The sequence below is a fragment of the Drosophila grimshawi genome, unplaced genomic scaffold, assembly GCF_018153295.1.
Source record: "Drosophila grimshawi isolate 15287-2541.00 unplaced genomic scaffold, ASM1815329v1 contig_311, whole genome shotgun sequence".
Lineage (NCBI taxonomy): Eukaryota > Metazoa > Arthropoda > Insecta > Diptera > Drosophilidae > Drosophila > Drosophila grimshawi.
This window is the reverse complement of record NW_025063098.1, coordinates 24,869,498-24,939,090: the sequence shown is the minus strand read 5'-3', so window position 1 is coordinate 24,939,090 and position 69,593 is coordinate 24,869,498. Positions and strand designations below refer to the sequence as shown.

The 69,593-nt window shown below is 39.8% G+C and overlaps 9 protein-coding genes, 1 long non-coding RNA gene and 2 other non-coding genes across 13 annotated transcripts; 5 read left to right on the top strand and 7 right to left on the bottom strand.

Annotated features, from left to right (window-relative positions):
- Positions 1-10,804: 10,804 nt before the first annotated feature.
- Trnat-ugu lies at positions 10,805-10,876 on the top strand. The gene has a single exon. It is a non-coding gene; the product is annotated as a tRNA-Thr (tRNA).
- Positions 10,877-14,324: 3,448 nt separating this feature from the next.
- Positions 14,325-16,283, bottom strand: LOC6568607 (eukaryotic translation initiation factor 3 subunit D-2). The gene is made up of 2 exons (XM_001994525.3): positions 14,832-16,283; positions 14,325-14,753 (listed from the first exon to the last, which is right to left on the bottom strand). Exons 1-2 carry the CDS (start codon positions 16,216-16,218, stop codon positions 14,467-14,469), a joined length of 1,674 nt encoding a protein of 557 aa, XP_001994561.1. The 5' UTR covers positions 16,219-16,283; the 3' UTR covers positions 14,325-14,466.
- Positions 16,284-16,737: 454 nt separating this feature from the next.
- Positions 16,738-17,125, top strand: LOC116805861. Its single transcript, XR_004365434.1, has 2 exons — positions 16,738-16,888; positions 16,948-17,125. It is a non-coding gene; the product is annotated as an uncharacterized LOC116805861 (long non-coding RNA).
- Positions 17,126-20,003: 2,878 nt separating this feature from the next.
- On the bottom strand, positions 20,004-21,340 carry LOC6568608 (adenosine kinase). Its single transcript, XM_001994526.2, has one exon. It carries the CDS (start codon positions 21,124-21,126, stop codon positions 20,083-20,085), a length of 1,044 nt encoding a protein of 347 aa, XP_001994562.1. The 5' UTR covers positions 21,127-21,340; the 3' UTR covers positions 20,004-20,082.
- An 8,520-nt stretch (positions 21,341-29,860) lies between these two features.
- Trnat-ugu lies at positions 29,861-29,932 on the top strand. The gene has a single exon. It is a non-coding gene; the product is annotated as a tRNA-Thr (tRNA).
- Positions 29,933-36,190: 6,258 nt separating this feature from the next.
- Positions 36,191-40,881, bottom strand: LOC6568611 (conserved oligomeric Golgi complex subunit 1). Of its 2 annotated transcripts, XM_032740403.2 has the most exons (6): positions 40,634-40,881; positions 39,856-40,556; positions 38,721-39,778; positions 37,978-38,655; positions 37,684-37,740; positions 36,643-36,694 (listed from the first exon to the last, which is right to left on the bottom strand). In XM_032740403.2, exons 1-5 carry the CDS (start codon positions 40,765-40,767, stop codon positions 37,723-37,725), a joined length of 2,589 nt encoding a protein of 862 aa, XP_032596294.1. In that variant the 5' UTR covers positions 40,768-40,881; the 3' UTR covers positions 36,643-36,694; positions 37,684-37,722. The 2 variants fall into 2 exon arrangements, with proteins under 2 accessions (XP_001994564.1, XP_032596294.1); XM_001994528.3 differs by lacking the exon at positions 37,684-37,740 and having other exon boundaries at positions 36,191-36,694.
- Positions 40,882-40,935: 54 nt separating this feature from the next.
- On the bottom strand, positions 40,936-42,416 carry LOC6568364 (short-chain specific acyl-CoA dehydrogenase, mitochondrial). Its single transcript, XM_001994529.3, has 3 exons — positions 42,321-42,416; positions 42,034-42,261; positions 40,936-41,972 (listed from the first exon to the last, which is right to left on the bottom strand). The coding sequence occupies exons 1-3, from the start codon at positions 42,352-42,354 to the stop codon at positions 40,999-41,001; spliced, it is 1,236 nt and encodes a 411-aa protein (XP_001994565.2). The 5' UTR covers positions 42,355-42,416; the 3' UTR covers positions 40,936-40,998.
- An 845-nt stretch (positions 42,417-43,261) lies between these two features.
- LOC6568365 (tropomyosin-1, isoforms 33/34) lies at positions 43,262-45,820 on the top strand. Its single transcript, XM_001994530.3, has 5 exons — positions 43,262-43,524; positions 43,640-44,118; positions 44,595-44,675; positions 44,735-44,752; positions 44,818-45,820. The coding sequence occupies exons 1-5, from the start codon at positions 43,341-43,343 to the stop codon at positions 45,262-45,264; spliced, it is 1,209 nt and encodes a 402-aa protein (XP_001994566.1). The 5' UTR covers positions 43,262-43,340; the 3' UTR covers positions 45,265-45,820.
- On the bottom strand, positions 45,703-46,863 carry LOC6568366 (chymotrypsin-1). Its single transcript, XM_001994531.3, has 3 exons — positions 46,782-46,863; positions 46,117-46,712; positions 45,703-46,056 (listed from the first exon to the last, which is right to left on the bottom strand). Exons 1-3 carry the CDS (start codon positions 46,846-46,848, stop codon positions 45,892-45,894), a joined length of 828 nt encoding a protein of 275 aa, XP_001994567.1. The 5' UTR covers positions 46,849-46,863; the 3' UTR covers positions 45,703-45,891.
- Positions 46,864-48,015: 1,152 nt separating this feature from the next.
- LOC6568367 (chymotrypsin-1) lies at positions 48,016-49,176 on the bottom strand. Its single transcript, XM_001994532.2, has 3 exons — positions 48,941-49,176; positions 48,285-48,886; positions 48,016-48,221 (listed from the first exon to the last, which is right to left on the bottom strand). The coding sequence occupies exons 1-3, from the start codon at positions 49,020-49,022 to the stop codon at positions 48,066-48,068; spliced, it is 840 nt and encodes a 279-aa protein (XP_001994568.1). The 5' UTR covers positions 49,023-49,176; the 3' UTR covers positions 48,016-48,065.
- Positions 49,177-53,676: 4,500 nt separating this feature from the next.
- Positions 53,677-54,609, top strand: LOC6568368 (chymotrypsin-2). Its single transcript, XM_001994533.1, has 2 exons — positions 53,677-54,363; positions 54,430-54,609. Exons 1-2 carry the CDS (start codon positions 53,677-53,679, stop codon positions 54,607-54,609), a joined length of 867 nt encoding a protein of 288 aa, XP_001994569.1.
- Positions 54,610-56,953: 2,344 nt separating this feature from the next.
- LOC6568369 (phosphoglycerate mutase 2) lies at positions 56,954-57,955 on the bottom strand. Its single transcript, XM_001994534.2, has one exon. It carries the CDS (start codon positions 57,938-57,940, stop codon positions 57,041-57,043), a length of 900 nt encoding a protein of 299 aa, XP_001994570.2. The 5' UTR covers positions 57,941-57,955; the 3' UTR covers positions 56,954-57,040.
- Positions 57,956-69,593: the final 11,638 nt, after the last annotated feature.

Sequence of the window (69,593 nt, the reverse complement as noted above, 5' to 3'; positions counted from 1 at the left end):
TATATATCTAGGCGATGACTGCACGAACAATGTTATACCTTTAGGAAGGTAGTTTTCAGGACTGTAATTGTTTGTTTTATTATTTATTTTAATTGTTTATTTATTATTTTAAGGATAAAACTAACGGAAATATTTACATTTTTGTAATTATTAATGTATTATTTGTTTGTAGTCAAAGTAATTTGGTTTTATGTTAGTTTCATTTTTTCTCGCCCTCTCTCTCTCTCTTTTTTTTGGTTAATAATGGTTTTCAGCAATCATTTTATCCTATAAGCGACCACATGACACCACATTACACGCTGCATTGAGGAAAAGCTAAATGACCACAAGAAACACACCTACCAAAGCCACAAAACAGTTTCCCAATAACCCACTTATATAATGCTCCCCCAGCACCAGCACCCGCATCCCCACCCCTTCACAGCCACTGTGACATGCATGCCAGGCAACTCTGGCGTACTTTCGCATGATGGCAGCAGAGTAAAGTTTACATTTGCTTTAAGTAGTCAGTCATCAGGCGGGTTGGCGGGTGTTCGTTACGGGCGTGGCATGTCAGCAGCAGCAGCTGCATGCTATGGCATCCTCAACAAAGGCACACACACACACACATAAATACATATATGTATAGTTGTACTTGTGTAGGCATGCAAGTGCAAGTGCACACACCCCTCACCACACATCTGACGGAAATAGCTTTCTCGGCACTCGAACTGTTTGCATTATGATGCAATGCCTGCTGCTGCTCGGTTGTGTGTGTGTGTTCTTTGGTGAAACATCTACAGCAAGTAGTAGCTCGATCAGCAGCTGGACATTGGTAAATACCAGCTCCTGCTACCCAATCCCCCCCATTTACCTCCCGCTGCGAATAGCCGTACCTGCACCGCAACTGTCAATAGTTCCAATGAGCCAAATGGAATTTGTCTTGCCTGGTAGTGACGACATCGAGTGACATGCAGCAATTTGTTGTACACAGCCTCAGCTCAGAGCGACCACCCCCGGTCTTTGCTGTCTTAACCCGCAGTCCTCAGCCCTTTGATCGGTAATTGCTTCAAATGACTTTTGGATAGCTGCTGCGGCGACGCCCACTTAAAGTTGCCTTTGCCCTTCAACTTACATTGCTGCAACTCTTTCTGTCGGGCTTTTACTTTGATCCCCTTTTTTTCATGGTTTTTTGTGGCTGTGAAAAGCTGCTTCTACTTTTAAGCTGTAATTACTTTGCATAATGATTGTTTAATTTTATAGTTGGCTTTCTACTTAGCACACACTTGTGGCTAACATTTTTATGGCATATTTGTGGTTAGCTTTTTTGTTATTAAATTAGACAAACTTTTGAAAAACAATATGCAAATTAATCTAGTGTGTGTGTGTGTGTGACTTTAACCTGAATTTTGTTAATTAAGTTAATAAACTTTTATGGTATGTCATTTTATTTAATATTTAGTGGAACATAATCGAAATTAAATTCTCCCTTAAATTTGTTACTTAATGAAACCCTTTGCTTTTCAGCATAAATTCAAGTTGAACTTCAAAACAACTACAGCTCTGATGTGAATATATCTATACCTGTCCCATAAATAGCAGATTAGAAATACAAGTAAAACTCAAGCTACAGTTTCATGACACAGTGACACAATTGGAAACTAATCCGCAATCGCCAAATTGTGCCCCAAAATGGACAACGTCTACCTGAGGCGCATAACGAACTGTGGCAGAGGCGGAGGCAACACCAAATCGCTTGACTGAGATTATATATCGTGACTTGCACTGTTCGCTTAACATTTGACCGTGCTATGCTAACCATTCATTTGGTTTTGTTTATAGCTTCCTAAAAATGAGACAAGTGCGCGCTAACAAGAGAAATCACACGCCCCGTGTGGCATTCCCATTGTCATTGGCTTATGCTTAACTGTGTGTGTCGCCTGTAACACAGTCGCTACCTCTTCCTCTCTCTCTCTCTCTCTCTTTTCTTTTCCTTTCTCTTTCTGTCGTTTTTACGTTAGAAATTTGCCTTTGGTATTGTTTGTCTGGCAAAAAGTTTTGTATTGCAAAACACAATCAGACGCAGATGCACTTTGGGGGCAGGCCGACACAAACAGAGCACAAAGTTTGAGACTCTTTGTGTCACTTTGCCAGCCAGTGCGGCAAAAATAATAAAACCTACAAAAACAACAATAAAATGAAACACAAATAAATATAAGCCAAGTAAACATGCTATCAACAACAAGGACTACAAGATACTCCATAGATTATTTCTGTAGGCCACAAAGGTAATGCGCACAAACATATTTTTGTAGTTTTTAAATGAATTTCATAATTTCTGCTCAGCGAATTTTCCATTGAGTGAGAGCTGGGCTTAGAATAAGTTGTTTTCTTTTTTTTTAAATAAGCTTACCTTAAAAAATGAAAAAAAAAAAACAGCACTTAAGATATAAATTGGACAACATTTGAAAAAAGTGAAAAAATAAGATTATATAAATCCGACAAGTTTTAAAAATTAATTTAAAAAGAATATTATTGTTGAATTGCCTAAATAACTTTAAATTATTCACATATGTGCAACAAAACAATATTTCCACTCAAATGTGAAAGTGATGTTCAAATTAAGAGTTTTTAGTAGTATTTTATAGTATTTTTGGCTTGATTCTATTCAGGAATTATTGCAATTTTATAAGCAGCTTATTATATGCATATAAATAAATAATTTCTCTAATAATTAATAACACATGGAGTATTTATAATAGAACACCTGTAAGCTGCTAAAATTTTAAATGAAAAGCCACATTCAATATGTGATTAAGATTTGAGTACATTTTTAAAATGTGTTTGGTAAAGTGCATTTGTCAATTACATATTTTAAATAGGTATTCATTACGCAGTTGATTATATTATTATTTTTGACATTTAAATGGCCATTAAAATTAATTGTACACAACATTAAAACACATTTTAAAACTTAATTCGATTAACTAAAGTGTTAAACCGAATGTAAAGCTGTAGAGTATTAAAGGCGCCGGCAGCAAGTGTTTGCAATACAAGCAAGTTGGCAACCTACCCTTTTGTGGTAGGGACAGGGTAGTGGGAGTGGGTGGCCGGAAATGCATACAGCGGCCGTGGGGCGAAAGTCGCCGTTGCAGCATTATAATGTCAGACAGGCGACGTCTTTTTCAAGCAGTAAATTGCAAAAATGCAGCCAGAGGCACAAACTCATACAACACACACCCAAACATGCACGCATAAGAACATGTACACATGTGCTGGTTTTTTTGCACGATTCAAGACCAAACGGATGCGAGCGCAGTAGTGACAAGCGGCATGCCACACACACAACACTAATACACACTCATAGCGAGTGGGGTGGCAAATACAAAAACATGCTTGAAAAAGCAAAGTTTATGTACATTTAATGCGCGGCAGCAGCTACAAGGAAACAACACAATAAATTTAGGATACATTAAATAACACACAGGCACACACACACACACACAGACACACAGAGACAGACACACAGAGACAAGCATACACACTTATTCAGTGGGAAAAATGGAGGCGGCAAGCGGTCAACTTCCCTTTTCGTGTCTATGCGCTTGTTTTGTCCGCGCCAACTTTTTTTTCCGTTGCCCGCCTGAGTGTTGGCTTTTCTGTATGTTATGAAAGTTGGTCAACACATCTGTGTATGTATGTGCAGCATTTCCTGTCTCCATTTGTGTGTGTGGGTGTGTGTATGTTTGCGGCAGCGGAAGTTCAACATGGCGCTGCTGGTGTTTGTGGCACATCAACGTCGCTCTGCATGTGCTCACAATAATTTCTTATTTAGTGAGCAGCCAGAGAGAAACCAGCTGAAGCAACACATATACACAAGCACACAAACACACACATACACACATACACACATATACACACACACACACACACACACACACACACACTCAAATAACTAGTTTTCGCTGTGCGTCCAACATGTTTTTCGCGTTATTTTTGCTTGATTTTCCATGCCACATTTGTTTTTTTTTACCTGCACAAACTTCTCTTGGCAGTACATTCGTCTCCCTTCTTGCCGCATCCGCGCCCTTCACTATTTGTCTCATTTTCGTGTGTCAGATTTATCTACTTTGTGCTCTTGTTGTTTTTTTTTATTTTTCTTTTCTTTTGTCGCTGGCATTCCTGTTGTGTGCGAGCAGGTATTTAAATTCAAATTAAGCAAATGTCATGTTAAATTCAGTTGACAGGCGTCACCACCGACACCGCGGCGACTCCGCCAGTCTCCTCCACCTGTTTAACGGAGAACGGGCGTGTTGTGGGTGCAAGTGTAGATGTGATTTGTGCTGATTAGCGTAAATTATTTAATTCGCTTCCGTTTTCACAAATGCGGCCGCACAATGAGTATGAATATTAAATTAAAGCTTCTTTCAAAAAATGTATTAAAAAAAGTCTCTAAGAAATTGTAAAAAATCTTTGTTGTGTGGCAAATTACACACAGGCGTATAAAGATTAACTGTTTATCGCTGATTGAGTAGCATTATTTGTAGAATACTATAAAATTAAAAGTTATCCGTCAATCATCATCATCATTTTCTTTATAGTTGTTTCATAAAACTTGAGCCGAAAATGTTAATTTAATATATCTTGTTAAAGAATAAATTCGCTACATATTTTTTAATATTATTATATATTAATTTAACTTTCGTAGATAAAAAAAAATTGAATTTCATTTCTTTATTTGATGTATTTTAACTTCTATCTTATTGAAAAAGATTGCTCGGTGTTACTCATGTCTACGAACTGACATTAAATTTTAGAAACTGCATATGTACTTTGCTGAGGAACTTATTTAAAACATGGGAACCCGTAAAACTAATCCCACACATTCACATATATACTTCTGGTATGTATGTCACCTACATGCATACATGTGTGTGAGTAGTATGTGTGTCTGGTACTCAGCACGCATTTGGCCCTTAATGCGATTGTGCACATAAAATTTAATTCAAATCAGCTCATTAAACGCCCGACACTTGACACACTCATTCATGCGTCGACAGAGACATAAATGAGCGCCAACGGGGTGGATGTGGGGGAGCGTTGGGGCAGGGGGAGAGGGAGAGGGATAAGGGGAAACTTAAGCAGTCGAATAGAGGGAGAATCGGGGCAGCATTTTGTTTTGGCAAGGACCGTAAAGCAGAGTTTATGGTGGACATTAAAGTGCGGAAGTAAGTGGCGCAAAAATAACGAAGCAGCGCGCAAAAAAATAAACTAAACCAAAAATACAGGGGAACAATTTCAAGAAGAAGAATACGTTTAAGTAGAAGAAGTAGAACAGCAACAAGAAGCAGAGTTTCAGACACATTAAATATGATATATTTTGTGAGACGACAGTCACGACACAAGATAAGTTTTATGGTTGGGGTGGCCAAAAAAAATATATATGGGAACACACACATAGGTTCATAGGTTGGCGGTTTTTGTGTTGTTCACGTTATTCATGCAATATGCTCAGCATAACAATTTAAATTTACTGTGCTACCTTGTTTAATTAAAAAGTTGACCAAATAACAATTGCCGTCAACATCCAGAAGTACATCACGATTTTAAAAATATCCGAATCATTTACGTTCTAATTTATGTCTGTAATATTTGAGATTTATCTTCATTAGACATAGTTTAGATTAACCTATAGCCCAAAATAAATCACGTACAATCTACGAAAACAACATTGCAATATTTTATGAAAGACAAATGTTTGACAAATAGAAATGTTGCTTATCTACCAACAATGACATTTAAATTGCACATATATTATACGGAAATGTGTAGTAGTATAAAATAATCGTATTCAATACATTTAGTTGTTGGATTAAGTTAAATTAAATTTGTATTTTTTTAAATTAATATAATATAGAATCAGAAATGCAAACAGCAAATTTGATTGTTCTCAGACTTAAGTTGACTTTTGGACCAGTACGGCAAAGCTGACTGCAAATATAGGAAAGCAAATATTTAAAATGCTTTATAATATATTTTTTTGTGTGGCTGACTGCAAAATTTGTAAAATACCAATTCAAACACCTACAGAAACCTTTTTTCCAAGTGCTGTAAGTATAATGGAAAAAGCGAGAACGAATGTTTGAAAATGAAGGGATGTGGACTGGAAATCTGTGCAGCTGCCAAGAGCTGTTCACATCGTTCGCGTAACTTTATCAAAATCAACTTGAGATACATTTTTGTGACGCCAACAAGTGTTGCACTTGATCTTTTTCTTGATACTGCCACACTGGCTGGCCAACGACAATGAGATTGAGTGTGTACATACACACACACACACACACACACACAATGATGTAGGAGAAACCATACACTTGCCAGCAACTATTTCACCCCTCCCTTGGGTCATTTTGCAATAATGGAAATTTTGCCAGCCAAGAGACTTGCAAGTGCTGCAGATTGCAGTGAGGTAAAGATTGCAGATTGAAGATTGGGTCGAATGGAATTTAATTTTGTGCGAAACTTTGTGCAAATACAACGCAAAGCACACAAGCAATATATGTATCTATATGTTGTGTTGTGTTAACATTGTGACCGATACGACGACTTGCCCAAGAACAGCCAACCAATTCGGTCCGGACTTTGTCATTGCATCAGCTGCTAGCCAAGACTGAGGGATGGCTATTTTGCCAGCAGGCAAAAGGGAGCTAGGCCGCACTCCTCAGTCCAAGGACTTAGATGGATAAAACCTAATTTGCTGCAAATAAAATAAAAAGCAAGGAAGAGAAACTATTCCTTATTATCCTTTGGAGTCCAAAGAAATACCCTAACAGGCTTTTAACTCAAATATTGATGATATGTGTTAGGTGGTCACCTCAAAACAATTTATTCAGCATATAAATCCACTTTGATACAATTTTGATTGAGATGTGCTTGATTAAATTAAAAATGATACTGCTAATTGTTAAATGAATAATTTCGCAATCGAGATCTTAATGTAGTAACAATGGCAGCTTACACATAAATAATACTTGGCATTACCATTTCTGTTATGATATCAACAGTATTTTGTATGTTAGTTACAAAAATGACGATCATTTTAAAATACCTTTTTACACTCTGCTTGAGTATAATGGGACCAGAAGTCGAGGGGGTTGTTGGCAAGACAAAGCCAACCGATGGCAACCAATTGAACACAATCATTGGAAATTGTGTAGCATGCTCTAAATAGTTTTTCAGGCAGTTGCACTTCGAGCCGAAATCAAAATCAACGAGTTGCATTTGATGGATTGTTCTCTGGCCATTATTTATTGCATTTGCACCGTATCTGGTAACGAATCTGGCAGTCAAATTGGCTACAAATACGAAATTAAAAGAAATCAAATGGCATTTAAGATGCCCTCATTCCCATTTGCATACGATACAGAGACACTTAGGCCAGATGCGGGTGAGTAAAATTGCTATATTCGCATATTTGTAATTTGAATGTTGTTTTGTTCAAATGTATTCACATATTCGCTTATGCAAAGTCTTCTTTCTTACTGGAAAAACAATCAACTTTCTGCCCCCCAATAAGCCAAAACATTTGATGCGCTTCGGTAAGGTTGCGCATCGCCACAAATACGCAAACACATACACACTCACACACACCAACACACCTACACACCTACACTCAAGCATACACTCACACAAGCAGCCACACACACTTAAGAATATACATGGGTATTTTCCATTTCGCACAGGTAATCGATTTTCATGCTTTTGGCAAAATGCACAAAAGAACCGAAAGCAAAAAAAAAGAAGTAAACCAAATTTGTTGTTCGTCGGTTTTCTTTTTACTTTTGTTGAATTTGGTTTTGCTTCTTTTCTTTTCCATATTCTCATACTTTGTGCATTTTGTTTTATTTGTACTGGTGTATGTTTGTGTGTGTGTGTGTTTCGCTTGCGTATACTTAATATTTATGTTGAAAACTTTAAGCAGTTAAGAGCTCGTCGAGCTTAAAATATTCAGTCGGTGTGCGTTGAAGTTGAGCAACTTGTTGATTTGCTTTTACCTTACTTTGTGCACACGCACTACATCTCACCTGCCCACCTCACCACGTTTGCAGCCAGCACCCAAAGAATATAAAATCTGCTTGGCATAATCACCATATCAGATCACGTGGAATGGAAGCACTGTGTTTGATCTCTCTAAGGTACAAAAACAAAGAAAAATAAAAACTGTGCATCCCAATTCGATTTTCCCGGAAATTACTTGAGACAAAGTTATCTTAGATGCGCATATATAAAGTAAATTCAATATGTCTACATACATATATATGTAAATATATATAAAAATAAATGGCGTATCAAAACTGCATAAAAAGCTATCTGCACTATTGAATTGCCCATTTGAGCATTTGAAATACAACTGAAACTTTTCCATTAAATGGGAGTTCAATTACGCGTTTTACATAAATTACAAATTATAAACAAATTTTCATTTACTAAGATGACAATCTTATTCATTCTTTGGTGTGTGGGTCACTTCAAGTGAAATACTTGAAATTTAAGGATGGAAATTACTGGTTGGTTAGACAGAAGTAGTTAGTCTAACGGGAGATGAGAAGGTATAAGATAAATAAATACTTTTTAAAAGGAAAGTGGCAGTCTACGTGTTCTGAAAAGAGCTTGGAAGTTAAATCGCACTGTTGAGTTTGTAAAAATATAAGTATATATTAATATTAATATGAAAAATATATGTACACACTTTTTTTTATTTATTATATATTATTTATTTATTTATTCTATAAATATGCAATATTTATTTGTTCGAAATACCTTTTAGACTTACTGAGATTTTAACTAATTTTTTGCTTACTAGATACATTTTACAAAGTTGCCTGCTTCGCACAATTTTATTGTATCAGTGAGAAATAACTCAAATATACAAAGCCCATCAAAATATCAAAAATTTTCACGACTTTAATAGCTTTATCCACATGAGAGTTTATCTTTTACAAAACGAATTCGTCAAACGTAACACATTTGTCGCAGCTAAGCTCAATTTCAGCTGAATTGCAATATTGCCACTTGATGACTTAACGGATTTCCAAACGGATAACAATCGAAAGAATGAATCCACTGCAGCACCTAGAGCCGCCTGCCAGGGAGAGAGGCACATACAAAAATATCTCGAAAATTGCGTGTAAAATTATTCAAAAGCGCAAAGTGCACATGTGGCACGAACAAAAATTCAATTACGACCAACGAACGACCTGCGAATTGAATATTTTGACAAGTATTCAATGAATTTAATTTGAGATTTGCCAACATTCAGCGCAGCTGGCTAACACACTCTGACCCCCGTCCTAGTCCCAGTTCCAGCAACCCAGCAACCCAATTCATCCCTCCCAAAACGGAAACCAGCACGAACCCAACCATGACTGGACTCCACAGCGCATCGAGCAGCGCCCAGATCAGTGCCAGTCAATGTGCCGATGCAGACGGAGGCAGCCCCGCATGAATGCCAATGGTACTGGCATCGACAACCTGCCAAATGCGCCGGCTGCACTCGGCCAGAATGGGGGAAACGAATTAGAAATGTGTTGAGCAGAAGTTACTCAATTGCCAGTTGGAGGTCCCATTCGCACCAGTAGACCCAGCAACGGCAGCTATGAAAAATGTTTTGTGGCTGTAAGAAGCTGCGAACTGTGAGCTACCAGCTGTTATACTGAGAAAAACACAACGCGTAAAAATACGTATCGAAAGCATTTTGGCAGCTAAGCAGTTTTATTTTGTTAGAGTCAATTTTTTAATTTACTTTTCATTTACATTCGAAATGTGATAGGCTCAGAAATGTAGGTAATGATTGATATTTTATTACCCAGTGCGACACAGTTTGATTAAGTTCAAATCTTCTTCTCTCTTGTTCTTAATGTTGTTACTTTCTTTTTTACAAAACTACGCTTAACAACTTTTGGTCTGATTAAAGTTTAGTTTAATTTAAAATTGTATAACACTCAAAAGATTTTAGATTAAATGCTCGCATTATTTTCTTAGTGTAGCTAGATGTAAAAATCTGTGCGAGACGCAGCCGGAAAGCAGGAATGATTTCCGGCCTGGCTGACGATAATTCTTAGGCCATCATGCAATGGGCGGGTGGGACAGAAAACTTTTTGCAGCCATTGTGCAGAGTGTCAGCGCAATGATTTCGTACACCCAACTCGAGCCGCAAGCCATGCAAATGTTGGGTGTGGCTGAATATGAATGATTTAAACATCTGAGCTAACGTCACACCTTCCCTGCCATCCCGTTTATCGAGTCTGGTGCTTGCATTATATTCACATTTTTTATAATAATTTTTCAACATTTTTGAAACTTTACGCTGCGCGTGGAACTTCAGATTTGAATACACCAAAAACTTTGTAAAAATGTTTGCAAACTTTTTATTTTATCATTTTAGTTCTGTGCAGCGGTTAAGAAATATTATCACTATTGTTATTGATTTCTAAATTGACAGTAACAATATGACTGTCACTTCTCGTATCGAGACGGCATCTAACGACTAATTCATATTATATTCCGTAGCGAAATCTGAATACAAGTTAAATTTTTGATTAATGACTTGCAACACTTTTTTAAATATTTAAAAACAATCAATTTTAATTTGTAAGATTTTCTTAATTGCCATCTTGTCAAAACTGTACAAGCAAACGATACAGCAAATGTCTTAGAAGCTGTTATCATTGTTATTTTTAACTGTTATCTTAATGGAACGATCGATAACTTCAGAGCTACAGATGTTAGCATATGTCTTGGGTAACTTGGCAGTCAGCCACAAGAAGCCTCTTTAGCTCAGTGGCAGAGCACTGGTCTTGTAAACCAGGGGTCGTGAGTTCAATTCTCACAGGAGGCATAGCCATCATCTATTTTGATTTAACACATGAATACATACAGATATTCATATTATATAAAAGAGCATAATTATATTATGCTGTGAGTAATTGACTAGTTAAGGTTGCGCTATGAATTATTCGAAATAAATCAAATACTAAAATTCACTTTATTAAACCCCTACCGAAAGGAAATCTAGTATCTTTTCTTACTTTAAAAAATAATTTCATTAAATAATATTTAGTATCTTATTCCATGAATAACCCTTAGTTCTTTGTCTAAACACAAATAAAATAAATAACAGCTAAGCATTTGTTAAGCTAATCAAAACCACTTCAGTTTTCAGGTTTCCCTCGACAATTTTCTGTGGATTACTGTAACTCAACTCGAAGCAGCTCTTAACATACTTTGGCTGCTGGCTTGTTAGCAAAAAAAAAAAGTTTCATGTGACAAATGATATTTAAATGAGTTGCGTTTGAAAAGTTGCAAGCGCCACGGCAAAAAGTCAAACAAATTGACATGGCCAATGTCTTAGTCCCATCCAAGCAAAAAAAAAAAAGAAAAAGAACCTGAAAACTGACAGGAGTCGCCAAATTAAATATGCCAAAAGGCAAAGTAAATGCGAGAGATTCAAAAAGTTTGCATCCACCCAATTCTAAACTCTTTTTTAAAATTTCGTCGCAGCAACCGCTCGCCCGCCAAAGGGGCTTTTTGTGCAGTGGGCCGGGGTAGGGTATTTGATTTGTTGCTTAAACGGTTAAATGGCCAGCGGGCTGCGCAACGCTTAAATTTCTTAGGCACAGCGATCTGTTTTGGGGTTTGGGATTATTTTCTGAATTTAAATTAAATTCAATTCACAGTTGTGAACAAAAGTTGTTGTGCGTACGCGTGTGTGTGTGTGTGTGTGTGTGTCTAGTATTTTTATTTAAAACTAGTTTCATGTGTGTAAAATGCAAAAGAGTTTAATTTGCAATTTGTCGCCCTCATTCAACGCTTAACTTTTCATTTCTCTCTCGGGCGCCGCCTGCGGTTCCCATATGCAAATGCCTTCGGTTGAGTGCCGGCTGCACCATCCGCATGCCACCACTATCCTCTTGGCCAGCATATGCATTAAAATGCACACAAAGTTTTGCATTGAAGCGCCACTTGTGCCTGGTACGGAGTTGATGCCGCTTCCCGCAGGGCCAAGTGCGCAGTTTGTTAAACGCCTTTCAACGGCGTGGTTAGCCAAGCGCAGACCTTGAAATGCAACATCCAAAGCACCCACGTAGACCAATCCAAAACTCCAAGCCATGGCCAGAAGTAAAAACTAGCAGCCATAAGCTGAATGGCAACCACTTATGCAGCTAACCAAGTGAGCAACTTTACTGTGGTGCAACCATCAACAAAAGTCATTTTGTAGTTACCCCGGACATGTTTATTTAGCAAACAAAATGTTTTAATTGAACAACATTTTAGAATTGCATTTCTTTTTAAAATACATTACTATACCTATTCATACGACAACAGAGCGAATACGCAATATGTACATATGTAATTACTTTATTTGGTCAAACTATACTGTTTGCATGTTTATATTTTGTAGTATAATTTTCAATTCGTTTGTATATTGCAGCATTTAAATGGCTTTAACAAAATATAATAGTAAAAATATATTTTTATTTGTGGAATTATTTTATGAAGTTCGAAATTCACATTCACAATGCGTCAAACGACTTTATATCACAAATAACTGAGCAATTTAACAATTTGAAGTAAGTGATGTAACAGTATGTAAACATAACAAACTGTTTGTGTTTATATATTTATTATTAAAAATAGTTTTGTTAACAAAGTTGCAATTAGTGTAGAAAAGGAATTACATTCGAGTGAATCCCAAAGGATGTTTTCCGGATTACTGTGTACCTCTCGATCAATTATGCTTGTAATTTGATTGCTATTGAAATTTGAAACGAAGTTAAATCGTTTGGCAGCTTCAACAATTTAATTAAAATTTGAACACACAACATATTTTTGCTGGCTGTGTTTAATGAAATTGCCTCGAAATTTGCATTGATTGATGCCATTTTCTGATTTATTGACTAAACAACAGGCGAATGTCCTCGGCTAAATTACATCTCTCTGTATACACACATATATATACACATATATATATACATATATATATATATATATATATGTGACAATGTCAAATGTCATCTAAACACACACTCCAACACAATGACAAAGAACATTTATTTTATTTGGTTTCATTTCGTATTTCTTTGTATGCAGAACCGCAATGATTGATGCGGACATGATATCATCAAATAACTGTGACTCTTGTCAGATCTCGAGGTATGGTCGAGGATGGGAGTGGTGCAGAGGGAACAAGAATTGAATGGGCTACACATGTGCATAAGCTGACATACATTAATGTATCTACGAATATGTTGTGTTGTTTACTTGGTCAAAAACTCAATTTAAATTGTATTTATTTCCATTGTTTTGCGCCAGTCAAGCGCAATTGCCATTTGTGTTTGGAACTTGTCAGGAGCGCATTTATCTGAATTCACAGCTTGAGGCAAACTATTAGTCAAATTATAAGAGCAAAGCATTGAATAACATTTATATATTGTCTCCAAATATTGTCAATATTATTTATATCGATAGATTTTGCTTTATCTATAAATGATTTGTAAGCGTAGTCTGCCAAAATTAAAAAAACATAGCAGTTTTTTTTCATATTAAAAATTAAGCTTTTTCGATTGAAACACACTTCAAATTAAACAGGCAATGATATATTTTGTGGTAATCATATTATTGTTTATGTGTTTCGCACAAGGACATCAAATAACCACTCAACATCGCCGTAAGTAAATCTCATCGGTTGATAATGTATACTAAATTATATAATTTTTTACAGATAAGAACGAAACTAAAATAACCAACAATATATGCCCTGAATGCAGTCAATATCTTGCATTTTGTCGCATTTTGAGGGTTGGCTACGTAGTTCAATTACAGGAGGACTTAAATAAAATTCAAGTGTCCGATTCACAAGAAAATAACAATAATAATTTATTGGCGAAATGTGTACCAAATAATTTTCAAATTAATGGTAATTCATCTTGTTAATTATTTTAATCGTTGTGAAAAGATTTCTATATGCAGATCTTTTGGAGGGTTCCGCCTGTTTCTGGTCGCCAGAATTGGGATGTAATTCACTCATGGGTAGACGCAAGCAGGAAAGTGGCTATACCGACTTGTATTGTCTTGAGTGTTTCTCGCATTGTCCCTGTGCCAAAGCATCGACACCTCATACGAAGGATTTGGGTCTTGCAATTATCTGCTTGGGTTTCATTTTGGTTTCCAGGTTGGTATTGTACGAAGTCAAGGTAAAACATTAAGTTGCTGATATATTATCTTACATAATGGTTTACAATGACATCGTAAAACACCATTTACTTATTAAATAAAATAATTTTGAGTTAACTCTTTATATTTTTTATGTATTTAGTTACTTTAATGTCAAATATTAGTTGCTAAAAAAGTAAATATTTAAATTTGAACAAGAATTTAAGCATCTACTATTTTGTTGGTAGGACAACACTTTTTAAAAGCAAACCGAATTTAAAGTTTATTGTCCTTGGAGTTGAGAAAAGGTCGATCATCGCTGGTCTCCTCGCCATCGTTATTATCAGAGTCGAAGGCATTCTCGGGTATATCATAGAGTCGTATCATCGGCTTGTTGGGATCCTTCATAATCAGATACTTGCCATCGGGCTGCTTTAACATAATATCAACGAGGCAACGCAGAACGCCCCAGGCATTGTCCATATTCAGATTGATTTGTGTGGCAAATTCTTGTGGCTTAAATTGTTGCATGCCGAGAATGACATGGTGCAAATGATCCTTGCCTGTAGAAGGGAATTCGCAACTTAGTTTTGTGCAACAAGCTATAATCAGATAGAAAAAGAAACTAATTTGTTACTTACGATTCAATCGCGAGACATAGCCCAGCTTTAGCTGATCGGAGCCGGCGAGCACCGCCTCGACGGTCCACTTGGCCAGCTTGCAGGCATTGTTGCGCAACTCGGAGGCCAGGACTGCACCACGCTGACTGTCCAGCTTCTGGCGCCACTCGACACTATTGGCGGCCTTCGAGTCCCACTCATTAAGTGCCCTAATCGAAAGAAATTGCAATTCACCGCCGGGAGATCTAAGGACTCCATTGTGCTTGCAACGTGCAACTAAAACCATATCATCGCCCAGTTGCCATTGCTTGTAGCGATAGCCGATGGAGGCAAGCTCCACGCCGGGCTCCTCGAATGGATTCGGTTCGTCAAACTTGTGCTTTGGCTCCAGTTCGCCAATCTTGAGCACTTGTTGGCTAAAGTTGTGATTGATTATGGTGGCCTCGAGCGAGAGGCTCTGCGGCGAATTAATTGATCCTTCCTCCTCCAACGGTGGCTCCAAAGCGGTCTCATTAACCGTCAACATATCAAATTGAGCATTATCGCGCTTATCCAGAAACAGCTTAGTGCCCACCTTGTCAATAACGATGTCCCAGGAGTAATTGGACCGAGTGCAGCACATCAGCGTAGCAATTATATCATCCGTGGCAAAAACATTACCCAAGCTCTTGGACAAACGTCTGATGATGGGATCATCAATAGTGCCCGGCACATTGATTATCCGATCGATCTTCTGCAACGGTCGCTCGTTCTTCACATTGATGCGATCGCATTGTTTGTCGAAGAATTCCAGAGTGCCACAGGTGATCAAATCGGCGCCCTCCTGTATGTTCGGAAGCGTCAGCTTGAGCAGCCTCGGGAAATCAATCTCCTCAATGGACACCCAATCGGAACGAACAACAACCGAGCTCTGGCGTTGGCGCACCGGCGCAGCTCGCATAAAACGTCGTCCAGTTTGACCACGTCGCATATCCCTGCCCTTGCCGTACTTATTGCTGGCCCCAGCACCACCCGCTGCGCCGGCACCTCCATGTCCGGCTCCAATGGCGGCATTGAAGCGACCATTGCGGCCATGCAAGCGCAAGTTGTTACGCTGGGTGGGACGATAGCGATTACGCTGATAGGGTTTGAGAGCGCGCATATTGTTGCCATTGACGAGATGAAAGCTGGCATCGTCGTTCCCATGGAAGTAGGCATATTGGCTGTTACTGCTGCCAAAGGTCGACATATACTTGTTGTTGTTGTACTTCCTCTCCTGCACTGGCGTCGTCCAGTCGCTGATCTTGCCCAATCGATCGCCCTTGCAGAACGGCTGATAGGGCACCTCCAAGTCGGGCAGGTCCGAGGGTCCCCAGCCAAACTCGTTGTATTCGATGTAGGGCTTGACAAAAGGAGCGTACTGTGACATTATGATCACAAAAACTATTTTACAGATAAACAAAAATCGAGTTTAAGATCTGTTCATTTAAAAATACTCGATTTCGAGATAGATTTTTTCTCTACTACTTCTTATGACTTTTCGAGCAGAATACACATATTTAGATATGGTGACGATACAATTGGGAATTTAGATTTGATTTATAAGCAGTGGCAATGTGATACGGAACCGAACACAATTTTGAGTCGTCTTCGAACAGAAACCCGAAATCTCAGCTATTTTCCAAAGTTTTTTTTACATCTTAATTAGTAATTACGCCAATCTGCTTAAGCATAGTATGAAATTAAAATTTCGTATATTTTCTGATTATTTTCAAAAACAAATCAAATAAATTCATAAAGGATAACTATTTTACAAACAGAGTTTCTCGATAATTATTTATGTGGGTATTGTTTTTAGTATTTTGTGATTTTTAGTCGTCTTTACTATATCTCAAAGTAGCATTTTCGATTTAGAAAACTGTCAGACTTAAGGAAATGTCTTGCATCTAGAAATCAATGAAAACTTAACTGACATTGATGGTTGAAGTTTTAACTATCTTTCGTTGGTGCATTAACACAGTTATTTTTGGTTTATCAACTATTTTTGTCGTAATACGCGTTTTATTTTCAACTCTGTGCAATGTCAATGGAAACTTATGGTAAGAGAAATAAAATAAAAATGTCGAATCCATGCTAAATACTCTGTGCTTTCTTCTAGATGACAGTCAGCTGGAAGTGATTGAACTCAAATCCTACAGATCTACCAAATGTAATATACAGATATACAAGGTATAGAACCGCTACACTTTCCATAACTTTTACGTTTACTATTCAACCAACAATCAATATGTGAACCAATTTTAAATTAGCTAAACATAAATATACTAGTTTATAAAGGTGCTTGCAGATTATGTCGAAAACACAAAGGATTAGTCCAATTAGTATATCCTACTGTGCTGTGAGCGGAAAACCCAGTTAAAAATAAACTATGGAAATGTACTAGAAGCCATAGAAAATCAGAACCCTTAACATAATCCCAACGTTGGCCAGAGTCATTGTTCCCCATTTGAGATGAGGAAATGAGCAACTGAAAATGCAACACAATAGGAGAACAACGACTCGTATTCAAGCACATACGAGTATATTCATACGCATGCGAGTACTCAAATGAATGTGTGAGTGAGGGGCGGAGAGGGGAGTGGTGGAAGCATCCTGCATTTTATGCTTGAATGCGGCACGTTTCGGTTTCATAGAATGTTAGCTGCGCTCGTTGTAGGAAAATCTGGCAACAATCTCGTTAAAAGTAAAGGCCAAATTATAGTAAAACTAACAGAAGGTAAAGGTAATCACATAAAAAGCTTGTTACATAACAATCTAAGTGCCAACGAAAACGGAAGCGGAAGCGGATATCAAAAAAGCGTCGAGCGTGTGAATGTCTCTCAAGAGAGAGTGGGCAGGGTCTAGGGACTTATGTGCGAATGGACTTGGGTTTTTTCATCGTGGCTAAAGTGGGGAGAGTGGCTGTGGCTGCCACTCAGCTGGCAGCTAAGCTTTTGTCAGGCCGACAGTGTCATGTTGATGTGTTCATTGTGTGTCAGTAGCAGCTGATGCTTAAAGCAACTCGAACCCTTCCCCCTCCAACAGCCCCGCATGCCTACCTCAGCCCACAGTGAACATACTTAAGCCACATACGCTCGTTTGGATGTGCGTGCAAGTATTTCGGTGGGTGTGTGGTTAAATGATTGAGTGGGTGGCTGGTGGTTGGCTTATCTTGCGCTTCTGTTCGTGTAGATTATAATTGCCATGCGGCTGTCAGTGACTGGCTGCACATCCACTACACCCCCGTTTTCACGCACACAGCAGCGGCTCATGTTGCATATCATTTTTAATGCTAACCACATGCCGCATTATGCAGCTGCATTGCCACTGCGGTCGAGCTGCAGCTACAGATCTTACACAGCCAACGCTAGTAAGCTTTCCCACTTTGCAGAAAAACTGTTGTTGCTTGTCGCTTGTGTTGCTGTTGGCGGTGGTGTTGCTGCTGCTGCTGCTGTTGCTGCTACTGCTGCGGTTTACTAAAAGAATACGACGAAGAATAATGTTCACACATAAGCAAGTACTTATACCGAGCTCAACCATTTAGGAAAAGGTATCATCAACCTTGGACTAACCTGGAATATTCATTCGATATGGTACTTTGAGCAATGGCTTATAAATTATAATTATAAAATCCCAGATTCAAATGTGTGTTCTTTGATTTGGTAAAATTAAAATTCGATTATCGGTTCACAACTATTACGTTCATAATGGTAAGCTGTGATTTACAATTAATAGGAGTCTTTTACAAATATTCCAACTGTTTGAACGATTTCATTAAGTAACCATAATTATTGTATTATATATATTTACATATTTATTTATTTACTTATGGACAAAGAGCAGCTGAAAATGTTTAATATAGTTTTAATAAATAAAAATATACAATTAAATAAGAATTAAAGTTACAAGCTAGATTAATGCCCATGTCTTCTTAAGGAAAATATGAATATGCTTCTTTATGCTGCTTAACTACAGGGTATATGCATAACAGAAGCAGCAGCAGAGTGAAAAAACCGCTTGCATACTTTGCGGCGCTAGCAGGCGATAAGCGACGCTTGTTGCTATTGTTATTTTTGCTGCTGCTTTTGCTGTTGTTGTTGCTGTTGCTCCATTCGGTTGCAGCCGCTGCGGCTGCTTTTGTTGCATACAAATTAATATTTATGCAAGGCAACTTGTGCAAAGCACTGCAAATGCCATTGTTTTCATCCGCTATGCAAATGTATCCCAACTCCTACCACCACTTATCACCCACTGCCTGCTGCATGCTGCCTGCTGCCTGCATACCACTCGTGGCAAGGACGTTCCGGGTGGCCGCAACAACATCCTTAGCTCGTCAAGCGCATCGCAACGCATCGCAGGCTGACAAGACGTACATTTTTATTATGGCACAAAACGTTCAATTCCCTGCCTACCCCTCCACCGCCAAAACTACCACATCGCAGGTGAAAATAAAAGTGCTTATACCACGCCCAACTGGCAATGATTGGGAGACCGCCACTTACCATCCCCGGCCAACTGCAACGTGACTTTTGTAATGGTGCTCAAATTGTACATTATGTATATAAATATGAAAACGCACTACAAGATGCAAATGTAATTAATAGCGTTTTAAATGGACCGACCATTAATATATCATGATTGATATGATTTATGTGGGTAATTAAAACCATAAATGCTTCAACTGCTGGACTAAGTGATGCCCTGTACATAACAAAAAAAATAAATAAGAAGGCTAAAAAAAATTAATATCGAGAATGAATTGAAATCCAATAAATTAAATGAAATAAATAAATTTACAAAGATTTGTCAAAGTATCTAGTAGTAAATTCATATAGATTATATGTAAAATGGATACCTTTAACAAAATACTATCTATCTTGAACATATATACTTATTAATACTAGATATGTATGTGTATATTATATACCGAAGACAGATCTATTTTAGATCACATTCAAAGGTATGTAAAAGTTTTTTATATAAATGTTTTCTCTCTAGTCTTTTGGCAGTATAATTATTGTCATCGAGACTTAATAAATATTATTATTACATTATCATAAATGCATCTACATGTATCCTACTTCGTTGGAAAAGGAAAACTTCATCAATCGGATTTTTGTTCCGGTTTAGGTATTCTTAGACCATTATGAGTACTGATTTAAAAACAAATCAATATACATTTTATACCTCCCATTTATTGATGAAAATATTATTTAAAACATACTTTTAAATTTCGTTAAGGAGCATGTGTCTCTCAAATGCAACTATCGCGAAACTTGGGCAGTTGTTCGACCTGGACGCCAACGACGCGCAGGATCTGCTGCGAGGCGAAGATACCTGTACGGATGCAATAATCTATCGGCATGTGCTGAACAATTTGTGAGAGAAAGCCTCCGACAAAGGCATCGCCACAGCCATTCGTGTCAACAATGTTCTCCTGATCGACTTTGGGCACTGGATACTCGAGTATCTTGTCATTATCCTGGAAGCACAGAACCGGACAGAAGGCATCCGTTATCATTACAATGCGTGGTCGCATATTCGCCTTGGGCAGGCTTTGCAGGCGACGGCCAACTTCAAAGATGTCTGTGGTATTCCAATCGTGAGACTCGGCATAGGCCAACGCCTCCTGCTTATTGCCAATGATCATGTCCGTGTAGGGCAGGATCTCGTCCATATTCTTCTTGTGCGTTTGCAGCACGAAAACGGCACTAAAATTTAGCACAAAAAAGCGATTCGTCTCGCTAGACAGGCGGGCGATGCGCAGAACACTAGCTGAAGAGACGGCCATAAAAAAGCCGGTTGCGTAGAAAAATTTAGCGCGCTCCAAAATGCACGCATTCTCTTCAATGTCCAGCCAGTCCTCAGTGAATAGAGCGGCTGCGCCCAAGTTAGCCACAAGGGAGCGATCCTGTCCCGAAATTATGACCGCACAGGTACCCGTTGGCGCCTCCTCCCTGACCTGGTATTGTGTCTCAACGCCATCGCTGCGTGCACGCTTCCCAATTGTATCCCCAAACTTGTCCCTGCCCACGGCGCCAAAGAAGATAGCCCGAAAGGGTTTGCACAAAATCCATTGATAGATGCGCATAGAGTTTTGGCAGGCACCACCGGCCGAGTACTGCACATTCTCCTGGTTCATTAGCTCGTCGAAGAGCGCCAGGTGCTTATCCTCGGCTATTATTGCTGCATTAGGCTCCAGATCGTATTTCTCCAGCAGCACGGTGTCTTCCACAAAGGTGGTTATGTCCAGTAGCGGATTGCCGAAACCAATCAGTATGCCCTCTGGTACATCCATTCTCTTAGTTCAGATGCTATAACCACGGCAATATAATCGATCAATGAAGTTGACCACTTTCAGAAATGCTGAGGTATGGAATGCGTAATATCTTCTAATGGATATAACGATAAATGTTTTTCACATTTCTTTTATCTTAAGAAAGATAGACTTTTAATTTTTTGGAAACACATGCTCCACACTGTATACAAATGACAAGTAAAGATTTTCAGTAGGGTTCAATTTAAAATAAGAACTTCAAACTTTGCCTAACAAATATGCAAAAGGTATCCATAAAAATAAGTACAAAAATGACTTCATAATTTAAATATAATTTAAAGCTGCAAAATCGTGATGAGCTTAAATTTAAATACACGTAAAAAATAATGAAATATTAAACAACAAATTATTAAATACAATTTGTTTGTGTTCGACTTAACTTTGATTGCGATGCCATTATGCATGTCACATTCAGTCGTTATTAATTGCCGTTGATGATATTAAGCCGACAAATTAAACTCACTCTGCAATTCAACAAATCATTTATAATCACAATAATTATATCGAATTCCAGAAATTTTCGGAAATTACTCTTTTCGCATGCACATATATACATATATATACATTTTTGTGGTTGGACACAAATGAAAACTGAACGCTGATACATGTTGAAGGTGTTTGGGGAAGTGGAGCATGTTTGGTCCACTGAGCCGAGAGAAGCAAACAAAAGTGAAGTAAAAATATGCGTTGCATTCTTTACTCTGCCATGCCACTTGCAACAACCAGCTCCCTTTCCTCTGTTCGCATCGCTGCCTCTCGCGCTTTGTCTTCTCGGTGCTACAGAATCGAAGAGCAGGCTGTTGACTTTGGCCTGCACGTAATATTATGAATCGAAGCTGCAGTTGAAGCTGTGCATCCTGGCCATAAGCACGCGCTTCTTTGCCGTATGTGGGTGGTGGTCAGTGGTTGGGTGGGTGGTTGAGTGTTTTAACTGCTGCCAACTGATTATAACGATGTGTTCAGCGCTTGTGTGACAGCGATTTTTTCTTATTAAATCCTTAAATGTCGCTTCGTTCAACGTACTCTTTGTTTTATTACATTTGCCAGACTGTTTATACATCCTCCACACCAGTAACATACTCTTTGTTTCGCTGCCCCTTGCTTTCCCCACTTTGATTTCGTGCCAGCTCGAGCTCCAGCTATAATTTATGCATTTATCCATTGTGATTTATGTCTGAATGCTGGCTACTCTGCTGTTACCCTGCATCTACAGCGTGGTGTGTGCTCGATGGCTTAGCCATTTCTTGCCGCATAGTTGAGGCATTCTTTGCACTTTGCCCAGCGCACACAATTAGCAGAAATGAGCAGCAACACAATAGAAATGCCACAATCAAACAATTCATCGTCGAGTCACAAGTTCATGTTTTGCTTCATCTCCGTCTCTTTTGCAAATTTGTGCATACTTTTAAGTTATGTTGGACATACACAAGCACACACACACACACACACACACACACACACATACACACGCCTACACAGCTGCAGCTGGCGACTGCAAAAGTTTCTTGTGGCAAACAAATTTAAATAATACTTTAGTTGTAGCAAGTGACTGCAAAACTTTTCAGATTTGTCTTCAAGCTAATATTTCTGTTCAAATCCAACAATTCGCATACGAATTATGTGGACTGAAGATTTGTGAAAGATATATTTTCATTATGGAATACTTTCAAAACTCAAACATATAAAATACTTAAAATTTATGCTTGAAATATTTCTTAAACTCTTACTTTATGTTTTTAAATATAATCCTTACGCTTTGTTTTTAATTCGAGTAATGACCGGACAAAGGATTATGGATTATATTTTTATTATGGATGTTCAATTCCATTCAGTGTACAAATTCCTGGACTGCCTATAGATTCCAATTCTATTGCAAACGATTCTAAATTAGAGCTGGTTGCTTTTTAAATTAAATAATGATCATATTATTAAAATCTTATAGAACTTATTGTATTTAGTCCAAATAAAAATTTTCGCTGAGTTGTTTATAAAATTTCTGAATACATTTTAATAGCATGATGAGCAACTTGTCCTCCGGTAGATCCAAACCAAACTTTTTTCCAGGCCTAATTTCTACCTTTAGGTGGACCTAATTCTATTAAGTACAAAGCAGACATAATATGTAAACACGAAAAGGTGAACAGGCCAAAGGCAGTTCAACCACATAGGCCACAGGCAAATCAACAGAGTCCTTTGACCGTGCGGCCAGTAAAAAAAAGTGCAGAAAAAGCGAGAAAAAAATGGAAAAGAAAATGTGATTGTGGCATCCAAGAACTGGGTTTAAATTGTTAAAAAGTAACCAACACATGGCAAAATATGGGGTAAAAGTAGACATGAAACAAGGCCAACAGACAGACAGCAAAATAGACTTGCAGTTGCACCTGTGCGGTGTCATACAAATTACTCATACGAACTGACGACCAGGCAGCAGCGACTTTGACTTTGACGATGACGATGACGAGGACGGCGACGAGTTTCAAATGATGCTTGTAAGTTTGTTAGAGCAACAGTAACAGCAACAACAACAACAGAAACATAAACCAAATCTGAAGGGGCAATGTTAAAAGTTCTGTGTGTGTTTTTGTAAGAAATGGCAAAAGTTTTCTACTTTGTTAGCAGCGCTGCTGGCTGAGCACCACTCTTACCACACACTGTCCTTTTCGCAAATTGATGTCGCCTGCCATTAACCCAATGCAAGCAGGCAGCTAGTTTCTTATACAGTTGCTCATTCAGTCAATTCCGCAGCAGACCCCGACCAGTTCCCCGCAATGCCGCACACGCTTTTTGTCCTTGGCTTCCGCTTGTTGTTGTTCTTGTTCTTTTTGTTCTTGCTTGTCTGAAGTGCTGATTGTCAGAGACGTTGCCGGGGGCTAGCATTGAATCAGCACTGCCATTTCTGGATTTAGCTCTCGTGTATATATGTGCGTGTGGATTATTTGAAATTATCGAAGATTTCCGGCATAATGGCAAATCGTGTTTCCATTGTTTTTCATTGCTGGAAATTTGTAAGTGACTCGACACTGATGACAGCCACGGATTCCTAATATATATGTATCAGACTTGAATGTCGCGACTTGCGACCCTCAAGCGAATGTGCCACAGGCTGGCTCGTTGACTTGTTGTTGTCACCAACGACACAACAGACGCTATTAAATTGGATCAACTTAATTTGATTGCTATGTTCAAAATGTGATAGACGTACGAGTATATGCTTGAGCACATCATCTTGATTGCTTCAGTTATAACATTGTTTCAATTAGATAACCCATCAAAATCGTATTGCTCTGGTGAAATTAACTTAATTGATTAGTTACTATACAAATAAACACCACTAACTAATTGGTATCTATGTATGAAGATAACATTGATTATTATGTTATAAATGTAAGTGAAATCAGTAAAAAAAAAATACTTAAAGACAATTGAACAATGAATACAAATTTTGAAATAAGAAAGGGATATTTAATTGATTGTCGAAACTCTATTATGGCATATTTATTCTATTGATAACTGAAATATTTACACTTGCAAATTGGATGAAGGCTTTTCTGCGGTTTTTCCTTCAATTAAGAATAATTTACTCAAGAACACTTGCAAGGAGTGTTGGTTTCGTCGCAGGAAAGCAAAAGTTTACCCTAAGCAATGCAGTGAGATATTTTTGCAGCAATATTTTATGTCATGGATATCTTTTTGTCAGTTTCTCATATTCTTTTTCTTGTCTACACCAATAAAAAGCATACAAAACTTGCAGCAATAAAAAAAAAAATAGATGAAAGAAATTCCAACGCTGTGGGGGATTGGGTAAGGGGTTGGTAATTTTTGACAAGTTTTTGCAACTCCATTTTGTTTATATTATGCTGTCAAGGAAGAATGAAAATTCTGTGTCAGCCGATTGACACAAACTACAAAATACAAAATAAAATCATTTTCCTTGAGAATAAATTTATAACGCTTCACTGGCTGCAATAAAAATAAAATAAATTACAAAAAACAAACAAATATAAATGTAAATGTGATAAATATATATAGAGATACGATATTGTCAGATTGTGCTGCAATTGCAAAGAATGGACAGGACTCAAGTGTTACAGATTGCAGATTGCGCATACGCCTCATATTTCACTTTCAAGATTTGCTCCTTTTGGTCGTTTGCTCCTTGCAGCCACTATTGTTGAGCCACTCGACGCTAATGGACTTTAAAGTGTGTTCTCAAGCGTACATTGCCAGTTTTTTTTCATGCAACAGCTCAGCCAGTTGCTAAGTTTAAAGTGCTCAACGCATTGTTGTCGCACATTACGCATACGCCCCACGTTGCAGCAACTGCCAGAAACTCCCCTGACAGTCATAGAAAAACGCAAGCGAATGCAGCTACTAAATAATTTGTGGTGCAAATAATAAACTGCCACAAATTCGAAAAGCAAATACAAACACAAACACTACAACAGTCCTAGTCATCTGGCGCATGTTTTTTTTATTTTTTTTTTCAATTTCCCAAATAGCTTTCATTGCTGCATGCAAGAACCCAAGTGGCCCAATTCTGAGTCTGTGTGTGTAATTAGAAATATCAACAGCACTTAAATTTGATGACGATTAGAAGACCAAAGTTTGTAACTCTGTGGCTTGAGGTCAGCTCACTCGCTTGTTCTCTTCTCTCAGTGCTTTGCTCAATTCTCAAGACAGCCGTTTAGTATTTGTTTTCTGGCTTTTCAGCTTTGGTTTTAGTTACCAACTTGTCTGACCAGTTGCTTAAGTTAAGTGTGCCTTAGCCAGAGCAAACTGTCCCTTCAATAATTGGATGGCTTTCAAGTGAGCAGTGAAATCAAATGTGAGGCTCTTTATTTTCTTTACAGACAAGATTTTAAACACACTTCCATATGCCCTGACAAAGCAAAACATGGGCGTTATAGAATTGTATATTAAATAAGCCAGAACAAAGCTGGCTTAAGCATTTATTAAATGCCAAGAACTTAGTCCTCAGGCAGCAGTTATATGACAGCAATAATTCCTGAACAACCGACAGCCCATTTAAACTCCATCAAGATACAAGTGCCTGTTTCCAGTTTCCCAGCTCGCAGCTCCACAGTCATAAGTATCAAAAACACATTTGCGAGCATTACGTAAATTGTACAAGATGAGAAACTGGAACTGGATGTAATTGGAGAGAAAGAGAGAAGGAAGTGGCATCAAAAGAAATGCGCATTTAGCAGAAATGAGCTGCGTTTTTGGGAAAATTAACTTTCAACAACATGTGTTGAAATGCATTTATCTTCTGGACTCATAACGACTATTATCCCCCCGTTCACCCTTCCCTACACTTACATACACATTCCTTGCGCCAACCGGACACGAAAACTTCTCTTAACAACTGCACAAAAAGGTGGAAATTAATTTTAGCCTGGAGGACAGCGAAGGAAAACGGTTCGTAGGAAAACCTGCCAAATTGTACTAAATGAGCGCCAGCTGAAATTAAAAAATGCGAAATAGACTGAAAAAACAAGGCAGAATACTCCCTGAGTCGAGGGGCAGTTGTGCCAAGAGCCTGGACTAAGTGGCTTCGCATTATGATTGCATCATTTGGGGCTAATTTGCATTTAAATACTTGGCTCTGTTATTGTTCGAGTGCAGCCTGGAAACTTTGCCACCACTTTGTGTGTGTTGCAACTACAGCCGAGACGTCAGCGAGCCTCACCGACAGTTGGTTGGTGATAGGGATGGAGGGAGGCAGGGAGGTGGAGGATTTGGGGAATCGTAGAAGTAATGCCAAGTCAAGGGTATCATAAGATTGTCGGGCACTCGCAATTGTAGTCGCCGGACAATTTCAGCCTTAGTTAATGCGCTTGAATAATGAATGCAGTGCTCGACTAGCGTTTGCTTTTAGACGGCCCGGAGTTCACCTTACATGTAGCGGCACACCACTCCCTCCAAGCCCGTACCTCGCCCTTTGTGCCGAGCAGATAACAATGTACAAACTGGCGCCATCTCGCGTTCATTATTTAGGTGCCGTCCGGAGCAGAACTCGGGACTTGCAAGTGGCGGCCATCTGGCAGCAAAAAGCATTAAGATTTATTGAAACGACGACCCTTTTTTTATAATTTCTTCCTTTAGCCTTTACCCAATTGATGAACATCATATAACGAATGGTAGATACATATTTTGTTGACCAGCCAGAAGAGCCAGTCTTGCTGAAGAGCTGAGGACTGCATTATTAAAATTCGTAATGAAAAAAAAAATGTTTAATCAGATCTCGTTCCGCCAATAAAATTGATACCAAATTTTTAGAGGCTTTGATTTGTGGCACATATTTTAGTACAGTGTGGTAAATTAACTTTATAACAATCGAAGGATTAAAAAAGAACTTAATGTTTTTCTATAGTATGAACTTTATGGAAGATGATGCAGAGCCGCTGGATGATTTTACGGACTAAGGATAAATAAGCAAATACTGACAGGGTACTCCAAAATCTATCACTTTTGATAGCAGCATGTTGCCATTTATATATAAGTTTCTTTATTTTTGGCTCCAACAACTCTTTGGCGTTGAGACTGCCATCGTGAATGTGCTTCGTCGAGCCCCCATCCCCGTTTGGCAGCGAACATTGCACTTTTAATAACTTGCATAAAAGTTTTATGTATTCCCCTTGCATGTTGAGGGGGAAGTTTGCGTGTGTTTGGCACTTGAAAAGTTTGAAGCGAGCCCGCGAGCATTGCGTACCGCTTAGGGTAGGGTATGCAAAACAAAATCACTGGAAAAATAATCGCATCAAGTATTTAAAGTGACATTAAAAATATTGAAAAACTCGATAAATACTTGTTAAGTCTGTCTGCAGGCAATGCTGCTGGCCCCGCTGCTGTTGCTGCTTCACTTTCTGCTGCTGATTATCAAAGAATAGGTGTATGGGGAGGGGCTGTGTGCAATGTGGCGAATAGGTGTCCTTGCAATTTGTTAGCTGGCTTTAAATAGTTGCTCAGGTCCAATAAACTTCCCAACTCATGAACTGGTAAATTATTGAAATAGTTCAATGTATTCCATAGATTCCTATAAATAGGAATAAGATGACTCAATCATTTTCGAGCTATGTGAATAATAATGCATTTTGTCGAAATGCTTAGCTACTTTAGGAAAGTCTTTAAAGAAAAAAAATCTATTTTTTAACAATTATTTCTATGGCATGATAGAGTAAAGAAGTCAGAGCACCTTTCGTTCAAGTAAACAGACAGATCTATGACTCTTACTACATACATAATTCATATCCATAATCAATTCATAATATCCCAAACCAGAGCGTACTCAAGGAACTGTCACAAATTCGGTTGCACCAAAAGTAAACTGCATTTATTTGCTAAATAGTTGAACATGATTTTCTCGTTCACTGCACACAAGTTCTCCAAGTCAAATGCGGCAGTTTTCACTGCCATCGTCTGAAGCACTTCAATGTCTGATGTCAGGTGCTTAGGGGATGCATAGCTATGCATTTTGGGTCGCTGTCAATACAGATGCAGATACTATTTACCGTTGTCGTTCAAATTCAATTCATTAATTGAATTCAGTACCCAATCACTTACGAACGGAGCTCACTAGATGCGAGTAAAAGTCATTTACACATTAATTTGTCAATTTGCACGTACATTTGTATCGTTCCCCCAGCTTACCACACCCGCCACTCACATGCAACAGGCAACATTGATATGCCAAAATGTGGCAATGGTTTGCACGTAAAGGAGACAGCGAAGCCAGAATAGAAGCTGTGAGTTTCTGCGGGAGTTACACAGGTGTATCGATGCCGACATTAGCTAGATACTTGCTTTCCCTGCTGCCAATTGATTTGACAATTTACCAAACAAAACGGAAATACTCACAAACCGATGCGGTTCATTGGCTCGAGCAATTACACATCGATTGAGTTGGACAACACATGAGTACATTTGAAGGTAGTGACGGGACTGATTGAGTCCCGATTAGTTGACAGACAGCATAGCTAATGTAGCGAAGAGTCTAATAACGCAATTGCACAAAATAATAGACAAGCAGAGCATACACTTTAATTAAGAGGAAATGTATTCCTATATGCCAAATTACAGCGAGATAACGACAGATTTCTGTGGCACGATCCAACAGGACATTCGTAAGGCCACGTATCAGGGGCATATGTGGAAGGAGGTACAGGAGCAGTGGCCAGCACATCTCAACATTGCATATTCAAAGTTGTGAGAGAGCTGTAGTAAGAATGTCCTAAATGGCCCTGAAAATTGAATACTCTTCCTTCAGAAATATATTTCTTAATAATAGAATATATGTGTAATAAAAAAAAACATCGTTTCGACAATTCAAAATTCGCTACTCCAGATCTGCACCTGCGTAAGTCCTTTGCGATTTGACAGCTGTAGATTCTGAAGAGTATTCCAAAGCCGCTGATAGTAAATTAAAAGTTGATTGACTATCTTACAAAACTTACTACAAGGTATCTAACAGTCAATCACATACTTAACTACAGCAACAGCTAGCTTCTGTAAACTTTCAACAGATAATATATCTATCTTTAGATAGTTATCGATAAAAGGAAACATTGCGACATTTTTCAACTTATCATTTGCTATCTACGAGCACCTAAGTAATTAATATTTACACAGATGACTGAGAACTATTTAACTAATGATACTTTAATTTTATTCTCGAGTTCTTTGGCCCAAAATGTGCGCCTCTTTAGCTCAGAGGCAGAGCACTGGTCTTGTAAACCAGCGGTCGTGAGTTCAATTCTCACAGGAGGCATATAATTTTTATTTATCATTATAAATAATTTTATATACCTTTGAACCTTACACATTTGGTGAAAAAATTTTATTTTATGGTATTTTTCAAAATATTTGATAGTTTTTAAAATGAAAAAGATAGATGTAATTGGAAGTTAGAGGCAAATGAGTTCAGTCGTCCAGTTTCTTGAAAAAATAGCTGAGAGTTCGCATTGCAAGTGCAACACTTGAAACAGCAACCCAAAAAAGTTCCTATCGACCCAATAAACCATCTAATTTTTGACTTACAGCCAATTTTGAACAGAATAAAAAAATCAGGAAGCGAAGAGAAAAAATGTCTTTGGTAAGACATGACAAGTCAATTGACAGACAGCAACAATTTGATGCTGTTAAGAATGCGCTTAAGGCGATGCAAGTGACTGGGTGCAACAATTTATGATGCCGAATGCCGACGGTGCACCAAGCACCTCCACTCTCAACCACTCTCAACCATTGCACCGCAGCAGCAGATGTAGCGCCCCAAGCAGACAAGCATACAGCATTCTTTGCCACACACACACACACACATACTCACGGGCACAGGGAGACAGCCATAGAACGTCGAGTAAAGGTCCTGCCGTAACGTCCATATTCACAGTTCATAAAATTGGAGCAGTCAATGGGGCGGGGGCGGGGGCGGGGCGCTGCGAGGCGGGGCAGATCGTACATCTCAACAAATCGAAATAAAAATTTATGTGCACATGTTTGAATTTATTGCCCATCTTTGACGCACACACACACACATCGACAAGCAGATACGCATATGTCGAGGCATGCGATAGCTCCTTTCGCACCAGGATTCAGATTCGGGCTACTACACGGCCCTGCTGTGATTGCGTGTGTAAATGTTATTCAATCAAATGTGAATTCATATGAACGATTGCCTTTCACTCATAAACATTTTATTTACCTTTAATTTCGTGCCAAGCGCCTTTTGTGACGCCCCATGATTTAATGTTATTTTTCGCATCTCCTTTGCAAACTCTCCCCTGTCTCGCATAAAATCCTCCCTGCTTAAAATGTGTCTGAATTGTTGGACTGCTGCTCACGCAATTGTTGAATTAAACTCGAACGATTTTTATGACTATATAAAATGTTTTTATGCCGCCACTTTTCCGCCCGTTGTCCCTGGGCCATAGGCCTATATGGGCGGCACTCGAATGATATGTGGGGATCCCTGCGTCGGCTTATTGACGCAAAGCGCCAATTTCTGTTTACCCAGCGACGAATTGTATCTGCACATATGAACTTGAAAGTATTTAGTCATAAATAAACACAATGTGAATTTTCGGGGCTATTTTTATGGAATTTTACATCTTTTTTATTTATATATGGCAAAAAGAATGCGCAACGTTAATCAAATCTGGTGTCACAATTGTTTTTTGGGTGCCGATGCTCATATTAAATAAGATATTTATGCATTTAGAATGGGCAACGGTTTCAGGTCTAGCACATTTTATATTTGATAATAAAAGTAATAAATTTCTTATCTTAAAGTAAGTACATATTAATTGAACTCAGGTCAGTTGTGTAGCTGATACTGTTGACTTAATGGAATGGATAGCCCAGCCAGCTATAGAATTTTGCAACCACAAGTATCTACCCGATTAAATCAAGCATTTGCATGAAGACGTGCTCTTATATACTTAAGTATCGCAGCCATTAAAATCTCTGTGCAGTATTTTTGAACTACACACACACTACAAGAAAAGCCATAGATTTGCCTCGAAATTTCCATTGCAGACAAGTTTTTACTTGGAGTAATCTGGCAATTCAATGATGCAATTGAATAGCTTTGGTTTCGGTTTCCTTTTTGGCTCACATTTTCCATGATTCTACTTTTATGTATTATTTCGTATTTTTCATATTTTTTATATTTATTTTTGTAATATTTTTAGCTAATTTTGGGGCTGACGAAAAAGTGGTTGGAGCGCACCTTTATTTAAATACCACAACTAAAAGTTTTCTCAAGATATTTGCAAACATCTGTTTCCTGGTTGCCTGCACACCTCCCTTGCCACCCCCTTGGCACAACCAGCATTAAAAATCACGAAGCAGTTTGGGGAACGCAAACCAAATGCGGCGCCAGCTGCAACGAAAATCGCTGATGATGAAGTTCCGATGCGGTCTCCAAGAGATTTGTTCAGCGACTATTATTTGAAATTGAGGGTATAAGCTGGAATACGAATATGAGAAGTTTAATGATTCAGAAAGTTATTTATCACAAAGAATTTTGCACTTATGGAGCATTCATTTCTTTTTTATTTATTTGATGTGGACTACGCTTTTTAGAAAAGCTTTAAAAAATACAAAGTAAATATAAACTTTCAAATTACAATTAAGTATTGCCAATATATACTGATTATCTTCTCTAGTTCTAATATTCGATCAGCATTGCTACAAAAAGAAAATTTAGTGTACTTTTAAAGTCGACTAACTTGATATCCATTTTGCTACAATTACCATTTACTTGAAGCATATATATACAATTTTCTATTTAGTTGGCTGCCGAACGCGACTGCTGCTGTTGTTCGTTTGTGCGATTCACGGTTTTTTCTTTAGCCATTTTTCCTGTAATTTTGTCACAGTGTACATTGAGACTGACAGCAGCGAGTCCTTGAGGCTTGCCATGCTTCCTGGCTAACTAGCCGGGCTACTATGTATTTTTGGTCTGCTTAGGTTTGAGCTCAGCTCACTGATTTTCTCTGTTCTGTCTGTCGTTGTATCCGTCCGTCCGTCCGTCCGTCCGTCTGACCGTCTGTCTGTTTGTCTGTCCAAACGCAACTTATTCTTGCATTTTAGTCCGCTGCTGTCCCACCTTTTGCTGCTCGGTGTGTTATTATGCTACTAGTTTTTCCTTTTCCATTTTCTAGTTCTGTGTATTTTCTTCTTTTTTTTTGCAGTAACTTTTTCTGTAGCCTGCACACAAGTTTTTCATTTGTAATTCAAGATGTCAGTCAGTTGGGAGAACCAAAACTTAATTAAAGTTCCGCACTTTTCCTGTGCCCAGGCGAGTGCAGCACTGCAGCTTTTATGTATGTATTTAGCCAGAATTGAAACGCCCACCACACACACACACTATCCAATTTATCCGTCTGTCTGCCTGTCTCTTATATAGCTGCATTTTCTTTTCATTTTTTTCTATTTTAGGGTAGGAGGCGGGCCGGTTTTTTGGGGGGGTTTTATCTTTCAGCTGCACCTGCTGCACACGGTTGAGGGATGCGATTTCCACGGATGGCATTCGCTTTAGCTGGCAGGCACTTCCATCCCGCCTTGGCCAGAGCACTTATTACATACATGTGCTTATTTTATACTTTTCACTTCTAATTTGGTTTTATGTTCATTGCTTATAAGCCACGAACAGATTTCAACTTGTTGAATTAACTGAAAAACACAAAGCGAACAATGCCATCCAGTCGACTTCTCACATCGCGTATGTGTGTTCTCGGAATAAATATGTCGGCCACTAGTTGGCACAGTTTTCTCAGCAAACCTCCATATCAATTTCACTTGGAATCTGACCAGATGAAACATCACATTTAATTAGCCAAAAAAAAAAACAGACACAGAAACAGCTGAGCACTGGACGAGGTCCCAAGGACAACGGCGGCCATCCTTGTTCATTAGTTATGCATTGAGTTTTTGGGCATCCTTATGCAGGAGCTGATGTCAACGCCAGAGCAACTTGATAACTCATATAATTAGCATATGAAGAAAACTGATTCCATCACAGTCCTTGTGCTTTTCAATGGATGTCTGGAGTTCGTTGCCAGGCAGTCATGAGGAAAATTTATTAAATTGGCCAACACCTCTCTCTCTCTCTCTCTCTCTCTATCTATCTATCTATCTCTCTCTCTTTATCCATCTGAGTCTGTTTCTCTCTGTGGCACCTGTTCATGCAAATGCATTTATATTTAATTAAATTGCTCATACGTAGGCGTACCTCCTGTGGCTAGGACTTTTCCTGGCTCAAGTCAAAGAATGCACACAGCATTTATGCAGATGGCTAAGCAAATTACATGCAATGCTACAATTAATTCAATTCAATCAACGAAATTTTTCAGTTTTACAAATTGTTGGCAAGAAATTGTTGTGAAGTAAATAAAACTTGCATTTCGAAAACAAAAAAAAAAAAAGTTAAATTCAAGTCACATGAGTAGAAAGTACAGATTTAAAGTTACTTTTAATATGCATAAGAAAAACTCGTATTTGTTTTAAATATTTTCATTTAAATTAGTCGAAGTATGTTGAAAATTTATTATTTCCCATTTATATTTATTATTCATCATAATAATCATAACAATTGAAATGAATATTGTTTTCATAATAATCATAACAATTGAAATGAATATTGTTTTCATAAGTATCAAGTAAGAAACTAGAAGAAAAACATTTATTTGTTCTTTAAAATATTATTTGGATTATAATGTTCCATATTAATATTGCTTTTACGTATTGCTAACAAGTATCCGCAGCATAAGCCAGAATATTCAACTGTCGCCGTCGATATTTCTGTCCCAGTTGTGTGGGAAACACTCGGTGCATTTCTATTAGACACCCCTTCCCTCCGTCGCACAAGGTGAGTGTAATAGTGGGGAAGCGCCAATGTCAAGGCCATTGTCACCCAAGGTGGTTGAGGGATAAGTGGGGGAAGGTCAGGGGGAAATACCGAAACACAAAATGCCAAATAGAAAGAACTATAAAATAATCCACTCGCTCGCCGAGAGCAAACACTGCCAGCGACATTCCCCCAGGGGCGGTGCTGAGCGAGAATGGAGGACAGACGAGGGGAGGAAGGGGTTCAATTGGTCTGTTGGTGGGTGGCAAGGGGTCGATAACTAAATCAGTTAAGAGAACTGCTGGCCATTGCCATTGTGGCTGCATTGGCGTCCGGCCGAAGTCGAGACGCGTCTGGTCCACACTACCCGCTTTCTCTCGGTCTCCCTCTCTCTCTCTCTCTCTCTTTTACTCTCTTTCTCTCTCTCTATCTCTCTATATGCACATTTCTTGTGTTTTGTTTATTGTGCTTTGCATTTTGTTGTGGTTTGTTGATTCATTTCGTGTTGATCTTGCTTGTGAAATTATATTTATTCATTTTACATTTCGCTTCTGCGTCGGGCGCTTATTAGTTGCAATTTGCTTGCGGGAAAAGTTGCTCGCCAAACAAGTTGAACAAATTTAATACTTAAGCACAAAGGAAGTTGTGAAAATGGGTAAAAATAAAGGCGGTGGTGGTGGTGGTGGTGGCGGAGGTGGTTCTGGTGGCGGCGGCGGCAATGTAAGCAATATTTGTGTTATGCAACTCGCGTTTTAATTGTGAGTGTAAAAATGTGATCAGTTTAGATATAGATACGATCTGATAGATTACTAAACAAAGACATAAAATACATTAGTTATTTATATGCGTATACAGGGAAGGTGAATCATGAATCCTGAAAACTTTCAACCAATTTGAATATATATTTTTGTATCCTTATTGAATCTCTGTATTATTCCGGATCTTAGAGCATTTTTAAAACAATATGCAAACATGTAATTTAGTACAGACATATTCTAAAGCATGTGAGTAATGTGCATCATAAAATTTTCCCTCTGATACGCATTATACAGCCTTGTGTTGCCCTCTGATAGATAAAGAGCACAAAAGAGACGGATCGAGAAATGCGGCAAACAGAAGTAGTCATTCAACAATAATTCTATGCAATTAATTCGACCATTATAGATATATGCATTATTCGGTAGAAAATAGCTCTTAAATACAATTTCACAATTTTATTATACCTTCCATTTATTTATCTCTAGCACAAAGTGTATCTTTAAATAAACTTATTTCTTGACAAACAATAAAGTGAACTTTTCGTATAATATTCCAATAAAACTGCCGGATTTCATAACTGTTGATTAAAACAATAATTATTATAATAATATAATACTAATAGATATGCGCACTTGGAGAGGTTCAGCAAGAAACCATTTACCATTTATAGCACCAGGAAATGCATGCAGAAATGCTGATTGCTCAAATGCTTTCCATAAGTCTTTATAATTATTTGCACTTTTACGTTTTGCGTTTTACGTTTTCCGTTTATGAAATGTAATTCCTTTTACACCTTTTGTCTACAGAAAAAAGGCGGTGCCGGCGGCGCTGGAGGTGGTGGTGGCAGTGGCGGTGGTAAAAATAAACCAGCTGCTGCCGCTGCTGAGAAAGGTGGCGCCAAGAAGGGACAAGACCAAAAGCCAGCCAGCAGCGCCAGCAAGAAAGGAGGCAAAAAATAGCATAGCAATTGCAATGACATCAAACCGCATTAAATTACAATTTTAGCATAAATATGCAACTATATTTTAAGGTTAACAATGAGATATTAAATAACGCGATACTCTCAATGCGAACGTCTTTAGAAGTTCTATATATAGTTGTATTGCGATATTTGGTATGGTTTGCCTTTGAGTCCAGCACTTGGAACAGAGCAGTTAAAACAAACACAGTCGACAGGATTCAGTGGCAATAGATGCAGTGGTTCCATGGCTTCATGCTTGACTGAGCGCGATGATGCGCATTTCATACACTTCTCTGTGGTTCCCCGTCTGCTTTCGGTCATTGCGCATAGTTGTGGCTCTAACGGAACCAATCCTGGGACATGCCAAAGAATGTGGCGGCGCTCGACTTGGATTTGTTGGCATCGGCTTTGCGTGTTTGCGACTTACGCGTTGGCGTCGTCGTCGTCGTCGTCGCTGTTGTGGCCTAATGGGCGAGAGATATGTGTGTTATTAATTAAGTGGTAATTTCAGTGATTAATCTATTAATTTGGGGCGGCGAACAGTGCGAGATTTATGGGCAACAGCAATAAACATGGACATACATAATTAGAGCTCAATTTATTTATTTTGGCTGGCAGGCTCGCGGCTAATTGCTAAAGCATGCGACTAACTGCGCGCAAATAACCAACAAAGTCATCGACTATAAATTAACATTTGCTTAACGATTTGATTTCAATAATGGAGCGATTCATCAATTAGCATTTAAGGTACTCGAACACACACAGACACTCCTCTGCAGAGGTAGGTGTTTGCTGGCTACTCAGTTGCAAGTTGGTTGGTTTCAGTTGCGGTTTTTGGTTTTTGGCTTTTGGTTTTTGGTAACTGAAGGCAAACTTTTGGCCAAGCACTTGCAAAAGGTAGAAACAGCAAGTGAGCCTGTGGCTGCTGCAGGTAATTATAATTTATTTTATGGCATTTTTTTTTTTGTATATTTATTGTTAATTGGGACACGAAAAGGCTGCTTCAGTTTCAAGTGCTTACTAATTAAAATGAGCTCTGAATTCTGTACATATTGCCGCAAGTACTCAATTATATGCATATCATTCAAATTAAAACCAATTTATTAGGAAAATATATATGGACAACTAAAATTGAGAAAAAAAAAGAAGCGAATAAAATGTTGACCAAGTAAAAATGCAAACACACAAAGCGACTGGTTGGTTGGTTTCTTGGCTAAACACAGTGTTAAGCATAAGCAGTTCAAAGCAGTGCAATGCAAGCAGCTTCCATATCTAGGGTTGTCAGGCCGCTTTCACAATACATCGATATTAATATTAAAAATAGTTGTTTCAAAAAAATTAGGACACTTTATAATTAGCACTTAGCAAGCAGAAAGTTAGCTAGAATTGAAATACAAATGTTCAACTTGCATGCAAATGAATACAAAAAGAACAAACAGCTTCATTTGCCTACCCTAAAAGGAAGAAACGATGATGAAGTACGAAAACAAAACTACAATTCAAAAAGAGCCTATAAAAGAAATTTAAGATTGAATAATAACTTCATGGTAGAATAACAATGCATATTCTTATTGATATAGTTGTTATAAGTCAGATAGATTTTGACTATGGTACAAATCTATCAGCAATATAATATAGATACTTGAATTTCTTTCTTTTTCTTTTCAACTTAAGCATCAAGATAATCTCTAAAGAATATGCATTTCATATATATATATTGTGTTAAAAAACAAAACCAAAAACTTACCTTATCGGAATCCAATGCAAGGTTCTTGCAATCAGCGCTTGTTGTTGTTGTTGCCGCCTGAGGCATGACAATGGGCAGCAGGGGAAACCACAGCGACGTGGAGCCCGAGGAGCTTAGGCAGAGCACATTGGGATCTGCCTCATGGGAGAGAGCGCTTCCACCTGCTGCCGCCGTCGCCGCATCGCCCTGTGGCACGATCATCGGTGGCGGCGTAAGGACACCAAATTCACTATGCAGCCGCGCCGTGGAGCGGGAGACGTGCGTCCGAATGTGCTCGGCGAACAGCTCAAAGTCGAAGGGATCGATGCAGTCGCGCAGGTTGCGCTGCAGCGTATGAAACTGTTCGTACATTGCGCGATCCTCGCTATTCACGCCAAACACGCGCTCCAGAAACTTGAGATCAAAGTACAACTGCAGTGCAATGTTCTGGCTGCTCTTTGTGCACTCCGAGGCTGCCAATTGCTCGTAATGGCAAAGAATTTGGGTGAGCAGTTTCTGGTTGAAGGCCTGCAGCACCTTGGGGGGCAACGTTTGCGGCACAGCGATATTCAGCGCTTCGATCAACTGATGCAAATACGTTTGCAGCGAAAGACGCGGCTGGCTGGGAATCCGTATCGTCGACTGCACATTCTGATCGTGCTCCTCGTCGCGCTGCTCGAGGATCTGCGTATGCCAGAGCTGTAATAGGGATGAATTAGAATTGCTAGGCATTGGAAAGTATTCCAAATTTATAAAGTGCTTACCGCAAAATCACGCAGCACAACATCGTGCGTGAGAACTGCAGGCAGCTGCTCCGCACAGCTGTGCGCGCCGAGCACATCATCGACAATGAGCAGCCAGAGCTGCAGTGTTTCTTGCTCGATCAGAGAACACAATCGCTGCCAGCACTGAGCGCCAACTGATGTCTGATTGCCCACCCATTGACGCCAGTTGGATGGCTGGGAGAAGCACAACTGTAAATTGGGACAGAGCTCGATCAAGGCGAGAGTATTGCGCAGTGCCTGCAGCAAGGCCTGTCGCTCCTTCAGACCCAGCGACTTTAGCTTTGTCAAATATTCCGTTAGCTGCTTGTGCGCCGTTTCGCGCAGGAAATTTGTGAGCGCAATTTTGTCCTCGATTCGCGACGTTTGATCTTCGAGGGTCGCATTCAGCTCGTGGACAATGGCACCCAGTTGGGCATTGAACTGCGCGCACAGCTCAATGGTGGCCACATCATAGCCCTTGGTGCGATTCGCCAGACGCTTGGGTTGATCGCCGAGCGCTGCAGCCAGACTCAGCGGCAGATCGTCGCTCTGCTCACGCCAAATCTGCAGCGGCGCTGGCTCTCTGCTTGACTGCACCAGACTAACCACCTGCTCGTATGTCTGCTGCATTGCAGCTGCCCAACTGTTCTTAATGATCTCACGCACGCGTGCATTGATCAACGGCATATAGTGCAGCCGATAGAAATCCAATTGCTCTGGCGCAATTTCAAACTGCTCCTCCAACGCTTTGTAGTGGCGTTTACCCGACTCGTTCGCTTCCAACGTGATGTCCTGTATGGTCTGCATGCTGCCGATCAGTGCAATGATCTGCTGCAGCTGCTTGGCCGCTAGCCCATCAATCTTGGCCAACCATTGACGCAACGCGTCGTGCAGCATCTGCTGCGTCAATTGGGGCGCCTGAAACTGTGGCCTATAACCACATATAATATCGGGCAGCAAATGCGCCAATTGCCGCTCCCCGCTGTCCATACGGCTAATGCTCGGCGGCGACGTCGGCGACATGCAATCGGTCAATCGTGTAAACAGCAGGCCATTTGCTAAAAATAAAACAAACAACAAATAAGCACCAAAATTTATGTTTGTCTTTCGATTTTCAATGGGACAGCAAACTCACTCATCAGACAGGTGTCGAAGAGCTCAATAGTGCCGCTAAGTATTTGCACGCTGGCCAGGATGCGCTCCTTGACGCGCCTTGGCTTGTCGACGGCTTTTTCGGCGCTGCTGCTCGGACTCTGCAGACAATTGACGTAGGCTGTGGCGCGCAGCTGGAGAAATGTTTGCAACACTTGCAACAAACTGCATTTGTCCAGCAGGAGAAGGCTAAGCATGCAATCGACAGCCATTTCGGCACTGAGCTCTTCCCGCTCCAGAACGCTGAGCACCGCCTGCTTTATGGTCAAGTGAAAGGGACGCAGTATTTCCCATTGCTTCAGTGCGACGGGTAGTTGCTGCATTAGCGCATTTTTGGCATCCAGCTGCAGGCCGGTACTAATGTGGCGGCTGAATGTGAATAGCTCGGTGGCGGCGTAGAACTGCTCCCGATCAATGTGCGTCCAGATGAGCTCGGGCAGGCTGCTTAGCAGCTTGGTCTGCACCATGGTGCTGTAATAGTTGCTCAGCTGCTTGCTGGCAGTACGCTGCTGGTGCAGCACCTCCGTTGCCGGCGTTGGCATCGTCCTGAAGCCCAGCAGCTGCTGTTCATTGAGGCTGCGACAATTGCCCTGGACGCAGTGCACCTGCTCAATGAGTGTGCCAGCGGATGCTTGCATCGCCGCTATGGTGTCGGCAGCCTTCAACAGATCCCGATAGCGTTCGCTGCAATATCATATAAAATAAGATTTCATTTGCAGTGCTGGCTGCCAATTTGCCACATCATTGAAATCAGTCATTACCCGACCATTGTGCGAAGTTCTTCGCGCTTGTTTTCGACCACCGTTTGGATTTTCTTCTGCACCGCATCGATCTCGGACACGCCGTGCTGCTCGAACAGCGTGTCCACATCTAATTGCAGTAAATCGGCGCTCATTTCAACTTTAATTGTAAACTTTTATTAATTCCTGCTGCTTGTTTATTGCCCTGCAGCCCGATACACTTCGATATATTGAGCCCATATGTGGTGGCCTGTCGATAGCTATCGTTTTACATGCGATATGTTAACGTGCACAGCTGATTAACGCACAATTGGTCGTAGTGGTTGGTGAACTGACTAAATGACGATGTTACTTTTATTTATTTAGAATTCTGTTTATCTATTTGTTTAATTTGAAATGCCTTTCATTATGCAGTTAGCAATCACAATGCGCTGTATTTCAGACGTGCCCTCATAGATTTCGGTGACCCGAGCATTACGATAGTACAGCTCAGCTGGCAAGTCTGTTGTATAACCCATACCGCCCAGAATCTGGATGCACTGATGCGCACAGAAGGTGGCCGTCTCAGAGGCATGCAGTTTGGCCATGGCCGCCTCCTTGGTAATGGACAGGCCGTTGTCCTTCAACCAGGCGGCCCGCCACGTGAGCAATCTGGCCGTCTCCACTCTCAGCGCCATATCCGCCAGCTTCTGCTGGATTAGTTGGAGGCGCGACAAGCGCTGCCCGAAGGCGACACGCTTATCCGCGTAGTCAACGGCCAGTTCGAGTGCCGCCTGTGCAATGCCCGTGGCCTGCGCGGCAATGCCAATGCGACCGCAATCCAGCGACTCCATGGCAATCCTAAAGCCATGCCCGGCACCACCCAGCACCTGGGACTGTGGTATGGCGACATCGTTGAGCACCAGCTGGCATGTGGAACTGGCTCGCATACCCAGTTTGTTCTCCCGCTTGGCTATTGTAAGACCGGGCACATCTTTGGCAGTCAGCAAAGCGGTGATTCCCTTATGTTTCAGCGACTTGTCTATGGTGGCAAAGACGAGCCCGCCACTCGCCTCCTTCGAATTGGAAATCCATGCCTTGGTCCCATTCAGTAGATAATCGCCGCTGCCATTCAGCTTGGCTGTGGTGCTCGCCGCACTGGCATCTGAGCCGCTACCTGGCTCCGAGAGGGCATAGAAGGCAATGTGCTGTCCTTGGGTGTAGGGCACGAGAAACTGTTGCTTCTGCTGGTCGGTGCCGCGCTGCTGCACTACACCCACATACATATTGTTGACGCCCATCAGAACGGAGACGGCAGCATCGCCGCGTGCCACCTCCTCCATGCCGATTGCATACGCCTGATAGTCCAGTCCAGCCCCACCTGCAAAGCGGTTACGGATCAGGGATAAGGTTCTCTCACAGGGGATCCACTGTGTGCTCACCGTACTCCTCCGACACGACCACAGACATGAGACCCATTTCGCCCAACTGACGCACTAGCTGCGCCGGAATCACTTCATTGCGATCGATTTGGCGCGCGTGCGGAACCAGTTCCGCATTCGCGAAATCCCGACATGTCTTCTGCAGTATCTGATGCGTTTCCGAGAGTGCGGCGACGCAAGCGATGCCTCTGTCTCTACCCCTGCCACTGTTCGTGGCCGTTCGTTGACCTTAAAAACACGCTTTGTTACAAAACAAAAAAACCTTGAAAATAATTCTCTTTTTTTACCCAGCGCCCATGCGCTTCTGCATAGCTTATGCATTGCTGTTGAGTGCGGAAATAGCCCTTATCGTCGACCGCTTGGCGAAAGGGTTCGTCGAGCACTGTTTGCCGTCACAGAAAGTAAACTTTATATGTAGAAATAAAGGTACTTGTCAACAAACAGTGGCGTCGTTGCTGGGGAACCAGATAAGCAGTTGGCAAGCAGTTGCCGGTGGAATGTACAAGCCACAAGCAGTTGATCTGTGCTGTATTTTTTAGCCTGGAAACAAACCAATTTGCTAATTGTCTATTTGATATGAAAATGTTTGTCACCTTTGACTGCTGATCAGCTATTTGAGCTATTAGCGGCGCCTCTGCGCTGCATACTTATGCAATATATATTGTTTCACTCTTTTGCATATGTATTATCTCTGTTGTGCCGTGGTGGCAAGGGTATGCCCAATTTGTTAAGCAAACTCAGGCAATTTACATTGCAAGACTTGAGTATTCGGCAAGCTTATAATCGCACATAACTTAAATGATAACTGATGGGCAGAAAGGTCAGGAATGGTAGAAATGGCAGAAATGGAAAGCGTTTCAACGTTTATTGTCATACCGCACCTGATGATTGTTTTGCATTGCAAATAAATGTCCGACTGAATATTGGTGTTTTCTATAGGCGCACACTTTTAACAGGGAATTGCAGATACCAACGTGTATTAACATAAATTATTGACTAGCAATTGTTTCTGCTTAAGTCAACGGTTAGCTATCAATTCTATTTCCGCACTTGGAAGTTCATTTCTGAAAATCAAATTCAATTTGAAATTTAGAGATGTGAAACTGAGTTTACAGTCAGTTTCAGTTAGCACAAGCGTAAAATACTTTCAATAGATGATTAAAAAATATATTTCTCATTCTGAACCCAGTTGGCCAACTGTATACTACAGCTTGTACATATTTCAATTGAGACAATCTGTAGCTTGAAAAGCACATCTCCAAAATTGTTTTTAACTGATTTTCTTTTTCTAAAACATTCTCAGACATATGCATTATCTCATTCAACACGCCAAGGTTCGCCAGCAGGCGATCAGTGTCCCCGATGGGCTCCCGGAGCTGCTGTCCGACATAACGCGTGAAGTGCTGCGCTGCCAGCCGACCAAGGACTGCCTCTGCCAGTTCATTATTGACTATCTGCACTCGGTGATCGTTGCTCGAGAGAAGGCCATGGGTGAGCTGTAAACGCGCATATTTATTAACTACCAAAGATCTGAGCAGCTTTGTCCCTGCAAAATACTGTTTAGCAATTTTCATAATCATTTTCTTTTTTTTTGTGATATTTGCAGTGGCCAAAAGTATTTTGGATCGCGCCTTGCGTCAAGTTGACAGCATTATATCGGATCTGTGCGTGTGTGATCTGTCCAAGGAGAAATCGGATGAGATGGCCCAGGTTATGGAGGATTGTTTCCGCAACTTCCTCGAGAAACGCCGCTGCAAGATGCATCGCGGCAAAGAGACAATCAAATTCTCTGATATCGATATGCTCGAGGAGCTCATAAAAAACTGCAATTTCTCTGAGCAGGAGCTAGACTCATCCCGTCCAGCCATCGAGAGCGCCTACAATCGTTTTGTGGACGCCTACATGACCGCTGCCAAAGATGCCCATGGCACCGAGGTGCTCTATCAATACTTTCGGGATCGTGAACTCATCCGCATCAGGGAGGAGTTGCAGAACAAGGCGGCCACCACCATACAGGCTGCCTTCCGCGGCTACCTTGTGCGCAACATGTTGTCGCAGCACGTTTGCGTCTGCACCTGTTTGCTGGTAATAATACTTTTCATACTTTGAGACCGAAGGTATCTTATCATATTGGTATTGTGCAATGTCCGTCATGCTGTTTGTCTGTCCGTCTGTCTGTTCGATATGGACTTTAAAAGTGGAACATTTACTGGTCTGTGCGCGCGTCAGACGAAGTGTAAAAATTTGAGTGCTACGCCCTAGTGGACGGCAAGGAAATCCATAAAAATCGATATTCGAAAATCGATAAAGCCTCATATCTCCCTCAATTTTTAAGCTTAAGTCACCACATTTGGTTAGCAGGTTGCTGGCAATGTCCTTCAAAGATCGGCATATGCCACACCCACCTTCGCCGCTCCCAGGTCTTGGATAGTTCTTCTTGGCTACACCCACCCTGTTCCTAGCTACCTAGCTCTTGTTGTACTTGTCGGACGAGTTTGACTGCATCATTCTTACTGGTTTAAATTAACACACTCTTAATATAATTTGAATCAACAATGCAGGACGAACAAAATGAAAACCTGATCAAACTTATGGACAAAGCTGCGAGAATCATACAGCGCTTCTTCCGTGCTGCTATGAACGTAAGTTGTGTCACATTAATATGATAAACTGTAATAGCTAATTATTTTTTTCTTTCAAGCGACATGACTTAAAAGCAGTAAGTTAACGAAAATCTATGATTCGCATTAGCAAAATTTATAATCGAAATTTGCATCTACCTAGATGGAAGATCCTTGCCAGGAAAAAGAAACTCCCTATTCCAAAAATGAGACTTCGTGGGATCCTGCCGTCGAAGCAGCACTTGCAGTAGACACTGCAGCCGGCACAGCTGCAACGCTGGCTCCATCTGAAGCTGCATTGGCTCCGGCTCAAGAGGAGAGCGCAGCCGAAACGGCACCGGATGCAGCTGCCACCGAAGAAGCGTCCGTTGGACCAGCCGTTGGTGCGGAGCCAGCTGCCGAGCCCGAGGAGCCCAAAGCAGAAGAAGCCGCAGAAGCTCCACCTGAGCCAGCAGTAGCACACGCTGAAGAAGCTGCACCACCGCCAGCTGAGGAGGCAGCACCACCACCAGAAGAAGCACCTTCTCCATCGGAAGAAGCACAACCAGCCGTGGAAGCACCACCAGCCGAAGAAGCACCGCCAGCCGAGGAAGCACAACAAGCCGAATAATGATGATCTGCCAGAATCTTATGTTTTAATATTTGTTAATCTCCAGTTGTCTAGATAATAGGGTTGCAGGGATTGCCCGTATTTAGCTTGTAAACTAGTTGCACGTGTAATTGTATGTTTAAATTGTCTAGTATTGTTGCCACAAATAAAAAGGCAGCTCCGCACAGACGCACAGATAACTTTGATATATCATACTTTGATCTCCGTGCAATGTCCGTCATGCTGTCTGTCCGTCTGTAAGAATGCAACTTTTTTCTAGGAACCGCCTTCAAAGATCGGCATTTTATGTTCTGTGGCACAGTTCTCAGATAGTTTTATTGCCAACATTTTCCTTTAAAGGGATTCTTTAATTTCTCAAAGCTGGCACAAGTACCACATAAATATATGTATTAAGCATATTCATAAGCGAGTAGAATGCATTCCGCAGGCCTAAGGGTATTCGCAGAAACTGATAAATATTTTATTCACATAATCTAATATCTTAGCTTTCATTAAACATCAACAAAATAGCGAACTAATTTTTATAAATGATCATATTTTACAAATCTTTAGGTCATATATATTTCAAATCTCTCAAAGCAGCTGAACTGTTTTGGTTGCCTCTTGTAAAAGTACTCGACAGCTGCCTTACGCGGTCGTCTCCACATGCTGCTGTATCCATTGCCTAAATGTCGACACTCTTGTATAGACATCGGGTACGATAAAAACACCGCATACCACCAGGCCATAAGACACCACTCCAACCTGTTTCAAACCATTGTTATTCCTAACAAGAGGACCACCAGAGTCACCCTAAATTAACATTAAAAAAAATGTTAGTATAACAATCTGATAAGAATCTTATTTTCTTACCGAACAAGCGCCCCGAAAGACACCCCTGGCACAAATCTCCGTTTCGGTGACATCTTCCATTCCCCGATTCCGACACTCCTGATTCGTAATAGTATTATAAGTCATGCGCTGAAGCGTATTCGGATAGTTGACACTATCCAGAATCGGAAGAGGCACAGGCAATCGCAGACCCCAACCGGTTAGGGTAACTGAAACACCACCGCCCACGAACTCCTCATCCGCATAATCAATGGCCGCCACGCTGACATCGTTGAAGACCAATGGTGGATCAATATTTAGCACGGCAATGTCACTGGTCACCAGCTCCTGGTAGTCGGGATGTATGGCATAGGACAACACTTGGGATCGAGAACCGCGCTGATCATCCAGGTTGCGTATGCCGGCCACAATGGACATGCGGGTCACATTGAAATCGGCGCAACAGTGAGCGGCTGTGAGTATGCGATCGGGCGCAATGATGGAGCCGCCACAATAGTGTCTGTATCCCTCGCTGGTAAGGTACTGCAGCGATACCTGGTACGGCACGTACTCCCCACTCGGCACATCCCCTCCGCCCACAATGCGAATGGGCGGAGTAATGTTGCTGGGCTGAAGTGCTGTTTGAGTATTAGGACACATATGTCTTTCACTCGGACTTTACTCCATCTACTCCTACTTCAACTTACAGTTGCAACGCGCCAGGACGCCAACCATTGACAGAGCTGTCATGCAAAGTAGTTGAATACGACCCATGTTTGTTTGGCTTGTGCCTCAGCTTTGGTTTAGACCTGAGCCTATATATAATTAGAGCTGACCTTCATTCGGACAAATTTACATATGTATCGCAAATATATTATTATTTTTTGCTTGGTACGCGACAGTTATGCCATTATATTTGAACTTCAAATTCCATTATTAATGAGCTTTCATGCTGGTAATTGGCATATGGCGCGTACTTCAAACTAACCCACTAAACTAAATTCGTTTGCTGATAACTTTCTGTTTGAGTGAATTACTGTGGAATAAATTAAGTTGGGTATCTTCAGCTGTTTAAACTGATAGAAAATATACGTTTGTAAGTAGTATATTTCGTGTGAGAAACTTAAATGATAATTGTATTCGTTATATAGATTATAAGCAACATTCTGTATTAAATATTTTTCTTACAATAAATGTTGATAAGTTTCAGCCTTGCTAAAGAAAACTTTAACAATCTTATTATTCAAGACTCTTATGAAATATAAATTTCAAGGAATGTGTATCACTCAGCATGCAATCAAAATCAGACTGCCTCTTCAGAGATAAGCAATGAGGTCCAGTCCAAGAGCGTCTGCAAGATGAAAGGAGTCCAAATATGTCTATTATATTATCAATTAGGCGGTATCGCAATTAGAATTATTAAATATAATTAGAGAAATACGAAATAAACCGAGTTTGAAGACTGTAAATAATCGTTTGTAGTCCAGATTTTTACTTTACCACTATTAATAATTTTATAATTTCATAAAATTTAAAACCAATAAGATGCAGATAGCGAATTTTTGTTTTAATATGAGCCATATGATATAGTTGCCTAAAAGTTGAACAATATATGAAAGCAGATTAAATTTAGCAACAGACTGAAAGGAAATGGACTTTGATAACTTAGTTTTTAAAGTCAACCAATAGAAGTATTCCTTGGGTTGTAGATGTGTTGCATAATTCTTGGACAAAATTAAAGTACTAAATGGAATATATATTGAGCACTCCGAGAATTATGCAATTTAAATTGTTTGTTTGGCTTGAGGTGGTTTTAAAAGCGACAGCTGGCAAGTATGCAATAAAAATACACATTTCAACTGCTTACAACTTACTTCAACTGGTTGCGAAACTGCAACAGAATAAATGGAATTAACTGGCATTAATTTATTGTCTAAAAACTTTATAAGGCAATTTTTATTTAGTTGGGGTAAATGTTATGTGAACCGGCTTTAAGCCATGCGCTCCTTGATCCAAGCATCAAACATGGAAACGCGAGTGTAGACATCGGGACTGTTGGAGGCACAGAAGGCAGTGCCATAGGAGACGACGCCAACCTGCTTGAGGGATTCCCCGTTGGCCATCACCAAAGGACCACCCGAATCGCCCTGAGTCAACGGAACACAAATGAAATATTGAAATATAAGCATATTTCTAACATCACTACTTACATTGCAGGCACCCTTGCCAAAACGTTCCAATGCACAAATCTCTGTATCCGTCAGCTGCGTCATGGTCTCCTTGCATTTGCCATTATCCAGCGTTTTATATGACAGCTTCTGGAGTACGGTTGGATACTTGGCAAAGGGTCCAGTGCCAAAGTGGAAAACGGAACCCCATCCGCTTAGTAGCACTTCCTGATCAGCGCCGACGAGCTCATTGCTGCTCACATCGATTGGGCTGACGCGTTTGCCATCCATTTCAAACGGTGGATCGATTTTCAGTATAGCTATATCGCTGGTCACCAGCTCCTCATAGTTTGCGTTCATTTCATAGGACTGCACCTGCGAGCGATAGCCACTTGTATCCTCCAGATCCCTTATGCCAGCCACGACGCTAATCCTGCTTGCATTCTGGCCATTGACGCAGTGCGCCGCTGTAAGAACTCGATTCGGTGCTATGAGAGATCCACCGCAAAAATGTCGCATTTTGCCGTTGCGCGTTAGGAACTGCATGGATATCTGATACGGCACATACTCATCTGCGGGCACATCATAGCCGCCAACAACGCGCTCCTGCGAATTGCCATCCACGTTGTCAAAATATGCGTCCACTGTATGAGGATTGGGTTACTATCGGCACTCGGAAGATAACTTTAACAACTTACAGTCGATGACACTGTTCATGGCTTTTCCAGTAGTCAACACAATTGAGCCCAACAGCAAGACGAATGTCAATCGGGCTTCCATGGCGTTTGTGTTTGGTATGTTTTATTTTCGAAGTGGAACTTTGTTTTGCGTGTACTGAAGCTAGCATCGAGTCTTTTTATACGTTGCATTTTGGCTCATTAGAATTTTATCGAGGCGGTAGCTGTGGGTGGTCTGACCGCAAATAATGGTTAACAGGGCCATCATGCATTGGATAGCGATAAACTTGTGGGTTAACCTTATTTTGAATTTTAATCTAGAAGTTCACAGTTTGATACTCAACAAGTTAGTTGCAAGTTGTCCGCCTGTTAAATTAGTTTATAAAGTCATTAATCAAATATAGTAGGCACCTGCCATAAATGATACCACTTTGTTTAGGTTTATAAATGACTTTATTAACAGGTGGCTAAATAATACTTGCATCTACATGTATAATATTTTATTCTGGTTTTATAGTTAGCTAATGTCAAACGAGATTTACCAAGTGCGTTGGAAATTACTGCAAAATTTAATAAGAGCTGTCGTCAAAGTAGAGAACAAAGCCTAATGAGTTAACATGGGGATTAACCTGTCAAGTAACTCGGCGAACTCGCATGCAAATGCTGTGCAGCAGCTAAAAATAAAATCTGAAGATAAGCCCTGTCACGTTATTCGGCTTTGCAGGGTGGTCCAATTAACATAAGGTGGCAGACAGGGGGCGCCAACATAGCCAGCACATCCAACAAAGGCAATGCCTCCGTTAAAGACATAGGTACATTCTGCCCAAAAATAATAAAGCCATTTCGAGTTCAAATCGGTTCGAAGTCGGCAGTGAGCAGCCAATAGCCAACAGCCAACAGCCAACAGCCAACAGCAAGCAGAAGCAGCAAAGACAGAGCCAACAATTAACACAGTAGTCAAAAGATCAAGACCTCAACATGCGACTCCAAGAAGCGACTCCCCAGAAACGCAAAAACCGAGTGAGGTGTGCATAATTAATTTGCGCCAGTCGCCAAACACACCACACACAGCACAGCAAAATGATTCATTAGTTGGCGAGCAATCAGGCCGGAACTGACACATGGTAAGGAGCTGCTGGCTCACAGAGATAGCCACAGCCGCAGCCGCAGCCGCATCCACAGTCAAAACCAGAGTCAGAGCCTGTGGCCGCCCAGACATCGGCAAGACCCGAGTTGATTTGCATCGAACATGTGAGCTGCCCAGATAGCCACACACAGCAAAACAGAAGGAAAAAAAACTGCAACCAAAAAGGTGTTGATTGCCAACTGGCAACTGCCAATGTTCCAATGCTCCAATTGCCCGAAATAACCCGCCTCCCTACACCATGGGTAACCCTTTCCACATCTCCGTATTCGGCCTGCAACAATGAATTAAAAGAAATGTCCGCAGCCAGCACAGCAGCTTGTTTAATCGGAATATTTAAATAATTCATTGATTAAAACTGCAGCCAGATCAAGCTGCAGCTACTCACAGGTACTACACCCCCAATGCCCTCTCCCCCACTCCACACCCTCTTTCATCGTACTTCAACTTGGGGCTGTGTCTGTGCGCTTGTCGTTTCAATTTGGTTGTAGGTGTAGCGTCTGGCAAGCAGTCAGGCAGTCAGGCAGGTAGGTGCCATTCCCAGGAATTGAGGAAACTGCTCTTCCTGCCGGTCCATCTCCAACTCACCCCCCTAAGCTGCCTACCTTTTATTTCGTTGTCTGCCGTTTGAGTGTGCGAAATGCCACCCAAAATGAGACCCTCAAAGAGCTGCATATTATGGCATGTACATACAACTTCTTGAGTATATTATTTTGCTTTATAAAAAACTAGCTTTTAAACTAATCAATATTTTAGAGAGGAAAATGCCATTACACTGTCAGAATTAAAATATGGCAGTTTAAATTTGAATATAAAAAATAATAACTTAAAACTTGAATTTCTCATTTTGTTCACCAGACGTATTCTCAAATGTTGACGCTTATTTAATATAAATAAAAAGGCCTGCATAATGTTGAAAATAATTCGGAAAAAAGTTATTATTTTTCTTTGAAGTTGATTACAATCTAGAGAAACGATGACAGGTAAGTAACCAGACATATAAACAGACAAGTAATTAAAAATATATATCTTATGCAAAATAAAATAGCCTTGTGCCTTAAAGCTTAGACCGAATGTATTCAATTAATAAATAAATTAATAATAAATAAAATAATTATTCAAAAAATGCACTCACATTCAAGTCTTAGATTCCATCTGCTTGATCTCTGGATTGGGTCACAGTGGGACAACTGTTGCCGCCTGCTGTTAGGCTGTGCGTGCTTGATAGCCATAAGGAGATCTTGAATATGAGATGCTGCAATCATAATCTCAGTGGCTTGACAGAAGCGCCTACCTGTTGTCATCAATTAGGTAACAAGCACACGCGACCGATAAATATTACAAAGGAGGGGCAGCAGGGTATCATGGTATCAGTATCCGTAACCGTTTCTACAAATGGTTCAAGCTGCTTGCTGTGATCTCAGATTTCTTATCTGATTTGCAAATAAAAATGTATTTCATTTGGCCCCGTCGAAGGACCACTTAGAGAGATCTGAGCCGGGCAACAGCCCGGCTGACTCGACTGCAGTCATAATTTATAGTGTTTGCGCAGTGTGTATGCGTGCGAGTGAGGGGGATGGCAGAGATGGGGGCAGTGCTCCTTGTGGTGATGGCAAATTAAGTACTAAAATAAACGACCAATTTACTGATTATTCAAAACATGCAATTAATTTTCCACACTCCACATTTGTTCCAAATCTTCTACACTTGGCATTAACTAAACTTGTTATTGTTGATGTTCCTGGTTTTGTTGTTGTTGTCGATTCGTCTCTCGTAACGAGTGCGAAAATTAATTGCTGCAACAAATGGAAAATTTATTTAAAATCGCGTTGACTTACAGGCATGTAAAAAATTCCAGCATAGGGCTACCATTAATTTATTATCTATAACTGCAGCTTGACTAATTTGCATATAACCCTAACTAATGAACATCAAAGTCTTAACGTCTTTTTTTAACTGTGCTTGCTGAACTTATTTACTGATGATAAGCTTATTAAAGTTATTTTATTAACTGTAATTTAAAGCTGCAAATTTATAATTAGTACGTTTTCACTCTCACTTTCACTTTCCATAACTTTCATAATAATTTTACGGAAGTGAATCTCTCCCCAAAGATAATTTTTTTAAAAACTTTTCCTTTTTTACACAAATCTGCAATTCTTTGAATTTCTTACAAATATCGCATAAAAACTGTATAATATCTTGCCTAAAAGGCATTAATTGTTTCATTGATAAATTAAAAAATAAATGAATTAAAATATTATTTTAAAATAACTTCAAACGTTTTATACGCTTTAAAAATATATGTAGTTGAACTTCATTTGTTTCGTTTATTTAACAAAGTTTCACTTTAAACAAATAATTTTTTCATTTCATTTGTTTTATACAAATACTTTTCTGATCATAATGGATCCAGGACTGCCTGTTAACTGAATATGGCATATTTGTTGTTGGCGTACACATCATCTTTCGACCGGGTATAAAAATATATTTTTTTTAATGTTCCTAAAATTCGATATTCATAAGTGAAAGACCGCTTCAAACAATTAAATACTTAAAACTGAGTTGGCTACTGTAAATGTGAATGTCCAGTTTAGAGCTGCAATGTTTGGCCATAAAATGAGCGGCTTTGCTTTAAGAGCCGACATAGTATAAATCACATTGAAGACAACACAAAAACTGCGGCTTAAGCACCGTCAGCCAGGCAATAAAAGTTGTAGTCTGAATATTTTCTGTATTCTGGTTTTTTTTTGTGTCTTCTGGGTTGGCCACACGCACAATTCTGCAGAAGTTGGCCCTGGCGAACAAGGCTGAGAATGAGGCGTGCAATCAACCAAAATGTCATAATAATGATGGCGTTCCATGCGGCCGGCACAGACAGGATGCTTATCTTGTTAACACCGTACCTTTAGCCGGCTGGCGTTAACTGTGAGTTGCGAGTCCAATAAAAAAACAACAAAAAAAAAAAAACAAAATCGTGAAATGAGTCCGTCAGTTTCCGCTCCACCTGATCTGATGGACTTGATTATGAACTACATTTCGTTAGGAAGAATTTTGAGCTGAGGTACGGAAAATGAATCCAAAGAATTGCTATGCAAAGTGAATTTCTTTAAGAATTGACAGGAATTAATTAAGATTTTGAAGTGAACTGAGTTTGATTTAATGATATTATATAAATATATATTCATAAACACATTTGTTTTAAATAAATCTCTACATACTGATTACAACATTTCACTGCACATTACAAATTTGTGAATACTTTTTATAGAATTCAACTCCTTGGCAATTAGTATTAAAGAGTATTGTTATTCAACCTTAAGCTTTAACCTTGAATTAAGTAAATAAACTTGAATTTTATGGGTATTCGTTCAATTAAAACAGATCCAACCTTTACCTTGATATATTTAAAAGATCATGCGACTATGATCATATTTCTCTTATCTCTATTTAAAGAAGTGAATATATTTAAATATATTATACAATTTGTTGGCGAGAGTTTATCTCAGTAAGCGCAAGATAAAGATACAAGTGGCGCATCCGAAAGATGAATTTTGCATAAAAGCTGCTTCTTTATAGATTGCCAGACATTCGTTACGTATTGACAGACAAAATGCGAGTAAAATATCAACAGCTATTGAAGATTTGCCTTATGGCCCAACTCTACCTGGTTCTAGTTGGCGCTGATGAATTGGAAAACCAATCCATAGCTAGTGTGGAGAATGAAGTGGATACATTGAATGCAACTCGCATCAATGGCGGTCAAGTAATGAACGAGCCGGTGCCCTTCCAGGTGTCCATGCAGATGCGGCGCCGTGGCAATCGCTGGATTCACTTCTGCAGTGGCTCTATAATCAGTCAGCAGCATGTCCTGACGGCGGCGCATTGTGTTGACAAGCTGAAGGCGTCGGACATTAGCGTTTTGGGCGGCACACTCAACTGGAAGGCAGGCGGGCATCGTCACTATGTTGTTGCCAAGCATGTGCATCCACAGTACACACCGAGCTCACAGATTATCAATGATATTGCTCTCCTGCAAGTTAGTCCGCCATTTAAACTACAGCTGGCCGAGATTGGCACTGTTCATCTAGGTGACAGTGCACCCATTGGGCGCCAAGTGCCAGTACGAGTCACCGGCTGGGGTTCAACGACGCCCACCAGTGCAGGCGCTACGGTGCCGGATCAGCTGCAGGTGCTCAACTATCAGACCATTTCGAATGAGGAATGCGTTCGCAAAGGTTTTCGCGTCACAGCCAATGAGATTTGCGCTTTCTCAGCGCCCGGCCAGGGCTCCTGCTATGTAAGTAATTCGTAATGCTCACATTTGCTAAGCTATTTACATGAAAGCTTTTCCACATTTGCACAGGGTGACTCCGGTGGTCCGCTGACCATGACCAGAGGCGGAGGGCGGCAGCAGCAACTCGTGGGCGTTGTCTCCTATGGCGGTGCAACATGCGCCCAGGGTAAGCCTGATGTTTATACGCGTGTGTCCCGCTTCTTGCCCTACATCAACAAAATCCTTGACCAGGATCTAAAGAATGCATAATCAACAAATTACTTTGTGCTCATATTTTGAATACCTGCACTTTGTTTCAATAAAGTTGTGCCAATGACCCCATAAAGAAGATATTTTCATGATAAGCATTAACAGCTGCATTGATATAGTCATTTATATCTTGCGGATCTCAGAGACTATAATAACTTGATAGCTGGATTCGAGAATGTATTGCTTACACAGATTCGACAATTATTTTTGGCATATCTGGTATGAATCAAGAGCATTCTATCTGAAATGTACATTTTAAATATGTTCTCGTACATCACAAAAATTGAAATTAAAATATTGATTATGATTATCACACAGGGAATATATAAAAATCAATATACCACGGTGTTAAGTTCGAGGATGAAAATCGGTTTTTCAGCGAGTACAGGGTATATACTCGGTCCTTCACTTTCGATTAGAACAGTTTTGTATATTTGTTGTTGTTGTTGTATTTTTGGCGGCTAATTAAAAATCTTGTTCAATATTCGCCACAGTCAGTGGCAGCATCTTCATCTCGGCCCTAGGCCTAGCCCTCCTAGCTAGTGTCTGTGGCTGTGGCTGTGTCTGTGCCTGTTTGTGGCTCTGACTCTGACACTGGCTTGGCTCCAGCTTTTGGCCCGCACTGTGCCGACCATGATAAATGCAAAAAGCAATTTATCGCACATTTAACTCAATTCAGTTTCTTTATGGGCAGCCACAACGAACGGGTAGGAAGAGAATGGGGATGGGGGAGGAGGAAGGAGGGAGAAGGGGTTGCTCTGTGGCTGGGGGCATGCCTGCAAACCAGTCAGCCAGCTAGCTGCAGACAAAGTTTCGCTGACACGCACGCTGCATGGACTGTGAGCTTGCAGCTTCTCCTTCTCTGTGCACCATGCTCCCTGCTGCATGCCACCATGGTCCGTAGGCCGTGGACCGTGGCGAGTCATTGCGCGCATCTCTTGTAATTCGATATTAGATTTTATGTGCGACAAATACGAAGTGCAAACATTTTTATGTTCCCTCAATTTCTATGCTGCATTCGTATTTGTAGTGGAACCAAATAGATGCCACAGATGCGCCTCTAAACAGCTCTGCTTTCCTTTTTCCATAATTAAGTTTCGAATAATGTAAAGCTCACGCTTTTCGATTTTGTTTAACTCATTTACTTACACCGATCTACAACTATCCAGCCAGACTATATACGCTAACAGCTGGTTAACAGCACTTTTATTAATGGAAAATCAGTTTGAATATTATTTAGATTAGTTTGATGATTTCTAAATATGAATAAGTTATAAAAGGTTTTAAGTTACGTGAAAAAAAATTATTTGAACCGATTCGGTAATAAGTTGAATAAGTTTTTACTCAATGAAAATATTAAAAATAACACAATTCCCGAAATTAATTTAATGGGCCTTAAGTTTAAAAATGTTTTCAAAGTTGAAGTAAATAAAAAAATTCCGCAGCAGAATCGTAGTTAGATATAGATAATTAGAGTATCTTCTTTTATCCATACCATTTTTCATTTTGACTTCCCTGTTTAATAATAGGATTCAATTCAATTCAGTTTTCCAAGCTCATATTAAACAATTTTTCATTAAGTCACACTGTTTGTATACCATTAAATAGTATGATAAATCGGTATTTTGCTTCCGCTCTCGCTAATTGTTAGAACAAAAAGTGATTGAGTCTAGAATTATTCATGGCGTTGCATATGAATATGAATATGAACAATTGTGAGCGGGCAACTTAGTGCGAGTTGTGGAGTGGAATAGGGGCAGAAGGGGGTGTCAAAAGAGAGCGGTTGCATTTGTTAGACGCTCGTAGCTGACCGCATAAATTCATTTAGATCAATCAATTCAATTTGTTTGTCAATAAAAAGCTAAATGAGTATTTCATTTAAACAAATTAAAATTCGACCCATTTGAATGTCGCGCAACAAAATTCCGACTCAACCAGCTCAACTGAACCCGAACAACAACAATTAAAATTGACGGGGAATATGACTGGGATTGGGTCTGACAACTGGGACTGGTACTGGTACTCGGACTGAGTCTGGAACTGAAACTCAGACATAAACTGAAGCCTGATATCTGGCTTCGAGTTTGAGTTTGAGTTCGAGTACTCAAGATGGTGTTGTATGCAACTACACAAATTTATATATATGCGTCTAGAGTGGCTTTGTCTCTGGACAGCCTTTGTTGACTTTTCATTGTCAATTAAAATCAAATAAATTTATTTGCTGCTTGACATTCGCGTTTCGAGCTCTCTCGCTCTCTGTACGAATTTCGGTTCTGATTCTGATTCAGATACAGATTCAGATTGCGAGTCTCGTGTTTGTATTAAACAATATATTATTTTGACCTTCTTCTTGTATTTATAGCAATTTATTTGGCTGCGACTGTCGCAAATGTGTCTAACCTTTGACCCCGCTCACAAATCAGTTAACCATTTACTTTGCCTTGCCCTCCTTGGCCACATCTTCCATCGCTTTCTTCACAGCTTCGGGATCACCAAGGAATTTCATAGGCGACACAGCCTCCATGCAACTATCCAGCTCGTAAACAAAGGGCATGCCCGTCGGTAGATTCAGATTCATAATATCCTTATCGGATATATTTTGCAAGTGCTTAACGATGCCACGCAGACTATTGCCATGTGCAGCTATAATCAGTCTCTTGCCCTGTCTTATTTGGGGCACAATGATATCGTTCCAGTAGGGCAGAGTTCGTTCGATGGTAAGTTTGAGGGATTCCGTTTTTGGAAACTCGGAGGATTTGGGCTCGTCACAATAGCGCGGATCCTTCGCAATGCATTCGTAGTACTTGTGATCCTTCTCCATGGGTGGAGGCGGCGTATCGAAACTGCGTCGCCAAATTTTCACCTTTTCCTCGCCAAATTTTTTGGCCGTATCCGCCTTGTTGAGACCCGTCAGGCCGCCATAATGACGCTCATTGAGGCGCCACGATTTATGTACGGGTATATCCTCTTGCCCAATCACTTCCAGCACCAATTGGAGTGTATCCTGGGCGCGTGTTAGCATCGATGTGTACGCCATGTCAAACTTTAGATTGGCATCCATGATGGCCTTGCCTGCAGCGCAGGCTTCCTTGCGCCCCTTCTCAGTCAACTGGGCATCGTACCAGCCACAGAACAGATTCTTCTCATTCCAGTCGGATTGACCATGCCGCAACATGACTACTACATAATTCTCACACTTGTCGGAGTATAGCCTCTGAAGTTGCAGGCTCGAGCATTGAGGATTTTGCAACAAGTTTACTTTGCTGGGTTTGCCTCCATGGTTTAAACACATTAGTGGACCATTCCAGCACAGTTTCGCTAAAGCAGCCATCACTTATAATTTAAATTAAAAGAATAAAAAAAAGACAAAAAGTGTCCAGGCCTGGTTTGAATATATTGAGAATCGTTGCCTACTTATACTCAGATACTGAAAATTAGATATAATTTCCTAAAAATATTACTTTCCTTATTCATATTTTAATTTTAATTTTTTTTTTTTAAATTCAAATTGGAGAAAATTTTGAAATCTTTTCCTGATCTTTTCTGATCATAAATCATGAAGTTTTAACAAACAAAAGATTGTAAAATATTATTATAAATGTTAGGGTACAATGCACAAATCATTAATTAAAAACTGTTAAATATTTATTTTGTTTTTAACTTCCTCCAACTTCTAACAATCTGTAAAAGTTTAGTTAAATCATTTTAAACATAAACCAAATGACAGCTCAATGAAAACTGTCCAACTGAATGAGCCCAACTGATGTCAAATGCGAGCAAAAAAAAAGAGACAAGTAGGAATGCTGTAGTCGAGTAAGCCCCCACTTCGATATACTCTGTGAAATATATTCTAGTTTAATTTCCCCTTTTCCGGAGGGCAATTATCGATAAAAAATAAAAGCTTGATTTGCGCGGGGAGAGAAGAGAACTTAGATTCCAAATTCAAAGTATATAGTCCCTTATAGTCTTTGAGATCCGCGTGTTAATACAAAAGGACAGACAGATACACGGATAAACAGAAATGGCTATATCAACTTGGCTGTTTCTCCTAAATAAGAATATACATAAAGTTTCAGAGATCGTAGATACTTCCTTCTGACTATTACATTCATTTGCAGGAAATCATGATACCCTTTTTAGACATTTTCTATGTGTTCAGGGTATACAAATAAAACAGCAAATTGGGCAAGAGACAACCGAGATATATGTTGGAATATGTGGGCCTGCATCGGTATTGCTGGAGCGATCCGCAGCAGAAGCAGAAGCAGCCATAAAGAGCTTTTACGACCGCCACTATGCGGCAGCTCGCATGATAAATTGTCGACTGTGGTCAGTATTGGTGCTGAAGCTGGTCGACAAGTTTTCACTGACGGCGACACCAGCGGCTACCACCTAAAGATCGATGCACCACCGCCACCACCACCACAAGCACCACCTAGACGCGTTCACCAGTCGGCGCAGAGAGATTAGACAATTTGTAGAGGAGATGGGGACCGTTTTTTTATTTTATTATTTTTTACCTTGCCTGCAAGCGCCAGCACGGGCCAATGGGGCCATGTGGAATGGCATGTGGAATTGCTGGTCGCCAACTCTTTACAGTTGCTTTGTGTTAATTGAAAATTGTACTGTAATATTGCTTATCGTTTCGCTATCAGACGACGTCGTCGTCATCGTCGTCGTCGTCTCCCATGCTCGGGCTCTCTCGGTTTGGTGCTTGCGTGTTGCATGATGGTCCATGTTCATGCATGGTGCCACACCTTGAGGCCTCACGCATTGGCAGAGGTGTTTGATAAATATCCAGAGTCATGTCATAGGAGTTTTTATACCCTGTCCCATATATCTTGAAGTTGGTTAGAATTCTCTGACCAATCAATCTTTATAAGCTCCTTCGTCTGAGAGACTAAATAAACTTGAGATTTATATTAAAATGTAGATTTATTGCTCAAGAAGATTAACAGGTAACAGTAGATATTATACCACACACCCGTTTATTGAGCATGTCTTGGAGATTATGAATCCATATTTAAATATATATTTATACATATATTGAGTCGCATGCTTAGATTTACTATATTAGATACATTTCCCCCTGAATATGATAAAAACACATTTTTAGTTTTTAGCTTTTAGATTTGATAAATAGACAACCACTAATTTTTGTACAGGGTATGCTCCGACGAAGACTGTTGACTACTCTTAAGTGTTTGTTTTGTTTGTTTTTTTTTTGGGTTTCGTGGCTTGGGGTGAAAATTTCTCAAACGCTTTTGACAACTTTCATGTGAACGCACTTAACAAAATTTATCGCACCACGCATTATTTGTGGCTTTAATTGCTTATGGCCGTTAAGAAGTTGTCCTCCAGCTTCTTGTCGCGCTTCTTTGGGCCGCTCTTCCTACCTCTCTCTCTTTTTCTATTTCGATCTCTCTCTTTCCTTGTCTCTCTCTCTCTCTCTCTCTCTCTCTCTCTCTCTGTGCCTCTGTCTGGCCTGACACCTGCGGCTTTTGGGGCTTAGCCTTCTAAGCAGGGCCTTAAATGCGTTAGTAGTTGACACGATTCGAGGCTTAATTGCTTTTACAAAATGATTGATGATATTCGAGAGTATCGAGAGTAATCATGTCTATTAATGGAACAAGACTTACGCATTGCATTGCAGTAGGTTCTGAAAGGTTTCTGTGGTCTCAAGCTTTTCTTGATTAAGTTAGTTCTCTGTATATAAAAAATAATTATACATATTGTATTGTAATTATAACACTTAAAGGCAAACAAAATATGAATAATAATAATAACTTTACGTATCTTCTGTTTTTCACTCAAGTTAATATCTATAATTGTTTAGCCAGACTGAGCCTAACTCGTCAATCATATTCCGTAATCAACTTTTCTTTTGGTCAAAAAATCAAATGGCGCTTACAATTACGAAAATTTTCAACTGACGCGTGAGAGGGTCAAAAGTTTTCCACACTCAGTGAATGGCTGAAAGGAGATGTGAGTTGACTGGAACTGAGACGGGAAGTGGGAGCGAAATCGAAACCAAGACCGAGACCCCAAATAGGAGTCGGCAACCAAACAGTGGCTACTGCACAGCTGCAGATGAAATTGAGATGCAGTTGCAACTGCAAAAACACACATGAATAAACATATACACGCACACACTCACACACACACACACACTCACACACACACACTCACACACGTTCCACGGCCACGAACTTTGCTCGCTTAACCTCTTGTGGTTCCTGCTGCTGCTGTTGTTGTTGTTTGTTGAATTTCGGCTCGTATTGCTCGTACCTGTGGCAATTTGAGCACCTGGTGGCAGCAACAGCAGCAGCAGCAGTTCTCTCTGTTATTGCTGTTGCAGGCTCACTTGTGCAACTCACTCCTCGCGCATTGAACTCATTTTCCGTTTTTCCCCGGCTAATTTGATTTGTCTTTGCGTAAATTGAAAATGAGCCTCCCAAGGATTTATTTCATATAATGCGATTTACATATATGTAGAGTAATTTACAACACCTGCATTCACTTATAATGTGCTCGTATGTTTCGCATTTAGATTGATATTCCAATTTGAAATCAATGCAAATTATGCAGATTGATTGCAGCTGGAAATGCAACTGGTTGCAATATTGAATGGGAATATAGTAACAAATATTATCTCTCAATTATTATCAACCTAAATTTTACTTTGAAAGCTGAATAAATATTTAAAAATATACACATGTACCTTATATTATTTGAAGAGACTAGTCTATAAATAATATTCAGCGCGAAATGTTTTTTAGATTTGAATTTTGTTATCAAATTTAAGACAAGATTTAATCTGAAGTTAAATTGTTGATTATTAATTTATTTTTAACAATCTGACAAGAATAATAAAGTGTATTAAAAAAGTAATACTAAATTTAATATAATCGTATCCAAGTTCCTTCATTAACTTAATTTGTTTTCTGTGATTAACGATGATTAGATGGTCAACAAATTAATATTATATAATTGAATAATAATTAAATACATTTATTTCCATTATTATGCAATTTTCTATTTGTTTGGCTAATAGTTAAGGTAATTGTTTGAACAGCTAATCGTTAGAAATATACACATGCAACTGACCATAATAATAGACAGACGCAACTCAGATTCATATGGGAATCAAACATTTCTGCTGATTTGAAGTTTCGCATGTTCCCATCGAGCAACTCAAGAAATTAGTCGAACTATGCAGCTCGTAGGCCGCTGCATGCAACCAAGTCCGAATTTAAGAAAGCAATTTCAGCTACCCACCTGCCTCCGCCAGTTCCTGCCTCCTCCTTGCTCTTCAGCTGCTGGTGCAGCTCGCAGATGGAGCTGGAGCTGAGCAAGGGGAAGTGGCGCTGCCATTGAGCATCGTTCATGTGGGTGTGTGAAATAGGGCTGCAAGCTCTATAAAGAGCTATGGCTATAGCTATCCAGAGATGCGACTGCGTGCTGGACATGAACATGGCTAAGGGGGCGGGGCGTTGCGGGGCAGAGCAGTTGCGGTGCAGTGCGGTGCGGTGCGGTTCGGTTTGGTTCGGTTCAGGTTGCATTACGTTGCGCTCAGCATGCGATTTCATTTTGATAATAATGGCAAAGTCAAATAATTATAATGATCATGATTACAATCATCGATGCTGGCAGCGGCTCTTTGGCCATTTGGCTGTGGCAACAATTCTGAGTGAGACTGTTCCTGTTGCTGTTGCTGTGGCTGTGGCTGCATCATCAACGCAGCAACTTGGCCAAATGACTAAGCAATTTACCGTTTTTGTATAGATTTCAAAGCCTTGCCTGTTTGCCCCCACCTACTGCGGCAACCCACCCACCACCACCTCTGCCCCTGACCATGGCCATGACTGCAATTCAACTGTGCAACGGGCGCATCTTCAATGAAATTTCAGGTCAATTGTCTTCTGTGGCTGCGTCTACAGCCAAACTATGTGAGGCCTCAGAGACTGCATCTCTGAGTACGACTCTGACTCTGAGTCTGCCACAGTCCCAGTCTCTGCAACCGACCGCAGTCGCAGCTTTTGCCAATTTCTATTTTCGTGCTGAATTGTACACAATGTGTATTTTTGTGTGCAAGGTTTATGTCTTGATACCCTAGCTGAGTGTACTATGATATTCTAAGGAAACATGGATGGCATGCCACAGCCGAGTCTACAAGGTAAAGGATCAACTGGGCAGGCAGCTTTATTCATATTTTACAGATCTTTGAGAATTATTGGTATTTTTATCAGAGATCAGTTGAAAATGAAATTCAACTTGTGATTAAGTGCATAATTCAGCTAAGTTTATGGGATAACTTTCGTAATGATAGATTGTATTTTGATCTATTTAATGAAAAACTATGAAATTAATAAAATCCTGATGGTAAAGCCTATTTTTGCTTTCTTAAATTGAATTTCTCAAATTTGTTTTCTTTTTTTTTAATTTATAAGAAACTTAATATAAAAGTCTTTAAAAGAACATTTAAATAAACGCACTCTGTTGCGATCTCTAAAAGTAACTTCAATATGAACAACATTGAAAAAGGCTTATTAAATATATTTAATTATAAAGCTTATATTTTAGAAATCTGTCAGAGAAAATATTGTGATATGAGCTGGAAAGGGTATGGGATTGTCGCCTATACAAATATAGCAGTTTTTAAGTGATTCTTTTATTATTATTTTTTGAATTTCATTTTTATTTCATGTTGCAACTCTCCCATCACGCAGACTGCGCTGCGTAGGCGCTTTCCACAGATTAATTGAAGTCATAAGCAATTGTAAACTTATCACTTTGGTCTATGGCTAAAGACAGGCGAGTGGTTAAGGGGAGGGAGTGACGGCGTCTCCATTCTTTATCTTGTTTTTTATTATTTTATTTTTGCGGTTTTGTCGATTTATCGATTTGCAGCAAAAGCGGCAGCAGAAACCACAAAATGACAGTTACTTTTTGTTGAGTTTGTTGTTGTTGTTGCTGTTGTTGTTGTTTGCAGTTATGTATTTGGTGTTGGTGTTGGTGTTGGCGTTGTTTAATTTGTTGCTATATTTGATTGTGGCACACTTTGCGCAATTATTTGATTGCGTTTCTATTAAGTACCGATACAGTTCAAGAGTTCAACAATCAGTAGCCAATAGCAGCTCATTTATTTCATTCCGTTCGAGGTTAAATTCCACTACTGTGAATGAATGGATCGTGTCAGTTGACTTAATGGTTGAGGCAGCACAAACTAATAAAAAGCTACCCAATTAAGTTGATGGGCCGCAATAGAGGCCTGCAAAAAGTTTCCTAGTATTAAAAATACATTTTATGATACTTGAAATACATTAAAAAAAAAAAGATATATTTAACCAATTGATATATTTAGAAATGTTCTAAAGTAAAAATCTATTTCTTGAACTACGATTCCTAAAAATAAACAAATATGTTTTTTGTTAAGCACAAAAATGTAATTAAAATAAGCGGAAATATTGGCAGAGGCGTGCAAAGTAACCGAAAAGAGTTGCAATTAATTTTCAATTAAAGCGACGACAACATTTTAATTGCTTGTCTGCAATTTGGCTCATACATATGAAGAACAACACGAATGAATAAGCAAACATATGTTTGGGGAATTGCTAACCATATTTACATGGCCGTTACGCGCAACCCAACCCCAAGCAGCAACCCCTTAAGAACATCCTAAGCACAAAAAGCCCACAGATTTAGATTAATGCTTGAAGCATTGCTGGAGCTTGTGGCACGTTTAGTTGCAAGTGTCTCACGCAGCTACCGCAAGGCACACACAATAAAACACAACACAACCACTGCTTTTGAGTTTTGAGTTTGGGTATCTTCTTGCGATGAATTTCAATTCGCGTCTTTTCATTTATGCTCGCAAGCGTACGCAAACTTTCAAGACGGCAATAAAATTCGCTCTGTAATGCCGTCAAACTTCCGAAACCACTAAATTCACGTGCTGCGCATTCAGCATTGTATTTACATATGTGGGGAGTAGGAGATTTAACTGGGGGCGTGGGCTGGGCTATAGCAATATAGAGCTGCTGGAGACTCACAGCAGCAGCTTTGACTGCCTCCTTTGGCTGCCTGACTGTCACATTTCCATTAGCATTTGCCATTTAACTCATCATCTATGCATGAGTGTGTGTGTGTGTGTGTGTGTATGTGTGTGTGTATGTGCCCAAGTGTATCATCTTGCAGCCGTACAGCTTAGCACATTTATTACCCATATTTTGACATCCGGCTTTTATCCTTTCGCTCCTTTACGCTCAGCGCCTCCAATCTGACGCGCCATAATTGCTGCCTTTAGCTACAGGGCCCAATCCAGCCACATCCTTTTAGCCATATGGACCCCCTCCCCCATTGGACCCCATTGTTGTTGTTTGCCTACATATGTCCTGTGTTTTAATTATTTAGCCACTCGATGTTGCTGCGTGCCAAATGAGCAGCTCAAGCAAGCGTTGAGCGATTAAAAACTTTATCCTTTCAGCTTACTAAATATGTATTTAGCCCCGAAGATATAGTATGTGTATACTGAGTACAGATGTGGCATTTAATATGTTAACAATAGCGAACAGCGTTCTTCGATACAACATTTCGTAATGGGAAAGTCGAAGAAAAGTCGATTTTGCGGATGTTGCGGATCACTTAAGGATTAACTAAGAACTCCTGGCTTAATTTTCTTGTTTCGGCTTGTCAAGTCAAATTATTTTCGTAAGTTGAAGAAAAAATCATCTTTGTATTTTCGTAAAACATTTAAGTATATCTCAAAGTATAAATTAAATTTAAGAAGTGTGAAGAATTAAATGTAATCCCAATGTTTTTCTCCATATTTCGATTTTAGAAACGTAAAATGATTTAAGAAAACTGATTAAATTATCTTAAGCAATAATAAACAAAATTAACATACAAAATATAATTTAATGCAATGTGTTTGACTATGTATTAGATGAATATGTATTTAATCTATTTATTTGTGTATATAGTTAAGTTCTATCAATGTCAGGTATAATATCATTTGAAGCACTGCCAAATACAGCACTGTAAAACATTGCACAATTCTATTCCTAGTGGATTTGACTTTATCATTAACAGTTAGTTCTAATCAACATCTGATGATAAATTATGCATAATTTTCTTCTTAGCTAGTTTATTTGCTTACATTCATATTTACACTTTTAGTTGCAATTAAGAACGTTTGGAATGCCACTATAAAGTAACCATTTCCATTTATCAGCTAGCATTTTTCTTAATTGCCCCATTGTAGCAAGCGGCAATCATTAGCAGCGTTTGATAAATTGAATTTTGTGGCAAATTTGACAAATTTGCTAATCAAACAAAATGTCATGAGAAGAAGAAGAAGCATAAGAAGTCGAAGAGGAAGATGAAGAAAAGTAAGAGTTTGATGAGCAACTTGGAACATCTTCGCCTTGGACAGTTGAAAGGTGTTTTTAATTACTCGAAGTAGTTGACAGGAGGAACAATTAAAGGCCGAACACTGAACACTGAGCTGGAACTGAATCTCCGAGCTCAGGGTGACATTTAACCAAACGGAAAAGTGCAAATATTGCATGATAAAGGAAAGGGCGAAGCGCAAACGACTGAAACCCACACAGAACATCATTAGTGCCCCACACTTTCACAGTTTGCATCCCTGCCCCATCCCTGCCAAGCCGGCAGCGTTCAGGGGATGCTCGACTTTGTCTTGAGAGTTAAGAAAACTGACAGCCTGGCGAAATGTAAACAGAACATTTTTGCACCAGGTCCACGACCAGATTTTTGGCTCTGTGTACTGGATAGACTAAAAACTAAAATAATTTGCTAATATTTGCACAGCCACAAAGTTGAAACGCTGCGCGCCACATCATTAATTATTTCAGGCACAAAACCGACTCGAGGCTCAGTTTCAGTTTCTGTCTCGGGTTCAGCATCGAGCTTGGGCGTTTGGCAACGTTGCTATTGCTGTTGCTGTTGCTGTTGCTGTTTCTGTACCGGTCGAATGACTCTCTGAAAGGTTGTTAATTAATAGATATTCGCGGTGGAATTTCACAATTTTTGCACTCGCATTATCCTCTCTGCAGGCCATCCATTGAAATGTTTTGGATGGCAATATTTGTGAAATTGAAACTATTCTTCTTCTAGCTTAATGTTTCTCCGAGAAACGCCTTTAAACCAATTCTAAGTATTATTTTAAAGCAAAAACTATTTAAGCTGCGACTAATACTCAAAATTAAATTAATGTTTACTCAATTTATCACAAATTTAATAACGAATATTTTATGTATGCATTCTTCAAATATATTTAAATTAAGATGTATGTACAATCTATATAGGAACTAGTATTAAATATTAAATGACTTTCATTTATTAATTTTTCCATATCCCTTCAGCCAAGTCCTAGCTACATTTCCTACATGTCTAAAGAAACAAAATGTTATTTAACAGTTTCAATCGCTGTTAAGGAAACCAATTGGACAAAGCGCTCACTGTTAATGCCACATAAGAAAAATTCGACTTGACGAAACTCAAGAACTGCTCATTGAACGCACGCACTCAACAACAGTAATACTCAGAACTCAAACACACACACACACACACTCTTGCACTCTTGCACTCTCACTCTCGCACAGAGCGCCGCCCCTTTTTTGAGTGATTTATTTTTGGGCATGTGTGAGTGAGTGAGAGCAGCGCAGCGTTTGCCGCTCATTTTTATTTGCTAATCAAATTGTGTGCTACTCTAACCCGCGGACTTGCACTCTGAGGCCCCAGCGCTCCAATAGTGGCGCCTGTGTTGGAGCGAGATGGCCGAGTGTGAGCAGAGGAAACACACGAAATGAGAGATTTGCCAGTTAGAGGCGACACAGGCGACAGTGAAGTGGAGCACGCAGCATGCATCTAACGGTTTCTAGTCGAATCTTTGCCTTTGTGGCAATGCCTTATCAGTCGGTCCGCTTATCACGTTGAGTAATGAATTTTTCGTGTGCCTGTCTCCGCGATTTGAATTTTGAATCTTATTTATTATTTCTATGTTCTTTTCGGAGCAGCTATTAAATATTGAGATTTTTTTTTTACAGTCGCAGTCACAGGAATTCAAATAAACAACAACAACAACTGTTTATCAGCAGCAGCAGCAAAAATCTATAAAGATTATAAAATTCCCCCTCCTCATCCACAAAAAAAAAAAACATAAAATAAAAATAAATGTAGAAAAATAAGATTAAAGACAGAAGACTATTTGTGACATAAGCTCGCAACAGATTTCGAATTCGAATTCAATTTTGTATGAGCATGAAATCATTTTGCTATATATAGCTGCCCTCTTGAGGCTCGAGGTCCTCTACTAATTAATAACTTGTTGTGCCAATACCCCTTAGAACTCTGAACTCCTATACAAATAGCCCTTGTGCCCCTTCTTCATCTTTTTGCCCAAGATGCTGCAACTCATTCAAAATAAATATTTTTTGGGTGTAAAACCGGAAAAAAAGATTTAATTTTGGTAAAGAGTTCATAATGGCACTAAACAAAAAAGGGATGATAATGATGAGGATGAGGATGAGGATGCTGAGCCCTTTTCTGTTTACAGATCAAAGATGTTGGGTTAAAAACCAGAAGTGTGCGATCTTTTTATTTGCCTCAAATCTTGAACTTTCTTTATTAATTGTCGCTGACATGTTGCTTGAGGCGCTGACCGAGCGATCCACTCGGTTCAGAGGTGACAAGCGGTTTGGTCCAGTTAAAAAAGAAAAACAGAAATCACCTCTGGGTTCACAGAGGCTGCAAATGATGGACAGTTGACCGTTAGGATCACTGTTTTGATGAGAAAGTTTCTTTCACATTTAATGTAAATTAATGCTTGTTGTGAACTTAAGATTAAAGAGGGCTGCTCTGTGGGAAAGTTAAATTATTGTTGATGCGCCAGTTGAGGTATTAATCCCTACATCATTTATTTGTAGGGATCCAAGTTTCTAAAGTTTTGGTAAATATATTTCTCTTACATTTTATTCGATTTTGGTTTTTACAATTCTTAAATGTTGTAATTTATTTTTGTTTTGGACTAGTTTTAGGTATTTGTTATATTGTTGTGTAGTAAAACTCAAACTCAAATTTCCGCACATAACACAACAAAAAAGCATCACATAAAAATCGAATTAGTTACAGCGACAGATAAAAATGATAATTAATGATATTTGAGGCTGGATAGCTAAACCAAAAATGCAATCAATTTTTCGCACTTTCCGCACCTCCTCTTCAGCCCCGCCTACCCTACGAAAACTGCGAGTAAAAATGAAAATATCGTTACAAAAATTTCAGTACAAAACCCAAAAAAAGGCAACTATAAAATCTGAAATCGAAATTATTTGCAATGGAAAATGCATTGCAAATTGGCAGAAATAATGTCAAGCGTAACAAGGAAAGGAGGGAAAGCAGTGGACGGGGGAGGGGGCAGCGGGTAGCGGCGCATATCAAGATTGAAGCTGGGCATTCATTTTGCATATATGTTGAGCTCCTGAAATGCATTCGCATAGAAAATTGTTTGCCGCTGCACCCTCCTGAAAACGAAAATGGATCGAATGTATTTGTGTATGTGTGTGTGTGTGTGTGTGTGTGTGTTCCTTGCTGACCTTTGACCCAGTTTCTTAGGCTTTGCCAATATTTTTGCATCTTTGGCTTTTGCATATGCAGCAGCAGGAGTCGCAGCAGCAGCAGCAGCAGCCGCCGCCCTTTCAATATTTCATGCAACTGCGTTGAAGGCAAACAAATTCATTTGCTTTCTTTTACGAATCGAAAATTGGGCCGGGGGATTGGAAAATGTGAAATGGGTATGGAAATGTGCAAAGAAAAAAGCCGCGTGGCGACGGGCGGCGCCCATTTTTTTGCCTAGGGTACACTTCAAAATTTGTTTTCTTTGCTTCTTTTTTGCACCTTTGTTAAGTTGACTTTATTATTTTTGTTTACGCATAATGCATAAATATTTATTGACAGCTTTG

Excerpts from the sequence above, each read along its gene's own strand:
- LOC6568607 (XM_001994525.3), bottom strand. The coding sequence starts at position 16,218 with ATGTCACAGTACGCTCCTTTTGTCAAGCCCTACATCGAATACAACGAG. Across the intron at positions 14,754-14,831 it reads CTATGTCTCGCGATTGAATC|GCAAGGATCATTTGCACCAT; the intron begins GTAAGTAACAAA and ends TCCCTTCTACAG.
- LOC6568608 (XM_001994526.2), bottom strand. The coding sequence starts at position 21,126 with ATGGATGTACCAGAGGGCATACTGATTGGTTTCGGCAATCCGCTACTG.
- LOC6568611 (XM_001994528.3), bottom strand. The coding sequence starts at position 40,767 with ATGAGCGCCGATTTACTGCAATTAGATGTGGACACGCTGTTCGAGCAG. Across the intron at positions 39,779-39,855 it reads CTTCGACACCTGTCTGATGA|CAAATGGCCTGCTGTTTACA; the intron begins GTGAGTTTGCTG and ends TTTTATTTTTAG. Across the intron at positions 38,656-38,720 it reads TTGTGCTGCGTGATTTTGCG|CTCTGGCATACGCAGATCCT; the intron begins GTAAGCACTTTA and ends TCCCTATTACAG.
- LOC6568364 (XM_001994529.3), bottom strand. The coding sequence starts at position 42,354 with ATGCATAAGCTATGCAGAAGCGCATGGGCGCTGG. Across the intron at positions 42,262-42,320 it reads CAGAAGCGCATGGGCGCTGG|GTCAACGAACGGCCACGAAC; the intron begins GTAAAAAAAGAG and ends CGTGTTTTTAAG. Across the intron at positions 41,973-42,033 it reads GGTCGTGTCGGAGGAGTACG|GTGGGGCTGGACTGGACTAT; the intron begins GTGAGCACACAG and ends ACCGCTTTGCAG.
- LOC6568365 (XM_001994530.3), top strand. The coding sequence starts at position 43,341 with ATGCATTATCTCATTCAACACGCCAAGGTTCGCCAGCAGGCGATCAGT. Across the intron at positions 43,525-43,639 it reads TGCTCGAGAGAAGGCCATGG|TGGCCAAAAGTATTTTGGAT; the intron begins GTGAGCTGTAAA and ends TGATATTTGCAG. Across the intron at positions 44,119-44,594 it reads GCGTCTGCACCTGTTTGCTG|GACGAACAAAATGAAAACCT; the intron begins GTAATAATACTT and ends TCAACAATGCAG.
- LOC6568366 (XM_001994531.3), bottom strand. The coding sequence starts at position 46,848 with ATGGGTCGTATTCAACTACTTTGCATGACAGCTCTGTCAATGGTTGGC. Across the intron at positions 46,713-46,781 it reads CGTCCTGGCGCGTTGCAACT|CACTTCAGCCCAGCAACATT; the intron begins GTAAGTTGAAGT and ends ATACTCAAACAG. Across the intron at positions 46,057-46,116 it reads TCTTTCGGGGCGCTTGTTCG|GGTGACTCTGGTGGTCCTCT; the intron begins GTAAGAAAATAA and ends ATGTTAATTTAG.
- LOC6568367 (XM_001994532.2), bottom strand. The coding sequence starts at position 49,022 with ATGGAAGCCCGATTGACATTCGTCTTGCTGTTGGGCTCAATTGTGTTG. Across the intron at positions 48,887-48,940 it reads CATGAACAGTGTCATCGACT|TGGACGCATATTTTGACAAC; the intron begins GTAAGTTGTTAA and ends ATCCTCATACAG. Across the intron at positions 48,222-48,284 it reads TTGGCAAGGGTGCCTGCAAT|GGCGATTCGGGTGGTCCTTT; the intron begins GTAAGTAGTGAT and ends CCGTTGACTCAG.
- LOC6568368 (XM_001994533.1), top strand. The coding sequence starts at position 53,677 with ATGCGAGTAAAATATCAACAGCTATTGAAGATTTGCCTTATGGCCCAA. Across the intron at positions 54,364-54,429 it reads CCGGCCAGGGCTCCTGCTAT|GGTGACTCCGGTGGTCCGCT; the intron begins GTAAGTAATTCG and ends ACATTTGCACAG.
- LOC6568369 (XM_001994534.2), bottom strand. The coding sequence starts at position 57,940 with ATGGCTGCTTTAGCGAAACTGTGCTGGAATGGTCCACTAATGTGTTTA.